Below are 72,089 nucleotides of genomic sequence, written 5' to 3'. Positions count from 1 at the left end.
ATTTTCAAAAGTACCTATGTGACTTAAAAGTCTAAATTCCAATTTCAAAAGTGACTTAAGAACTGAGGAGCTGAGGGGGAGATTTTCAAAGGCACAAATGTTTGGTAGGCCGCTAACTCTTTGAAAGTCAAAGGGAAGTAGACACTAATTGCCATTTGTGCCTTTGAATATTTCCCCCGAAGTAGCATTGAAAGTCAAAGAGACTCAGGTTCCTAAGTGCCTAAGGGTACATCTACAGTACAAAATTATTTCGAAATTATTGTATTCGAATTTTTGGAAGCAATTTTATACATTTGGTCTCGTGTGTCCTCACTAAAGCACATGCATTCCCCGGAGTGTGTCCACAGAACTGAGGCTAGCATCGAATGTCGGAGAGGTGCACTGTGAGTAGCTATCCCACAGTTCCCACAGTCCCCGCCACCCATTGGAATTCTGGATTAAGTTCCCAGTACATGATGGGGCAAAAACATTTTCGCCGGTGTTTCTGAGTGTGTGTCGTCAGTCGCTCCTCCCTCCGTGAAAGCTATGGCAGTCAATCATTTTGCGCCTTTTTGGCGTGCAGACACCATACTGCTTTCAGCAGATGGTGCAGTATGGTGCACCGCTTCTCTCCTGGTACTATGAATCCACCTCGCATTTCCTCTCATCTTTCTATGTAATCTCTATAAGTATCTATTCTTTCTATTCCTCATCGACTGCTTCCGCTGCCAACTCTGCACGGCCATCGTGAACTGAGCAGCACCTCTTCCGCTAACACTCTGCTCTCCTACATTTCATGCCCATTTTCCAAAATTACCCATGCAGGCGCCATAGCACGGCAAGCATGGAGCCGCTCAGATCTCCACTACAGTTTTGACCATTGTAAATACCTTGCGTATTATCCAGCAGTACGTGCAGTACCTGCAAAACCGGGTGAGAAAGCGACGACAGCGTGATTACTATACTGATGAGGACATGGACACAGACATTCCTAGAAGCACGGCATGTGGTGATTGGGAGATCATGGTGGCGTTGGGCCAGGTTCATGCCGTGGAACGCCGATTCTGGGCCCGGGAAACAAGCACAGACTGGTGGGACCACATAGTGTTGCAGGTATGGGATGATTCCCAGTGGATGAGAAACTTTCATATGCCTCGGGCCACTTTCATGGAACTTTGTTACTTGCTGTCCCATGCCCTGAAGCACAAAGACACCAAAATGAGAGCAGCCCTCACAGTTGAGAAGTGAGTGGCCATAGACTGGTGGAAGCTTGCAACGCCCGACAGCTACCAGTCAGTCAGAACTCAGTTTTGAGTGGGCAAATCTACTGTGGGGGCTGCTGTGCTGCAAGTAGCCAACGCAATCATTGACCAGCTGCTATCAAGGGTAGTGACTTTGGGAAATGTGCAGACCATTGTGGATGGCTTTAATGCGCTGGGGTTCCCTAACTGCAGCAGGGCGATAGACGGAACGCATATCCCTATCTTGGCCCCGGAACACTGGGGCAGCCAGTACGTAAACTGCAAGGGGTACTTTTCCATGGTGCTGCAAGTGCTGGTGGATCACAAGGGACAGTTCACCGACATCAGCGTGGGATGGCCGGGAAAGGTGCAGGACGCTCACATCTTCAGGAACTCTGGTCTGTTTGAACAGCTGCAGGAAGGGACTTACTTCCCAGACCAGAAAATTACTGTTGGGGATGTTGAAACACCTATAGTTATCCTCGGGGACCCAGCCTACCCGTTAATGCCCTGACTCATGAAGCCATACACAGGCACCCTGGACAGTAGTAAGGAGCAGTTCAACTATAGGCTGTGCAAGTGCAGAAAGGTGGTAGAATGTGCTTTTGGATGTTTGAAAGTGCGCTGGCGCAGTTTACTGACTCGGTTAGATCTCAGCACAACCAATATTCCAATTGTAATTGCTGCTTGTTGTGTGCTCCACAATATCTGTGAGAATAAGGGGGAGACATCTACGGCGGGGTGGGAGGTTGAGGCAACTCGTCTGGCCAATTTCGCACAAGCAGACAACAGGGCAATTAGAAGAGTGCAGCAAGGTGCGCTGCACGTCAGAGAAGCTTTGAAAGCCAGTTTCATGACTGGCCAGGGTGACAGTTGTGTTTGTTTCTCTTGAAGTTACCCGCCCTCTATATATATGAAAGGCAATAAAGTCACAATTGTTTAAAACCCGTTCTTTATTACTTGCTGCACAACACATTGAGAGAAATCAGAAGGTAGACAGGGGGATGTGGGGGGGTATTGGGTTAGGGAGGTGGAGGAGGAAGGAAGGACAAGTCCAGAAACCAAATCAAAATTTTGGATATGCCAGTTTTCTGCTGATTGTGCAATCCTCTGGGGTTCAATGTGTGGGTCCCCGTAGCCTCCCGCCCCCGTGTTCTTGGGCATCTGGGTGAGGAGGCTATGGAACTTGGGGAGGAGGGAGGACGGTTATACAGGGGCTGCAGCGGCAGTCTGTGGTCTTGCTGCCTTTCCCGCATTAGATCCACCATACAGCAGAGCATGTCAGTTTGCTCCCCCATGAACTTGACCATAGCATCCTGCCAGCTCTCATTGCACGCGTCCCTCCTCTCTTCATGTTCATTTAATGCTTGACGGGATTCCGCAATTGTTTGCCTCCACACATTCAACTGGGCCCTATCAGTGCGGGAGGACTGCATCAGCTTGGCAAACATGTCGTCCTGAGTTCATTTTTTCCGCCTTCTAATCTGGACCAGCCTCTGGGAGGGAGTAGATAGGGGCCGCATTGAAACATTTGCACCTGTGGGAGGAGAAAAGGAGAGGGTAATATTTTAAAAGATACATTTTAGAGAACAAAGGGGACACTCTTTTTCAGTGAAACAGGCAATTCATAGTGCATAGCATATGTTCTTTCTGTACAAGGTCGCATTTTGCCTCTTATACTGAAGTGCCTGCCACTTTAGTGTGAATAAGCCATCACACTCAGCCGGGCAACAGAATTCAACTGGCAGGCAGCCATGGTAAGCCCTAGGGGCACACAGGGTTCTGCTTCTTCCACATTCATTTAATGCTTTCAAACTGCCAGGCCCCCTTTCCCATAGCAAGCAATGCCTGGTGGGTTTGCCATATAAAAGGAGGGCCTGCAGGCTCTCTGGGATGATCGCTTCATACAACACACACACACACCCCCGCACCCACCATGTAGCTCCGATGAGGCTCTGAGCAGGGATGAGCCCTTTAAACTAAAGGTAAACAGCCTAGCATTGCTGGGTTTCCCCCCACCCCCCACCGCGTGGCTCTGATCAGGCTCTCACTCACCAGAAGTGTCTTCTCCAGGATCATGGTCTGGGAGCCTGCTTTGGGAGAGCAGGGAGGCTGTTGGTTCCAGCTTTAAGTCTTGTTCCTGGCTAGGGGGGAAAATGGATTCCCCACTTGCCACCTGTGCACTGTCCTCCTCCTTCTTCTCCTCCTCCTCCTCCTCTTTGTCCTCCAATAACTCATCCTCCTTGCTCCATGCAACTCCTCCCTTGCAGGTGTTCATGGACAGTGGTGGGGTAGGGGTGGCGTCGCCCCCCAGAATTGCATGCAGCTCATGGTAGAAGCGGCATGTATGGGGCTGTGACCCAGAGTGCCCATTTGCCTTCCTGGCTTTTGGTACACTTGCCTGAGCTCCTTGATTTTTTTTATGACATTGCTCTGTGTCCCTGGAGTAGCCTTTTTCCGTCATGGCCCTGGAGACTTTAGCATACGTAGTTGCGTTTTTTTGGAATGTAGTTCTGCCATAACATGCGATGAGATCCAGTATCTCCCCTTTGGATCATGCTGGAGCTCATCTGTGAATCTGGGACTGTGTGGTCTCTTGTGATGGTGCACTCTGCATGGTCGCCTGTGATGGTGGACTGTGCTGATGGTCACTTGTGCTGATGGTGACCCAACAGGAAATGAAATCCAAAAGTTCCTGGAGCTTTTACTGCCTACCTGGCTAGTGCATTAGAGTTGAGAGTGTTGTCCAGAGTGGTCACAAGGGAGCATTCTGGGATAGCTCCCGGAGGACAATAATGTCGAATTGCGTACACAGTACCTGTAACCCCGGAACTGCGATCTCGATTTTAGTACTACTCCACTTGCCAAGGTGGAGTACAGAAATTGGATTAAAGAGCCCTTTAAATAAAAAAAAAATGGTTTGGTCATGTGGATGGAATCAGTTTTATTTCAAATTAACTCGGCTAATTCCGAAATAACCGCGTACTGTAGACCAGTCACTTTTGAAAATGGGGCTTAGACTTGCTTCTAAGTCACTCAGGCACTTTTTAAAATGTTACCATTGATCTTTATGAAAAAAAAAGTCTAGAGTTGTTTTGTAAGTATGTTGTAATTTAATCATATTTTGTGTAGTGACTACCGATTCTATATAGCTCTTGTGTGTGTAACTAGATGTAGGTATGAACAAAACTCTACATGCAAACACATTTGAAATTTGGGATATTCAAAATCCAAATCTAAATTTTAGAGTTTGAACTCATTTCTAGTAAAAATTTTAAAATCACAGCCATCACTAGCCTCCTTGGTATTCTTCCCCTGGCATCATCTTTCTTTCTGTATTCTAATATCTTTTTTTCATCATTATAAATGAACTTTTAAAAATGCATAGGTGATATTGTACTTCTTTTTCCACTTACATTTTATAATGATTATTCTATACTGGTTGTTTGTGTGTGCTCAGTTATTAAATATTTAATAATATAATATTCATATTGTACCAGCACTTTAATCTTTACTGGATCTCTTCCTTTCATGGGCATATGTTTCAGAGATCTCTTGTTTCATGAAATATCTTTAAGTTTGGTATACTAAAATTGGAACTGGGAGTGAAAAATAAAAGTGCTTATGATGGGGTATACAAAATAATGATGGGATAGAGAAGAGAAATCAGGCACTTCTAGTTAAGCTTGCTCACAATACAAGTGCATAAGTATATTAAGTTGAAAGACAGCAACTTGAAAAAATTATTAAAGGATGTGGGGTCCTGGTCTATGACTAAGGCTCCTAGGTGCTACGGTAATACAAATAATAAAGAGCTTCACCTTATATCATTTCTGTAGAATTTTAGTTGCATGTACAGAAGATGCACTTACAGGTCTCTTCATTTGACAAGCACAACCTTTGTTGATGTGAGCTCCATTGTATGAAAACTTTCAGTTGTACGATCTACAGTATGACTAGATTTTCCCCACTCCTCAAGAAAGCCTCATGTCCCAAAGGTTGTTTGCAACTTTGTTTTCTCTTTTCAGCATGTATTTATGAGAAACGTATTTCTATAATACTTCATACAGAGGTCATATGTGGAGTGAATGATGTCAGCATATTCCTGTAGTTTAGCATAACCTTCAACTTACAGCAAGTGCAGATTCTTAGCCCTAAATTCATTCCAGGGAATGTGTTACGAGAAAAGATTGTAGTGGAACTAAGGTTGTTGAATATGGAGTGGAGAAAGGGCTTCAGTGTCACAGAAATGCTAATATATGGCCAAATGGTCAAAAAGTGAATTACATTATAGTAAAAACTGAGAGGATTTTTTCCATCCTACACACAAAGAGAGGAAACGAGCTGTACGTGCTATTATGGTTGAGAGGGCATATAAATTAAGGTTAAACTTTACTCATAGGATTGACACTTTACCCTGAATCCCATACACTGGAAAATGCACTTTGTGTCTGAGGAATAGTGGACGCCGAATGGGGAATAAAGTCAGGTGTAACTCAAAGGTTTCATTTAGCTGGAGTTATATGAACATGTTCCCACCACAGCAGGAGTTCCACTTTGAATCTGAGGTTTGAAAAAAAGCTTTCAACCAAAACTCAGTTGAAAACATCAAGGTTCACATAGTTTTATGTTTAAAATACAAATTTCCATGCCCTCTACAAAATCATAACACAGTCTATATTCTTGAACCATTCAATAAACCTGTGCTAAGATTTGAATTTGCACGACATTTTCAAAAGGACCTAAGTGACACAGGAATCTACATCCCAGTTTCAAAAAGTGATTTAGGCATTTAGCAGCCTAAGTCCTATTAATTTTCAATGAGTTTTAGACCCCTAAGTGGCTAAGTCACTTCTGAAAACAGGACATCGGTCCTAAGTCACTTATGCCGTTTTGAAAATGTTACCCTTTTTTGTGAAACACGAAACAAGGTGGTCTTCGGGTTCATTCCAATATGCAGCTCTATTAATAAATGTCTGCCAGTTAAATTCCATACAGTGCTCCTCTGGTAGTAAAATAATTAATATCCAAGTAGTATGGTAAGTCCAAAGCTCACTGCATAGAGTTACAAAGGGTTTTCATAATACTGGATGACAACAAAATGGCAGATGAAATGCAATGTTTATAAATGCAAAAGTAATGCACACTGGAAAACTATACATATAAAATTATGGTGTCTAAATTCAGTGTTCTCTCTAAAGGAAGAGATCTTGGAGTCATTGTGGATAGCTCTCCGACAACATCTGCTCAATGTGCAGTGGCAGTCTAAAAGGCTAACAGAATGTTAGGCACCATTAGGAAAGGGATAGATAATAAGCCAGTAAGTATACTAATGCCACTATATAAATTCATGGTACACCCCCACCTTGAATACTGCGTGCAGTTCTAGTCATCCCCTCTCAAAAATATATATTAGAATTGGAAAAAGTACAGATAAGGGCAACACAAATCATTAGGGGTATGGAACAACTTCCATATGAGGAGAGATTAAGAAGACTGGGACTGTTAAGCTTAGAAACGAGATGACTAACAGGAGATATGATAGAGGTCTATAAAATCATGAATGGTATAGAGAACGTAAATAAGGAAGAGGTATTTATCCCTTCACATAACACAAGAACTGGGATCACCCAAAGTAATTAATAGGCAGCAGGTTTGAAACAAACATAAGGAAGTACTTCTTCACACAAAACACAGTCCACCTGTGGCACTCGTTGACAGGGAATGTTGTGAACACCAAAAATATAACTGAGTTCAAACCAGAATTGGACCTATCCTCCATGAATTTATCTATCAATGGCTATTAGCCAAGATTGTCAGGGATGCAACCCCATGCTCTGGGTGTCCCTAAGCCTCTAATTGCCAGAAGCTGGGAGTGGATGACAGGGGATGGATCACCGATAATTGTCATGTTCTGTTCTGTTCATTCCCTCTGAAGCAGCTGGCATCAGCCCCTATTGGAAAACGGTCTCACCCAGGATGGCCATTCTTATGTGCTTATGTAGGTGCAACAGCTACACATAAAATTACATGACAGTTCTACTCATTGTTATCAGTTATTCCTTACTTCCTGAAACTTTCACCTCTCAAGCTGAAATTTTCCAAGTTTGCTTTTGCCCAAAGGTGGGTCTGGTTTTATTGAGGATTTTTTTTATTTGTTTGGTTTTGTTTGTTGTTTTCTTCTTTTAAAAAAAAGTTTGAAGGAAAGCAGCTCATCCTTTCTGAGTATGTGGAGAGTGAGTTAACAAATTTTGGTTTAAATATGGCAGGGAAATAGGATTATGCACAAGTCCAAGACAGTGTTCTGGAGAAAATTTATTTTGATTTGATTTAGTTATAGGCATTTGAAAATCACGTACTGAGCATGCACCACATATATTTTACTGAAGTTTTTCATTAAGCTTCATAAGACTTGTCTTCAGTGGAAAAAAATATGTTGTCTTAGAACATGACCTTGAGGAGTCATGTTAACTAACATGACATTAAATGCATATGTGCAGTTGGTATAGACAGGGTGAAATCCTTACCCAACTGAAGTTGATGGCTAAACTCCCACAGACTTCAGTGGACTTCTATGTTTAACATTAGCTCAGAGGTCCCTGTTTCAATACTACAAGTAAGAAAATAATACTTCTCATTTGTCTTACTTTACTGTCTGTGATGGAGCAATTTCCAGAGGAACAACCATGGTCATGCCAAATAGAACTAGCTTAACTTCACTCATGAACAGAAAGGTATTAATTAAGCAGGAATAAATGGGCCAAAGATGTTAACATAACACAATCACTGTCCAATGTTAAACAAGGTTCGAGGTTTAATATACAGAGACCTTAGCCATCATTTTAACCTTTTAATAAAGATACAGAAAAGAAGGAAAAACAGTTAAAGCATTTGAAATGTAAAGAATTAACTGGTTTCAGAGTAGCACCCATATTAATCTGTATCTGAAAAAGAAAAGGAGTACTTGTGGCACCTTAGAGACTAACACATTTATTTGAGCAAATTTTTAGTCTCTAAGGTGCAACAAGTACTCCTTTTCTTTTTTAAAGAATTAACTAAGGCTTTCATTTTAACAACATTCTTCGTTCCCTTTTCCTTTAGCTAGTGAGAGTTTTAAAAAGAAAAATGCCCTTGTTAGATAGTCTCTTAGCCCTCGTCTACACTACAGGGTTAGGTCGAATTTATCCGTGTTAGGTCGATTTTATAATGAATGTGTCTACACAAGCAATCCTGTTCCATCAACCTAAAGGGCTCTTAAAATGAACTTCTGTATTCCTCCCCAGCAAGGGGAGTAATGCTAAAATCGACCTTGCTGAGTTGCATTTGGGGTAGTGTGGACACAAATTGATGTTACTGGCCTCTGGGAGCTATCCCAGAGGGCTCCAATGTGACCACTCTGGACAGCACTTTCAACTCCACTGCACTAGCCAGGTGCACAGTAAAAGCCTGGGAAATTTTGAATTTCATTTCCTATTTGGTCAGCGTGGTGAGCTCAGCCGCACAGGTGACCCTGCAGTCCCCCCAGAAGTGCAAACGAGCTTCAGCATTGAGCGAATGGGAGACACTGGATCTGATTGCTGTATGGGGAGAAGAATCTGTGCAGACAGAACTCCGATCAAAAAGAAGAAATGCTTATATATATGCCAAAATCGCACGGGCATGATGGACAGAGGCTACAACAGGGACACACAGCAGTGCCACATGAAAGTCAAGGAGCTCAGGCAAGCCTACCAAAAGACAAAGGAAGCAAACAGTCACTTTGGGTCAGAGCCCCATACAAGCTGCTTCTATGATCATGGCATTCTAGGAGGGGACCCTACCACTACCTCACCACTGTCCGTGGACACCTGCAAGGGGGGAGTCTCACACAACATGGAAAAGGATTTTGTGGATGAGGAAGAGGAGGAGGAGGAGAATGCACAGCAGGCAAGCAGTGAATCCATTCTCCCCTGCAGCCAGGACCTTTTCATCACCCTGAAGCCAATACCCTCCCAAGGTTGGATCCCCAACCCTGAAGGTGGAGAAGGCACCTCTGGTGAGTACCTTTGTAACTACAGTACAGGGTTTAAAAGCAATAGTGTTTAATGTTTGATTTGCCCTGAAGACTTGGGATGCATTCGCGGCCAGTACAGCTACTGGAAAAGTCTGTTAACATGTCTGGGGATGGAGCGGGAATCCTCCAGGGACATCTCCATGAAGCTCTCCTGGAGGTACTCTGAAAGCCTTTGCAGAAGGTTTCTGGGGAGGGCTGACTTATTTCATCCTCAATGGCAGGACATTTTACCATGCCAAACCAATAGCAAGTAGTCTAGAATCATTGCAGCACAAAGCATGGCAGCGAATGGTCCTGGGTTTTGGTCACATTCAAGCAACATTTGGTCTTTATCTTTCTGTGTTAGCCTCAGGAGAGTGATATCATTCATGGTCACCTGGTTGAAATAGCGGAATTTTTGAAAGGGAACAGTAAAAGGACCTTGTTCATGCTGGGCGTTTGCACTTGGCTAAAAGGGATCATCCCATAGCCATGCGGCGGGGGGAGGGGTGAAGGGATCATCCCAAATAGCCACATGGAGGGGTTGGGGGAGGTGTGTTCTGCACATCCACCCGAAAACCACAGCCCCTCCTTTTAAATGGCAAACTCAACCAGCATTGCGTGCTATGGGAAAGGAGGATGCTGCAGTCTGAAAACATTCCCATATGTCATGAAGGCGTTAGAAGCCAAATCCGCGTACCCTTTGGCTTACCATGGCTGCCTGGAAACCGAATTCTGTTGCCCAGCCATGAGTGATGTGTCACCATACCGACGGGCACTCAATATAAAAGGCAAAATGCGACCTCGTACCTAAAGCACATATGCTGTCTGCTGTGAACTCCTTGATTCACTGTGAAAGAGTCTCCTTTTTGTTCTCAAAAATGTAACATCTTAAATTTTACTCTCCCTTTTTATCCCCCCCAGATGCAAATGTTTCTATGCTCCCCCTATCATCTCCATCCCTGAGGTTATCGCAGATTAGAAGGCAAAAAAAACGCACTCGTGATGACGTGTTTTCTGAGCTCATGTAGTCCTCCCGCACTGATAGGGCACAGCTGAATTCATGGAGGCATTCAGCGGAAGAGTCTAGGAAAGCATTAAGTGAGCACCATGAGAAGAGGCAGGAGGTGATGCTGCGGCTAATGGGGGAGCAAACGGACATGCTCAGGTGTCTAGTGGAGCTGCAGGAAAGCCAACAAGAGCACAGACACCCCTGCATCCACTGTACAACTGCCTGCCCTCCTTCCCAAGTTCCATATGCTCCTCACCCAGACACCCAAGAATGCGGGTGGGGGGGGAAGGGGAGGTTCTGGGCACCCAGCCATTCCACTCCAGAGGATGGCCCAAACAACAGAAGGCTGTCATTCAAACAGTTTTGATTTGTAGTATAGCTACAATAAGAAATGTGCCTTTGTCCTTCCCTCCTCCCCCACCCCACCGTACCTCACCTGGGCTACCTTATCTGTTATCTCCCTTTTTTTAATTAATAAAGAAAGAATGCATGCTTTCAAAACAATAAAAAGAAAAGGAGTACTTGTGGCACCTTAGAAACTAACAAATTTATTTGAGCATAAGTTTTCGTGAGCTACAGCTCACTTCATCGGATGCATTCAGTGGAAAATACAGTGGGGAGATTTTATATACACAGAGAACATGAAACAATGGGTGTTACCATACACACTGTAACAAGAGTGATCAGGTAAGGTGAGCTATTACCAGCAGGAGAGCGGGGAGTGGGGGGTGAAACCTTTTGTAGTGATAATCAATGTGGGCCATTTCCAGCAGTTGACAAGAATGTGTGAGGAACAGCGTTGTGGGGGGGGAAATAAACATGGGGAAATAGTTTTACTTTGTGTAATGACACATCCACTCCCAGTCTTTATTCAAGCCTAAGTTAATTGTATCCAGTTGGGGGTGAAACCTTTTGTAGTGATAATCAATGTGGGCCATTTCCAGCAGTTGACAAGAATGTGTGAGGAACAGCGTTGTGGGGGGGGAAATAAACATGGGGAAATAGTTTTACTTTGTGTAATGACACATCCACTCCCAGTCTTTATTCAAGCCTAAGTTAATTGTATCCAGTTTGAGAATTAATTTCAATTCAGCAGTCTCTTGTTGGAGTCTGTTTTTGAAGTTTTTTTTGTTGAAGAATTGCCACTTTTAGGTCTGTAATCAAGTGACCAAAGAGACTGAAGTGTTCTCTGACTGGTTTTTGAATGTTATAATTCTTGACCCCTGATTTGTGTTGATTTATTCTTTTATGTAGAGACTGTCCAGTTTGGCCAATGTACATGGCAAAGGGGCATTGCTGGCACATGATGGCATATATCACATTGGTAGATGTGCAGGTGAACGAGCCTCTGATAGTGTGGCTGATGTGATTAGGCCTGTCATAAATTAAAGGGAAGGGTAAACCCTTTTAAAATCCCTCCTGGCCAGAGGAAAAATCCTCTCACCTGTAAAGGGTTAAGAAGCTAAAGGTAACCCGATGGCACCTGACCAAAATGATCAATGAGGAAACAAGATACTTTCAAAAGCTGGGAGGAGGGAGAAAAATAAAGGGTCTGTGTCTGTCTGTATGATGCTTTGGCCGGGGATGGAACAGGAATGGAGTCTTAGAATTTTGTAAGTAATCTAGCTAGGTATGTGTTAGATTATGATTTCTTTAAATGGCTGAGAAAATAGCTGTGCTGAATAGAATGAATATTCCTGTCTGTGTGTCTTTTTGTAACTTAAGGTCTTGCCTAGAGGGATTCTCTATGTTTTGAATCTAATTACCCTGTAAGGTATCTACCATCCTGATGTTACAGAGGTGATTCCTTTACTTCTATTAAAAGTCTTCTTGTAAGAAAACTGAATGTTTTTTCATTGTTCTAAGATCCAAGGGTTTGGGTCTGTGGTCACCTATGCAAATTGGTGAAGATTTTTACTAAACCTTCCCCAAGAAGTGGGATGCAAGGGTTGGGAGGATTTTGGGAGGAAAGACATGTCCAAACTACGTTTCCCAGTAAACCCAGTTAAAGTTTGGTGGTGCAGTGGAAATCCAAGGGTAAAATAATTTTGTACCTTGGGGAAGTTTTAACCTAAGCTGGTAAAAGTAAGCTTAAGAGGTTTTCATGCAGGTCCCCACATCTGTACCCTAGAGTTCAGAGAGAGGAAGGAACCTTGACAAGGCCCTATGATGGTGTCCCTGAATAGATATGTGGACACAGTTGGCAACGGGCTTTGTTGCAAGGATAGGATCCTGGGTTAGTGTTTTTGTTGTGTGGTGTATGGTTGCTGGTGAGTATTTGAGTCAGATTCGGGGGCTGTCTGTAAGCAAGGACTGGCCTGTCTCCCAAGATCTGTGAGAGTGATGGGTCGTCCTTCAGGATAGGTTGTAGATCCTTGATGATGCGCTGGAGAGCTTTTAGTTGGGGGCTGAAGGTGATGGCTAGTGGCGTTCTGTTATTTTCTTTGTTGGGCTTGTCCTGTAGTAGGTAACTTCTGGGTACTCTTCTGGCTCTGTCAATCTGTTTCTTCGCTTCAGCAGGTGGGTATTGTAGTTGTAAGAACACTTGATAGAGATCTTGTAGGTGTTTGTCACTTTATTTCCTTTGCCAGCTGTGATCTAAGGGGGGAGGGTGGTTGGCTTACAGGGAACTAAAATCAACAAAGGGGGAGGGTTTGCAGCAAGGAGAAACATACACAACTGTCACACCATAGCCTGGCCATTCATGAAACTGGTTTTCAAAGCCTCTCTGATGTGCAGCGTGCCTACCTGTGCTCTTCTAACAGCCCTGGTGTCTGGCTGCTCAAAATTGGCAGCCAGACGATTTACCTCAACCTCCCACCGCACCATAAATGTCTCCCCCTTACTCTCTCAGATATTATGGAGCATACAGCAAGCAGTAATAACAATGGGAATATAGTTTGCATGGAAATCTAACCTAGTCAGCAAACAGTACCAGCAAGCTTTTAAACATCTAAAGGCACATTGTACCACCATTCTGCACTTGCTCAGCCTATAGCTGAACTGCTCCTTACTACTGTCCAGGCTGCCTATGTATGACTTCATGAGCCATGGGAGCAAGGGGTAGGCTGGGTCTCCAAGGATAACTATTGATATTTCAATATCCCCAACAGTAATTTTCTGGTCTGGGAAGAAAGTCCATTCTTGCAGCTGCTCAAACAGCCCAGAGTTCCTAAAGATGCAAGCATCATGCACCTTTCCCGGCCATCCCATGCTGATGTCGGTGAAACGTCCCTTGTGATCCACCAGTGCTTGCAGCACCATGGAAAAGTACCCCTTGCAGTTTATATACTGGCTGCCCCGGTGTTCTGGGGCCAAGCTAGGGATAAGCGTTCCGTCTATTGCCCCGCCGTAGTTAGGGAACCCCAGCACATTAAAGCCATCCACAATGGTCTGCACATTTCCCAGAGTCACGATTGATAGCAGAACATCAGTGATTGCACTGACTACTTGAATCACAGCAGTCCCCACAGTAGATTTGCCCACTCCAAATTGATTCCCGACTGACCAATAGCAGTCAGGCATTGCAAGCTTCCACAGGGCTATCACCACTCTCTTCTCAACTGTCAGGGCAGCTCTCATCTTGGTATTCCTGTGCTTCAGGGCAGGGGAAAGCAACTCACGGAGTTCCAGAAAAGTGGCCTTACGCATGCGAAAGTTTTGCAGCCACTGGAAATCACCCCATACCTGCAAGACTATGCAATCCCACCAGTCTGTGCTTGTTTGCCGGGCCCAGAATTGGTGTTCCACTGTATCAACCAGCCCCACTGCTGCCATGATGTCCCAATTGCCATATCCCGTGCTTTCAGGAATGTCTGTGTCCATGTCCTCTTCACAATCGTCCTCGTGCTGCCGTCTCTTAGCCAGGTTCTGCACATACTGCAGTATAATGCGCGAGGTATTTACAATGCTTGCAACAGCAGCGGTGAGCTGAGCGGGCTCCATGCTCGCCGTGCTCTGGCGTCTGCATGAGTAACCCAGGAAAAAAGGCGCGAAATGATTGTCTGCAGTTGCTTTCACAGAGGGAGGGAGGGTAGACTGATGACATGTAACAATGTTTTTGCCCCATCAGGCATTGGGAGCTTAATGCAGAATTCCAATGGGCAGTGGAGACTGCGGGAACTGTGGGATAGCTTCCCACAGTGCACCGCTCCATGAGTTGATGCTAGCCACAGTAGTGGGAACGCACTCTGCCGACTTAATGTGCTTAATGGGGACATACACAATCGACTGTATAAAAACGATTTCTAAAAATTGACTTCTATAAAATCGACCTAATTTTGTAGTGTAGACATACACTTAGATGGTATCAAAGATGATAATACTTTTCCTTTTAGGGAAAAGAGAAGTTAGTAGAGATGAGCTGGAGATCTTGTTTCTACTGTTGTTGTTAAAGTCTGATCCCATTTTGTCCCAGGTAGTGTTTGGGACAACTGGAGCCAGTAGAGGTGATTATGTTTTCCGGGTCCCTCTCTCTGGCTTGGTCTGATGAGGACCTCTCTAAGGATTAGGATGACAAAGGCCTGGGGTCCCAGGAGATAGTAGGGGTGGCACCAATGATGGTGAAGCTTTCTTTCGTAGCCTCCATCTGTTCTCCCATATTTTCCCCAAAACTCTCTTTCTTTAAGGAACCAAAAGGGAATGATGGGTGGAATAGCCCATTCCCTTATTGTTTTGTCCAGCAAGTAAGTCTTGTTTCTGACACACCAATTTTGGTTCATTGATTTCCACAGTCCTTGAGTTATATCAGTAGGCCTTTTGTTTAGACTAATTCAATTTTTCTGTCTCCTTTTCATATCTTTGCTCATCAGCATTTGTTATTACAGATTATTGTGACATCTTTTGAACTTCCTCATACTTTTTACACTTGAGTTCACAATTAAAGTAAATTTGTAGGCCCAATTATTACAACAGGACTCAGGTCCAAAATGCTGTTTCTACCTTTATTTTATATTTTCAGGATTAGTTGAACATACCCCTTGTTGTTCTACTTATTACCCATATAGTCAGGTATTATCCTTCATTTCTAGTCATTAAATTTTGTGCCTAGACATTTTAAAGAGCCAACATTTTCAAACTTGGAAGTTGTGTTCCACATGTTGCCATGTTTTTGTGATTGCAGGGACATATGATTCATTGAATCCTGAAGTCATCTTTTAAATAAAATAGATTATTTGCAAGCATGAAGATGACTTCTAAATATTTCTGCACTTCACAGTGAATTGCTCATTCACCTGAGTGTTTAAATATGTCAACGTGCTCAACATTATCATATTTAATTGAATAGTTCAACAAGATAATATGCCAGTGCACACACCATCATGAGAAATCATTCAATGCATTATTGTCTCACAGTAAGTAAGGCAACACTCAAATGAAACACAGGAGACACAGTAAGAAGAAATTATATATATGAATGAGAGCGGGAAAGGGTTTACTAGAGACTGACAACATATCAATTCTTGAAACCTTTTGTACCTGAATGAGAGAGAGAAGTATGGCCATGAAAGAGAAGACATTAGAATATCATGAGTAAGACTAGCAAAATGATATCCATTTCTACCCTCTCATCCACAATCTTAGCTCATATTTACACAGAACAGGTAAAAATGCTCCTAAGTAAATCTCATCATTCTGCAAAAGTCCAGAATATTATCTTTTAAAGCCATGGGTCCCCTTTCAAACAGTGACTGCTGGTGTCAGCTAGGCAATTATTTTCTGCTTTTGCCAGCAATTCTTTATGATTTCACAATCCCTACTCTTTGTCATCATGTAAGTGATATTTTGATCTAAAAGCAAAAAATATGATGGTAATGGAAACCAGTCCTGATCGCTTCATGAAATTACTAAATGACTAGATTGACAGAAAGATGACTCACAAATTTATTTCTATTTATAAAATGGCACCCATTGGAGTCACATATAGAGTGAACATGGGTTGTCTACATGTTGGCCTTGATCCTACAAACACTTACATATGTACTTTAACTTTACTACCTTAAATAGTCCCATTAAAATCAATGGGATAGAGCTGGTCACAAAATAATATTTCCCCCCACACCCCAGAAAACTAACTTTTCAAGTGACAAAAATAAAAAAACTGAAACTGAAAAACTTCTGTTCAGACACACTGCTATAGTGACTTATGGGCAGTGTTCCCTCTAATTTGTAATCCATGTGCGGAATGAATTTTGTTATGTGCACCAATATGGAGGTGATGTGTGACACACCACCTTCATATTGGTAAACATAAAAAAATTCATGTGATGGGGGTGGGGCACAGGGGTTCAGGGTGTGGGATGGGGCCCAGAGCTGGGACAGAGGGTTGGGGTGTGGGAGGATGAGGACTCTGGCTAGGGGTGCAGGCTCTGTGGTGGGGCTGGGGATGAGGGGTTTGGGGTGCAGGATGCCCGAGGGCTGCGGTGGGGAGAGAGGACTCCCCCAACCGTCTCTCAATGCAACAGCTCGTGGATGGGGGAGAGGTACCTCTCCCCAGCTGCAGCAGTTCTGGCTTGGCTAGGCTGGGCTGAGGGAGGGGTTCCTCTAAGTTGGGGCAGGTCCATGCTGGTGTCAATATGGAGGGGCACCTCTCCCCGCCACAGCAGGTCCATGATGGGGGTGAGGTGCCTCTCCCTGCCGCAGCCCTGAGCCCCTGTGTGGGGCTTAATAGGCAGCTGCGTAGCCACGCAACCATGCAGCTTAGAGGGAACTTAGCCTAAGGGTGTTGTAATTATGTCCCCATTTGCCTCTGTGAGCCAGGAGAATGGGCCATTCATCATGATGTAGAGATGTAGTCCTGCTGTGAAGCCTGGCCCATATGACGAGAATGGGACTAGGAAGCCAATGAACTTCAGCTCCCATGTGGCGCTACAGAAGCATTACCCAATCAAAATGTTCAGTTTTCAGATGAAAGGTTTTGGTTTTGGGGGATTTGGATTTTTGATAAAAAGTTGAAATTTTCTGGGGAAATCAGACATATTTCATAGGGAAAAAAATCTTTCAGTTGAAAATGCAAAATGCATATATTACATAACAGCCCTTCCTTCAAAAATGGTGTTTGTGAGCTATTTTATTACAACAAGCCACTACTGAGTATGCATTAGTAGGCTACTGGCATACATCTTAGGTGGTTGAAAGCATAATGATGAAATGTATCTGAGATGTGTATGAACAGTCTACTAATACACAACCTGTTATGTCTTATTGCTATGATTATCACATGCCTACTGCCAGTGCATATGTGGTAGATTTATTTTTATAAACTCTCTCTTTCACACACACACACACCTTTATAGAGATGTATGTAGTAGGAAGAGGACCTGAAACATAAGCCCTTGTATTAGAGGCCTGGTATAAGGCCTACGGCCTAGGCTAAAGTAGTGGTCAAAACTTTGTTAATATAAAGCAAAGTCAGGCTGTGACTGGAGGCAGGGCCTTCTCACAGAATCCGGCAAGAACAGGGCTGATATTTTAGAAACACATGTTCGTAAGTAGTGCTAGGCACAATGATACACATTCAAACACATTCCAGTAGGGTGGTACCAGAACACCTTGATACCAACACATTCCCCAAAGATAACAGGGATATGCTGACCCCTCTTAAAGATAAGGTCAGGATGACAGCATGATGGATAGAGACGTTTTGATCGAACCAACATGTAGAAGGTAATGTACAGCACCTAAATACATCAGAAGGTGGCACTTGGCCACATCAGAGGGGCAATATGTAACTTGCTTGTATCAGCATATAAAGAGATATCTCAGAGGGAGTGCCTTTGGCCAGTGGAGGGGGGAATGGAAAGTCCTGCCATTCACTGAGCTGCATCCATTGTCACGGGCTGCATGTGCTAAGTTAACTGTAGACATTGATCCGGGGAGCTAGGACCATGCTTCATTGACAATAAACCGGACCAAGTGTGTTTGCACCTTAAAGGATCTTATGGTCATTGGGCAGTTTGCTCAAGGTCTGCTGTACCAGCCACCTGTGCATGGGATGGCATACAGAGGGAACACATGCAGCCAAACATTTAACTACAACATACTTCATCAAGCTATAGATACATTTTAAAAACACTTGATATAAAGATGATTTTGACCTTCCCTCCCCACAGTCATAAAACAAAACTCCTTCAGATTTAGCACATCCCATGCTGCTAATACACAGCATCTTGCCACTCCACCCCACCTTAACATCTGCCATTGCAATCAAATTTGGAATAAGTTAGACAATTGTCTTTTGAGATCTTTTGTCCCATTTTGCCTATCTGGCTACAGTCATTGCCCTTCTAGAAAGTAGTAATTACCTATGTAATTCAGGACTATCCTGAGTGGTTAAAGTCATCTGTGCTCTTCAAAGCCAATAGGAATTGATGCTCATTTCTAATTTTTACCGTTCTTTAGTCAGGAAGTGACAGATTACAAGCCATCTACATAGCTAGGTAATAAACTCTCTAGAGCAGGTGTTCTCAACCCCCCCTCTTTTTTTTTGAAGCCCCCTCAACATGCTATAAAAACTCCATGGCCCAGCTGTGCCACAACAACTGTTTTTCTGCATATAAAAGCCAGGACCGGCATTAAGGGGTAGCAAGGAGGGCAATTTCCCCGGGGCCCCACACCACAGGGGGCACTGCAAAGCTAAATTGTTCAGGCTTTGGCTTCAGCCCTGGGTGGTGGGGCTCAGGGCTGCAGTCCCGCATGGCAAGGCTTTGGCTTTCTGCCCTGGGACCTAGTGAGTCTAATGCCAGCCATGCTTGGTGGCCCCCCTGAAACCTGCTCATGGCCCCCAGGGGGCCCTGGACCTCTGGTTAAGAACCACTGCTCTAGAGATCCTTTAGAAAGAACTATAAAGAAGCTTTGTAACATATGTATTTTTGTTGTTGTCTCTACATCTGTCTTTTTAAAGTATACATTTATTTACTTACATGATCTACTGATACTTTTCCATTGTGGTTCATGTTTTAATTTTTCTTCATTTTCCCCAATCTCATCAAATCCTATTTTTTCAGGGATGAGGTACATAGGTGCTTAAATATACCACTTAGTATAAATTTGTATTCTTTGTGTGATATATTCAAGCTTAAAATCTATTTTACTGAGCTGCTTTATCCACCCTTGACTTAGAAATGAATGTGTTATAATCTGAAGAGATGCAGTATTTACTTAACTATATCCATATTAGATAATTACATCTACCCTACAGTCAGCTAAGGACTTCCTCAGTCTGTTGATGCTGTTATCATCTGTAATATTGAAAGGTTTCACAATAAGCATTCAGTCAAATGCTCAGGTCATTCATTAAGCAGTAGGTACACATCAATTGCAAGACTAGAAATTACTCAGATCTCTATGCACTAGGGGCCTTGTTTTAACCCTTAAACTCCTGGGATCTTCCATTCTTTGTCAGCTGATATATTACTAGGAAGTGATTTGTGCTGCCCATGGCAAGCAGAGAGTTAAAAATGTATACATTCATTATAATATAATATTTACTGCATCTTGTATTAGTCCTTTTGTTATAAACCTCTATGTTCAGAACTTTATAATTTGAATAAAATGATTTCTGTCTGACTGAAACTCGGTGTGCAGATATTAAGCACAGAAGAAATATTCATCAAACTTTCTTCAGTCTGGAGAGAGAAAGTTGGTGAGGTAATATCTCTTACTGGACCAGCTTCTGCTGGCAAAAGAGACAAGTGTTCAAGCTTACACAGAGCTCTTTTTCAGGTCTGGGAAAATACTCAGAGTGTCACAAATAAATACAAGGTGGAAAAGATTGTCCAGCATAAGGAGTTAACATGTTGTAAGAGACCATTTTGGGTGAAGCAGGCAGTTAACACCTCTGCAATTATAGGATGAAGGAGGGTTAGTGGGTTACAGATTGTTGCAATGAGCCATAAATCCAGTGTCTTTATTGAGTCCATGATTTTTAGTGACTCACAAAGTTGTGAATTTAAGATCCCAGGCTCGTCCTTTGAAGGGGTTGCGCATGTTTCCTTTGAGGACAAGGACTGGGAGGTCAGATCTGGAGTGATCATTTTGTGAAAAGTGCTCACTCACAGGTGCTATGCTGGTTTTGTCTTTTAACATTTTCCCGTGTGAGTTCATTTGAGAGTGTAGTGTTTGTCTCATTTTTCCAACATAGTTGTTATTGTAGCATTTAGTGCACCAGATGAGGTACACCACATGTTGTGATAGGCATGTGTAGGATCCATGGATGTTGAAAGGTGTGTTGTTGGGGGAGGGGAGATAGGTATTGATCATCGTAGCAGTCTGGCAGCTGAAGTGCTTCTGCTGACAGGAAACTGAAATTCTGAAGAAAAACAGTATGCTTGATAGTGGTAATGTGCATGTTGCTTCCCAGAATGCTCTCCTGGGCTGGCAGCTGAAGCCTGAGAGCACCAAGACATTGCCCACTTTACTATTTATATTTTTATTTGACAGAGTAACAAGGAAGTACCCACTGTAATCAAATCAATAATCTGGGATTAAAAAAGACTGAGCTGTAGTAAAACTGTCCTGTAGTAACTGAATATATCATTATTATAATTTTGTATTATTTGTACTAGCCTCTTTCAAAACTGAAATTTGGCAAAAGGCCTTTAGTCTGGATCCTGATTTCTTAGAAAAGAAATATTGCACACTAATGGACACAACCTTTTAAAATAACATTTAGCATATGGATGTGAATGAAGGATTTTTTAAAAAGTCCAGAATTCCTGAAGAGAATTGAAAGAGCAGATTCCACCTTCGCTACATTTTATATATTTTGAGTTTACATTACACATGCTGCTTACCCCTGTACTTATTTTGCACCATTTCTCTCTCTAGAATAGTGCTTGGAAATTAACTACTCTCATCTAGGACCCTAGAAGCAATTCTAAGAAAAAATCCTTAGCCCTTGTTTGGGGAGATGACTATTTAAAGGCCCAAACCAAAGATTCTGAAATGCTTCTTCCCATAATAGTGTAGGGTGTGAGAGAGCACCAAGAGGCGACCATAGGAGTAAAGAAGAAATACTTGGCCAGTTGATAGAGGCTAGTAAGGTTCTAATACCAATAAAAGGAAATTATTCTGTCAGATCTGTTAAGGCAAAATGTAGGAATGGAGATAATGGGATAAAATTGAGGAAAGGAAAAATGCCAATTTCCTGTCAGTGAGAGCTATTAGACAGTGGAACAGTCACCAGTGCAAGTTATAGAAGTCCAGTTGTTTGCATCATTTAAAACTAGGCTGCACAAATATTAGAGAACATAGTACAGGAAACAATCCTACATGGGCAAGGGAGTAAAAATACTACATTACCTAATAAATACTCTCTACCTCCAATCTTTAATTTCTATGACTGCTTCTTCTGCTTTGGATGTAGTGTGCATTTTTAACGTGCAAAAGTAATGTCCAGACAGGCACTTCACACACACACAGATTATACAGTCTATAGGGCCTAGGTTTTTAAGAACAAAATAGATTTAGAGGTTCATATTAGCATATAGATTCTGTTAGGGCTGTTAGAGCAAAGAAATTGAACAAAATAGCAGAATATTAGGGTTTGTCTAGGTGAAAGCAATCATAGAGCAGCCACAGAAAATATACCTCATTAAGAACTCCATTATTAAATATTAACACCATGTGGACACATTCACCTGATCTGCACTCTGAGTGAAATTCACTCTGGTGCCAAGGGGTTAGGTGATGCACAGTCCTGGTGACACTATTCTGCGAAGGCCTGAATTTCATTCTCTGTGAATTAACTACAAGGCAAAAAATAAGCCATGATTCAATTATGACCCTTTTCAGAAAGTCTTCTGATACTAGAATATTTGAGCAAAGGGGAGAAAATCTACAGGATGGAAGTTCAGCTGTTGCGCTATGTGGGGAAAATTCTGGCGCCACTGAAATCAATGGCAAAACTCCGAACAGAGCTAGTTTACTTTGCCCAAGTGTTTGAATCCAACCATATCATTCTTCCGACGTTCTTGATGGAGGTGTGGTTTAGCAAGTATATTCAAACAACTTAATTTTACTGGTAAAATTTCTCTAGTTGCTAGATATACCCTGGGATATGAAGGCTCTTTCAAAAGGCCTACCAATTCCAAATTAACAGGTACTACAACCAGAAAAAAAGAAGTTTGGGTTCTAGCCAAAAGAGGGGTATTAGAAGCCTGAATCAAAGGAGGCATGCATTAATGTTTGGTTAAGTGTTTAGTAGTTTCTTCCTTCCCTGCTGTTAAGAGCATTTCTTGTCTCTGTTTTGTTGGTCTCCCATCTCTCAACGTATATGCCTTTTTATTCTTATTTTCCACACATGCCATTCCCTATAACTTATCTCCCCTAATAGACCAACAAAGAAGATGCTACAGTTAGTGTATTTTCTTTATCCATTATATTTTCAATTTAGATATTGCAACAATAGGGCAACACTCTCTACTACATAGTAGCTCAAACATTTCCTGCCTAAATATATTGTTTGAACGTATCTAGAAAACTAGGCAAGCCAGAGTTATTGTTGCACTTCGCAAACAAAGTTCCCCATCAATCTTAACTCTGCCCACACAGAGATGCTCTGAGATATTCAGAAATTCGGATTCTCTGATGTGTCCATAAAAAACAGTTTATTTTACTTGAATCCAGAGAAAATGAGATTGAGAGTTGCTCTCAGGGTTTGAAGTGTGATGACCTCAGTCTTTTAGTAGTTGAGTCTCTTAGAAATGTGAAGACTGATATGATTGCAAACTCTCCACGTGCAAGCACATTTTTTCCAGTCTAAACTCAAGGCTTAATCTAAAACCTATAGAACTCAATGGGAATTGGAAATCTTCTAACCATATTTGCCAGGAGTAGGTGCTCATTCGAGAGATCTATTCCTTAACACCAGATTAGATTATCTATTATTGTTTCACATTTTGGATGGTTTTGTATATTTACCCATGAAGATTTTTTAAAATCTCAATGTTTTGGGAATATGTAGTTATTTCTAAAGTATATGAGTGTTTAAGAAATAAAGACAAATGCTTTCCTTTATACTTATATATTTCATTTTTGTGGCTTCCTTAGATCCAATAAATAGGCTTCATCTGTTGTTATGCTGGGGTAATGCCCAGATCTATCTTTTGGTTCCTGAACATTCCAAAATTACTTTTTTTGTTGCATAAGTAACCTTGAGATATTTAGGTTTGGACATCTTCCAAGTTTCTAAAACTAAATGTAGACAGTGTAAAAATTGTTACTCATCATGTCTCTACAGCATCAGTCTTTATATTCTTTCTAGGTTCTAGGTAGTTCCTTTTGCCATCTACCGTGCCCTCCAAAACTCTCTGGGCTCACAACATCAAATTATTGTTTATTTCAAGCTCAGTTGTTGATGTCTATATTAATCAGGTTGCAAGGCCAGCTTATTACTGTCCTAGGATCATTTCCAGAGTATATCCCCTTGTCTCTTGGGAACACCCAAACTCCAACATATCTGTCTATTATTCCTCACCTGGATTATTTTCAGAGTAACAGCCGTGTTAGTCTGTATTCGCAAAAAGAAAAGGAGTACTTGTGGCACCTTAGAGACTAACCAATTTATTTGAGCATGAGCTTTCGTGAGCTACAGCTCACTTCATCGGATGCATACCGTGGAAACTGCAGCAGACTTTATATACACACAGAGAATATGAAACAATACCTCCTCCCACCCCACTGTCCTGCTGGTAATAGCTTATCTAAAGTGATCATCAAGTTGGGCCATTTCCAGCACAAATATTCTATCTACTATCCCAGGTCGGGGTTCCAGGGGTGTGTCTGTGCGGATTTGATCTTGTGCTTTTTCAGGAAGTTTCTTGAGCAAATGCTGTAGTTGCTTTTGGTAACTCTCAGTGGGATCATAGGGTAATGGCTTGTAGAAACTCGTGTTGGAGAGCTGCCGAGCAGCCTCTTGTTCATATTCCGACCTATTCATGATGACAACAGCACCTCCTTTGTCAGGTTCAATTTATGGCTGACTTAGAACAACACTTCCTCAGCTCTCGTCCCCTAAAGCCCCTACTCTACTTGCGCTACATTGATGACATCTTCATCATCTGGACCCATGGAAAAGAAGCCCTTGAGGAATTCCACCATGATTTCAACAATTTCCATCCCACCATCAACCTCAGCCTGGTCCAGTCCACACAAGAGATCCACTTCCTGGACACTACAGTGCTAATAAACAATGGTCACATAAACACCACCCTATACCGGAAACCTACTGACCGCTATTCCTACCTGCATGCCTCCAGCTTTCACCCTGACCACACCACACGATCCATCGTCTACAGCCAAGCTCTGCGATACAACCGCATTTGCTCCAACCCCTCAGACAGAGACAAACACCTACAAGATCTCTGTCAAGCTTTCTTACAACTACAATACCCACCTGCGGAAGTAAAGAAACAGATTGATAGAGCCAGAAGAGTTCCCAGAAGTTACCTACTACAGGACAGGCCTAACAAAGAAAATAACAGAACGCCACTAGCCGTCACCTTCAGCCCCCAACTAAAACCCCTCCAACGCATTATTAAGGATCTACAACGTATCCTAAAGGATGACCCAACACTCTCACAAATCTTGGGAGACAGGCCAGTCCTTGCCTACAGACAGCCCCGCAACCTGAAGCAAATACTCACCAACAACCACATACCACACAACAGAACCACTAACCCAGGAACTTATCCTTGCAACAAAGCCCGTTGCCAACTGTGCCCACACATCTATTCAGGGGACACCATCACAGGGCCTAATAACATCAGCCACACTATCAGAGGCTCGTTCACCTGCACATCCACCAATGTGATATATGCCATCATGTGCCAGCAATGCCCCTCTGCCATGTACATTGGTCAAACTGGACAGTCTCTACGTAAAAGAATAAATGGACACAAATCAGATGTCAAGAATTATAACATTCATAAACCAGTCGGAGAACACTTCAATCTCTCTGGTCACGCAATCACAGACATGAAGGTCGCTATCTTAAAACAAAAAAACTTCAAATCCAGACTCCAGCGAGAAACTGCTGAATTGGAATTCATTTGCAAATTGGATACTATTAATTTAGGCTTAAATAGAGACTGGGAGTGGCTAAGTCATTATGCAAGGTAGCCTATTTCCCCTTGTTTTTTCCTACCCCCCACCCCCTCCTGGATGTTCTGGTTTAACTTGGATTTAAACTTTGAGAGTGGTCAGTTTGGATAAGCTATTGCCAGCAGGAAAGTGAGTTTGTGTGTGTATGGAGGTGGGGGGGGGGGTGAGAAGGCCTGGATTTGTGCTGGGGGTGGCCCACCTTGATTATCATGCGCATTGTGGGGAGAGTTGTCACTTTGGATGGGCTATCACCAGCAGGAGAGTGAATTTGTGTGGGGGGGTGGAGGGCGAGAAAACCTGGATTTGTGCTGGAAATGGCCCAACTTGATGATCACTTTAGATAAGCTATTACCAGCAGGACAGTGGGGTGGGAGGAGGTATTGTTTCATATTACCTGGATTATTGTAATTCATTACTTGCTGGCCTACTTGTCACTTTTTGTTTTAGTTGCTTACAGCTGGTGTAGAATTTGCCTGCTTGATTGCTTATGAAATTTCTAATTAACAATTAACTGCAACAATGAAAGAATTCCACTGGCCTCTTGTGAAGCAGTGCTTTTAAGCATTCAGTCCTTATAAATACATAAAAGGTCATGTATAGCTTGCATAGTTATATACAAATAATCACCTTTCCTCTTATTACCTCATTTGGATGTAAATTCAGATTGTTCAAAATATTTATAATAGTCTTCTTACAAAATAAAGTTTCTAGACTAGCAGTTACAAGTACTCTTCTCAATTATCATATTCATGCTCTCTTCTTTGCCTTTCTCATCTATTCCACTTTGTCCTAATCATTTGTTCTACAGCACATCGGGCCCCAGAATGAGAGAATGGCCAGTAGATTCAGCAGCAGCAGAACCAAAAGCAGTGTTTACATAGTGGGGAAGGAGATGACAGGAAGATAAGAATGGACTTAATTTGGCATCAGTATCAACAGGGGGGATGATTACACTTTCCCCTATTAGTGCCAGAGGTGGTGATGAGGTCTCCACATTGTTGGGTATCCAGAAAGCAGTTTGGGAACAGAGTCTTTGGTAGCGGAAGATCCCAAGTTAAAAATGGGGTGACACAGTTTATGGTTTGAGGTGGAAACTATCTGAAAATTAGAGGAATAGTACTGTTTTGAATCAAAGTAAATCTCAGGGGGCAACAGGTGTTGTCGGTAGCTACCGGTGTGGTGCTCTGCTCTTGTTCGATGATGATAACAGTCAGCTGTGTGCATGTTCCCTCTGTGTGCTGCCCCAGCTCTGTGCAGATAGCTAACACAGCAGACCCTGAGAGAACCCCCAAAAACCACAGACTCTAGTAAGGTACGAAGGAACCCAAGCCAGGTTTATTGTCAAACGAAGCACAGTAATAGTTCCCTCTCGACTCTACAGGGCATACTACGAATTTGTGTTCCCTGGCAATGGACACAGCTCAGTCAGTGGCAGGACACTCCACTGCCCCTTAGGCTGGACAAAGATGTACGCTCTGGTACCTACTTTTATACCGTTGCAGGACAGATTACTCATCATAGTTCCAACGAATCTATCCATGTTGTCCTTTTGACCCTGTCTTTAAGATGCACCTGCCTGTTCCTTGTTATGTCTATGGAGTGTCTTGCCACCGTCTTGGCACAAGTTCCTCTCATTAGCACTTGTGTGTGTGTGCACATGCTTCTAAAAACTTTTTCTTGCCAACTTCTGTGAGTTGGACCTGCCTCTGGCTCACAGCTCAGCTTTGCTTATCGCTGCCTGGAAGTACTTTGCTTCAGGCTTCAGGCCTCAGACTGGGCCTCTGATACAAGAATTTATGTTTCAGGGCCTCCTCTTACTACAATAGGGATAGCTGACTTTCACTTTCTGTTTCCAGGTTTATTACAACTTGGAACATAAAGCAAAATGCAAAGTGAAAACCTCAACAAACCAAAACCAGTAATATTGTTCACAACATAGGCAATGACTTACCAAGTTGCCAGGGGGTGCTCAACTCCTGCTCCTCCCCAGGCCCTGCGCCCACTCCACCCCTTTCCCTAAGCCCCCTCCCCCTCCCCGCCCCACCTCTTTCCGTCTCCTCCCCCGCCTCTTCCTGCCCCTGCTTCTCCCACTCCCTCCCAGCACTTCCTGCATGCCATGAAACAGCTGATCTGCAATGGGCAGGAGGCACTGGGAGGGAAGGGGAGGAGCTGATCAGTGTATCTGCCAGCAGGTGGGAGACTCTAGGAGGGGAGGGGAAGGCGCTGACCCATGGGGCTGCCAGTGCGTGCTCCAGCCCCGAAGCACCCACAGAGTCAGTGCCTATGGTTCACAAGATCCCCTGAAAACTGAATCTGCAATAATAATCAGTGAGAAGCTTAACTCAGTTACTTTTCTCACCAAATGCTCTCTGCAATATTTAGTTCCTCACTATTTAATAGGTTCACCTGCACCACCAGACAAACCAGGCAATGTTGATGGAGTTACATCAGGTGTCAACAAACTCACATTAGTGAGGAAAAGTGTTAGAATCATAGAATATCAGGGTTGGAAGGGACCTCAGCAGGTCATCTAGTCCAACCCCCTGCTCAAAGCAGGACCGATCCCCAACTAAATCATCCCAGCCAGGGCTTTGTCAAGCCTAACCTTAAAAACCTCTAAGAAAGGAGATACCACCACCTCCCTCGGTAACACATTCCAGTGCTTCACCACCCTCCTAGTGAAAAAGTTTTTCCTAATATCCAACCTAAACCTCCTCCACTGCAACTTGAGACCATTACTCCTTGTTCTGTCAACTGCTACCACTGAAAACAGTCTAGATCCATCCTCTTTGGAAACCCCCTTTCAGGCAGTTGAAAGCAGCTATTAAATCCCCCTTCATTCTTCTCTTCTGAAGACTAAACAATCCCAGTTCCCTTAGTCTCTCCTCATAAAGCATGTACTCCAGCTCCCTAATCATTTTTGTTGCCCTCCACTGGACTCTTTCCAATTTTTCCACATCCTTCTTGTGGTGTGGGGCCCAAAACTGGACACAGTACTCCAGATGAGGCCTCACCAATGTCGAATAGAGGGGAATGATCACGTCCCTTGATCTGCTGGCAATGCTCCTACTTATACAGCCCAAAATGCCATTAGTCTTCTTGGCAACAAGGGTACGCTGTTAACTCATATCCAGCTTCTTGTCCACTGTAACCCCTAGGGTCCTTTTCTGCAGAACTGCTGCCTAGCCACTCGGTCCCATCCCTAGCGGTACATGGGATTCTTCTGCCCTTTGTCAAGGTTCCTCCCCCACTCTGAACTCTAGGGTACAGATGTGGGGACCTGCATGAAAAACCTCCTAAGCTTATCTTTACCAGCTTAGGTCAAAACTTCCCCAAGGTACAAAATATTCCACCCGTTGTCCTTGGACTGGCCGCTACCACCACCAAACTAATACTGGTTACTGGGGAAGAGCTGTTTGAACGCGTCCTTCCCCCCAAAATACTTCCCAAAACCTTGCACCCCACTTCCTGGACAAGGTTTGGTAAAAAGCCTCACCAATTTGCCTAGGTGACTACAGACCCAGCCCCTTGGATCTTAAGAACAATGAACAATCCTCCCAACACTTGCACCCCCCCTTTCCTCGGAAATGTTGGATAAAAAGCCTCACCAATTTGCATAGGTGACCACAGACCCAAATCCTTGGATCTGAGAACAATGAAAAAGCATTCAGTTTTTTACAAGAAGACTTTTAATAAAAAATAGAAGTAAATAGAAATAAAGAAATCCCCCCTGTAAAATCAGGATGGTAGATATCTTACAGGGTAATTAGATTCAAAAACATAGAGAACCCCTCTAGGCAAAACCTTAAGTTACAAAAAAGATACACAGACAGAAATAGTTATTCTATTCAGCACAATTCTTTTCTCAGCCATTTAAAGAAATCATAATCTAACACATACCTAGCTAGATTACTTACTAAAAGTTCTAAGACTCCATTCCTGGTCTATCCCCGGCAAAGACCCAGCATACAGACAGACACAGACCCTTTTTTTCTCTCCCTCCTCCCAGCTTTTGAAAATATCTTGTCTCCTCATTGGTCATTTTGGTCAGGTGCCAGCGAGGTTACCTTTAGCTTCTTAACCCTTTACAGGTGAGAGGAGCTTTCCCCTGGCCAGGAGGGATTTCAAAGGGGTTTACCCTTCCCTTTATATTTATGACACCCTCAGTGCAGGACTCTGCACTTGTCCTTGTTAAACCTCATCAGAGTTCTTTTGGCCCAATCCTCTAATTTGTCTAGGTCCCTCTGTACCCTATCCCTACCCTCCAGCGTATCTACCACTCCTCCCAGTTTAGTGTCATCTGCAAACTTGCTGAAGGTGCAATCCACACCATCCTCCAGATCATTTATGAAGATATTGAACAAAACTGGCCACAGGACCAACCCAGGTGTTGGTGTGGGATTGACTATACTATACTGTGGGATTGACTATACTATAACGAGATTGTGCAATGGTAAAATGAGAGTGACTCTGACAATACATGTATTAAGCCTTGAGCATGCCCAATATACACTAAATGTTTTAAGAATCCTGAGCAGTCAGACTCAGAAGAGTGTTCATGCAGTTAACAAAAATGGTTGTCTTTTCTCTGACAAACTTGACTTCTGAATACTTATTAACCATTAGTAAGGGGTCGCAAAAACTTTGGAGGGCAGGATTGGAATTCAAAATGATCTTGATAAATTGGAGAATTGATGGGAAGTCAATAAAGTCAAGTGCAAAGTACTAGACTTAGCAAGGGACAATCAATGCACAAAACCAAATTTGGGAATAATTGGCTAGGCAGCAGTACTGCAGAAAAGGATCTGAGCATTATAGTGGATCACAAATTGAATATGAGTCACAGTGTGATACTGCTGAGAAAAAACAAAAATAATTCTGGGATATCTTAACAGGAGTGTCATATGTAAGATATGGTAGGTAATTGTTCTGCTCTACTCAGAACTGCTAAGGCCTTAGCTGGCGTACTATGCCTAATTATGGGAACCACACTTTAAAAAAGATGTTAACAAATTGGAGAGAGTCCAGAGAAGAACAACAAAAATGATAAGAGGTGTAGAAAACATGACCTATGACATTAGGTTGAAAGAATGGGGTATGATTAATGTAGAGATGAGCCAGCTGAGGCATAACAGCTTTCAAATATGTAAAAGATTGTTATATAGAGGATGGTGATCAATTGTTCTTCATTTTTACCAAGGGTAGCAGAAGAAGTAATCAGCTTAGTTTGTAGCAAGGGACATTTAGTTTGGATACTAGAAAAACTTTCTACCTACAAGGATAGTTAAGCACTGGAACAGATTACCGAGGAAGACTGTGGAAACCCAATATAAGAGGCTTTTAAGAACAGGTTAGAAAAACACCGGTATAGGCAGTGGTGGATTAGCCACAGGGCCAATGGGGCCCCTGCCCAAGGGTTCTGGCCAATTGGGGGGCCCCGGAAAAATAGGCACTCCCACGCCCCAACCTGCTCTGCCCGCCTGGTGCTCCTGCCAGGGTGCAGGGCAAGCCCCTATTTCCAGACCCCATTTCCCAAGCAGGAGGGCGGGGTGGGGGGATGACTGCAGGCAGAAGGAGTGGGGAGGGGCCACCACTTGCTCTGGACCAGGACCCCACAAACCCCTAATCCGCTGTTGGGTCTAGGTATCCTGCCTCAATGCATAGAATGGACTAGATGAACCTCTTGACATCTCTTCCAGCCCTTCATTTTTATGATTCTATGATCCCAATTACTTCTGATATAGACTAGAGACTTCCTGTATTTTATTTATTTTACTTCATTTGCATGTTAAATACATAACATTTGCATTTCTACTAAAGCAAGTACACAAACGTATAAGTCAAGTTATACACCCTGATTGGAACCTGTAATTATTACACGTACAATGTGCATGAAATAGCGCAGAATAAATTCTGAATGTACGCATTCTGAAAAGTTTGCACAAGACTGCCAGTGCTGCTTCACTGAATCATCTTTAAAAATGAGGAGACAGGACAAGGAGAATAGAGAACTAACAGCAACAAAAGCAGAAATAGTAGTTAAGAAAGAAAAGAGACAGGAAGATGTCCTGGAGAAAAAGTCAAAGCTAAAAACAGCATCCCAGAAGGACCCACTTTAAGACATATATCCAGCCAAGTGGACTAGGAGTCTGACACTTAATCTGTAATACACAGTGTTGCTGTCGCCGTGTTAGTCCCAGGATGTTAGAGAGACAAGGTAGTGAGGTAATATCTTTTACTTGACCAACTTCTGTTGGAGAGAGAGACAAGATCTCTCTATCCCGTTGGGGGGAGGGATAGTTCAGGGGTTTGAGCATTGGCATGCTAAACCCAGGGTTGTGAGTTCAATCCTTGAGGGGGCCATTTAGGGATCTGGGGCAAAAATTGGGGACTGGTCCTGCTTTGAGCAGGGGGTTGGACTAGATGACCTCTTGAGGTCCCTTCCAACCCTGATATTCTATGATTCTAAGCTTTTGAGATACACAGAGCTCTTCTTCAGGTCTGGGAAACCTGAAGTTTGGTCCAGTGTTCATTTGCACTGCTCACATGTTCCAAACAAGTTACTATGGCGCATATTCTCAAAGGTATTTAGGTGCCTAACTCCCAGTTAGGTGCCTAAATGGTTCTGAGGAGTTGGGCCTACTTGACTCATGACTGTACAATAGATATCTAAATTGACAACCTGGATCACTTTTAGGCCATTCTTGTAGGGTACTGGGTTCAGGGAATGCAACACCTTATAGAAGATGCTTAACATTTTACAGGATTGGACCCATGATGCTTGGGAATTCACATTTGGCAGACATTGATATAGGATAGTTAATGAGCATCTGCAGGGTGTACCTCACTAGTTAGATAAACACCATGCTATGTATAAAGCAAAGATCAGGTCAGATGATTGTGTTTAACTATAGTGACTGCTGATGATAAGGCACAAGAACGCCCTGCCAATTTCCCAAATTACAATTATATTTCTTAATAAACAGAGCACACATTTGGAAACTTCAGATATTTAAATATGATTTATACATTCATTGGGCTACTTGCCAGCCATTGACTCGGGACTTACAACAAATATTTGAGAGCTTACTGAGAATGCCACTTTATAGAATTAGTTTTTCATATAAGGAATGTACTAATGTTGTTATGTAGCAGCAAATCATAAACGGTAAAATAAGAAGTTCTAACATGACTTACATACCAATAAAAATATTTGTTAGATACCAAGTAATACTTCTTGGCAGATGCCCTTTCAGTGGATTTATATAAGTAGAGGAGACCAGAATGCTTGGCAGTATTTTAACTCGTATGTTTTATGTAGTTCAGAAAGAAATTGCAATGTCTATTGCGCCTATAACTCATTCCATCAAAAATATTTATGTCAGTCATACAAAACTGTAACAATACAACTCTCCTGGAGAAAAGCCAAGTGTAATGCAATCACCCAAAGCAGTGGTGGGCAACATGCGGACCGTGGGCCACACGCAGCCGGTCAGGGTAATCCACTGGCAGGCCGCCAGACTGTTTACATTTGCACGGCTGCCCGCAGCTCCCAGTGGCCGCAGTTCACCATTCCCAGCCAATGGGAGCTGCAGGAAGCAGCGTGGGCTGCAAGGACGTGCTGGCCACCGCTTCCCGCAGCTCCCATAGGATGGGAACAGTGAACCACAGTCACTGGGAGCTGCGGGCAGTCGTGTAAATGTAAATAAACTGCCTGGCGGTCTGCCAGCGGATTACTCTGATGGGCCACATGTGGCCCATGGGCCGCAGGTTGCCCACCACTGACCTACAGCCACAGGAAGTCCAAAAATGACAAAAAAAGAAAGAAAAAAAAACAAAAACAAAAACAAAAACAGCAAAAAAAAAGGGAGGACATAAGATATAGAACAGTATTGCAATGAAGGTCAGGATATATGTTTTACTATAATAATGACTAAAGAGTGAAGAGAGTTAATTTTTTAGTTTGATTCACCGAGTTTGATTTTTATTGCACTATTTAAGTTATAGTTTTATTTTGGTAATTTACGTGGTTTTTTTTTAAATATTGTACACTGAATTTCATATTTGTGATGTTGAAAAAGAATCAGAGATGCACCAACTATATGATCTACCAGAGAATTTGCACTTTACATCTTCTTGCTTAAGAACATAAGAACTGCAATACAGGGCAAGACCAGTATCCTGTCTCCAACTGTGGCCAATACCAGAGCTTCCCAGGGAGCATACAGAACAGCATAGTTGGAGTGATCTATCCCAGTTTTCTCCTCCCAGCTTCTGGCAGTCAGAGGTTTAGAGTGTTCCAAGCATTGGGTTGCATCCCTGGCCATCTTTGCTAATAATCATTGATGGACCTATCCTCCATGAATGTATCCAGTTATTTTTTGAACCCAGCTATACTTTTGGTCATCCCAACATCCCAAGGCAATGAGTTCCACAGGTAAATTGTGCATTGTGTAGAAAAGTTCTTCCTTTACTTTGTTTTACACCTGCTGCTTGTTAATTTCATCAGGTGACCCCTGGTTTTTGTATTGTTGGAAGGGGTAAACAACAATTCACTGTTCACTTTTTCCACACCATTCATGATTTTTTAGACCTCTATCATATCTCCTCTTAGTCATCTTTTTATTAAGCTGAACAGCCTTAATCTTTTTAGTCTTTCTTCATATGAAAGCCATTCCATACACTTGATCATCTTTCTTGCTCTTCTCTGAACCTTTTCCAGTTCCACTATATCCTTTTTGAGATGGGGCAACCAGAACTGGATACAGTATTCAAAGTGTGGTCACACTATAGACTTTATATAGCGGCATTATGAGATTTTCTGTCTTATCTTCTATCTCTTTCCTAATAGTTCCCAACATTCTGTTAACCTTTTTTGACCACTGTTGTGCATTGAACTGAAGTTTTCAGAGAACTATCCATAGTGATTCCAAAATCTTTTTCTTGAGTGGTAACTAATTTAAAGTGGTAGCTAATTTAGAACCCAATACCTAATACCCAATACCCAACCTGGCAGGAGGGATCAAGCCTAATATCTGAGGGATGTACTCAGAGACACCAGAAGAGGGGACAGAGCTAGCCCTGTAACTATGACAATCTTTATCAATCACCAGGAAGTAAATATAAAATCTTTGATAGTAAAGTGTGCAGATGACTCACAAATTGGTGGTCTGGCAGATAATCATAAGGACATGTCAGTTCTTCAGAGTGATCTGGATTACTTGGTAAAGCAGGCTCCTTTGAACATGTGTTTTAATGAAGCCATATTCAATATATTATTTTTAGGGTGCATCTACACTGCACACTTCTTTCCTTGAATGTATAAGCAAGGAAATATTAAGTAGAAGTAGGTACATAAGAACATAAGAATGGCCATACTGGGTCAAACCAAAGGTCCATCTAACCCAGTATCCTGTCTTCCAACAGTGGCCATGTGCTTCAGAGATAACGAACAGAACAGGTAATCATTGAGTGGTCCATCCCATCACCCATTCCCAGCTTCTGGCAACAGAGGCTAGGGGCACCATCTTTGCCCATCTTGGCTAGTAAACCTATCCTCCATTAATTTATCTAGTTATTTTTTTAACCCTATTATAGTCTTGGCCTTCACAACATCCTCTGGCAAGGATTCCACAGATTGACTGTGCATTATGTGAAGGTAGGTGCTGTTACTAGTATATACTGCATTAGTGAAGAAATTATTGGACTACTGTGACAAGTTTGGTGTCCACACCTTAAAAAGGATGTTGACAAATTGGAAAGAGTTTTTTACAGTGCAAATATTTGTAATAAAAATAATAATATAAAGTGAGCACTGTACAATTTGTATTCTGTGTTGTAATTGAAATCAATATATTTGAAAATGTAGAAAACATCCAAAAATATTTAAATAAATGCTATTCTATTATTAACAGTGTGATTAAAACTGTGTTTAATCACAATTTTTTTAAAACTTGTGATTAATTGTGGTTATTTTTTTTAATCATTTGACAGCCCTAATTTAAACCATCTTAAAATTGATATCAAAACAATGAAAGCCAAGACCAAACTAATCCAATATTGCTTGATAGTGTCATCCTGGTCCAGGAGCCTGACCCTGCTCTCACACCTATGTAATCCATTGAACTCTGTGGATTTACTCCTCATTTGGACTATTGTAAACTGAGAGGGGAGCTAGACTCCAAATAGTTTGCTCACCCACTGAAAGGGAGCTGTAATCTCTGTGACAGCTGCATGCTCATCACTAGTGAGAAGCATGGGCGGAGCTTGCTCATTCAAGAGCAGCAGCAGCATCCATGCCTGCTGGTGTGGTCTAATCACCTTCAAAGAAGAGAATGGTAGGCACAATATGGAGCCCAAGGGTTGGGCCAGGAGTAAAAAAATCCTTGCAATTTCTGTGTGTGTTTTTACAAACCTCACCTTTTTGGAACAGCTGTCCTCACCTGGCAAACAGAAAGTCTGCCAGCATAAGCATCATAGCTTGGGTTGAGAAGATAGAATGTAATGAAAGGATCATAGATACTTTAGTAAAAAGAAAATGAAATTAAAGTCTAATGTATGTGAATGGTTTAAAAGAAAAAAGTAGGTGCTCACATTTACTTGACCCAGATACTTAGACTTTGGAAAATATTAGAGCCTTGCACCTGCTGTCTTTACAGTGAATGGTGCCTTACTCTCAGAGTAGTCCCACTGAAATCAAGGTATGGTACGACTCATCATGAGGAGAGATGATAGCGTCAAAGCTCTAAAACTCTCTCTTTTAAAAGTTCAACATTTATAATATTGGATTGAATACTATTTTCAGCAACCTAACTGTTTTTAAGGTGGAACTTGATAAATGTATTAATGGGATTATATGACAGGGTTGCCTGTGATACCAGGGCATGGGGCTTGATGACCCAGGAGATCCTTTCCAATCCTATGTTCCGATATAAACACTAATACATTTGTTTAATTCTTTATTATTTATTTGTATTACTGTGGCACCAAAAGATTCCAAAATGTGCATCACTGTGCTAGGCATGGTACAGTCCCAGAAAGCGGTCATCCCTGTGCTGAAGAAAGATACTCTAGAAAGATAATGGCAGGGGAAAGGCATGCAATGTGGAAGCAAAACGATTACGGCAATGATGGCTTGTTCGTTGGATGGGGATAAGTTAGTGGGAGCAAGTGTCATCCACAGGTTCACTGTGTGTGTGTTATGCATCCCCTCTGTCCTCAGTCTACAGAGGTCCCAGCTTGAGAGCCTGGTGCTTTAGTTCAAGGTCTAGAGACTCATGCTTTTAACTTTGGAAGTCGTCTTGGCCAACACCTGGGAGAACAGTCACAAAGAAGCGGGAGGTGACAGTGAAGGAGAGAGAGGGCAGGAGAGAGTGATTCAGACAGTGGAATGATGGAGAGGGGAGGAATGTGTCTGGGGTAAGCAACCGATCAGCAGACAGAAAGTAATGTCCAGAGAGCACAGAGCTGCTGCTGACTAAATGTTGGCAGTAGAACTCATATATATCCTGAGCACGTAGTTATGCCAGTAGAACTCGTACTCCGTTGTCTGCATGTTGTGGCTTGCCAGTACTACTGTGAAATGTCAGAGTTTTATTTATGAATACCATTTGTAAATGAAATGAAGAACATGTGACCAAACACTGACATGTGAATTTTCATTATCATAAATCTGTGTTATACAGTACCTTTGCGTCTCAAGGTTGATCCAAGTCCTTTACAAACAGTGACTAAGGGTGTGGCTGTACTTTGAGCTGAATGTGTAAATTCCAGCTCAAGGAGACATATCTGTATTAGCCCTGATCAAGCTAGTGTGCCAAAAATAGAAGTGTAGTCAAGTGGTGCAAGCAGCAGAAGGGCCAGGTATGTACCTAGTATTTTGGATGGGATCATATCAGGGCAGCTAGCCCCCCTGTTGCTTGAACTGCCATGGCTACACTTCTATTTTTAGCGAACTACTTCAGTCAGAGCTAGTGCAGGTATGTCTTCTCCAGATGGAATTTATACCACCAGCTCGAGGGGGATACTCTTAGATACTGTTTACTGCATGGGCAAAGGCAGCAACCATTAGTAGCAGTACCAACTCACAGACAGCCTTGGGCATGAGCACTAGGGATTGGCCCAAACCAAAACCCAGATCAAATAAAACCAAACCTAGAGGTTTTCAAACAACACCTGCAAAAACAGACACTGATGTAAATTCTGCAAAATTGCCTCTTTCTTTATAATAAGCAAAAATAGGAAGCCCACTTCAGAAAAGCCCTGAGCTTTGGGTGTTCAAAAATTGGTTCCAAATTTGGCTGTTTCCACTTAAAATTGAGCCTTTATTACATCTACAACGTTGTACTAAAAGACCAGTGGTATAGCACAGGTGTAACTGATATTTTAAATTTGACAGTGGGATTACACAAGTGTAACCGAGGGCAGAATGTGATCTGTAGAATCTATATTGTTGATGGCTATGCACAGGAAGGTTAGAACCCAAGTTGACTTTCAAACACCACATAGAATTTGCATTGCTGGCCGTTAGCAAAAACTTCTTTTACATGCAAACTGAAAAAACTCACTGAAATTTGAACTGGATTTATGTAATAATAAATATGAAACACCACAATGCCCTTTTTAGGGATTTATTTGTCATTGTGGAACTGCACTTTAAAAATCAAGTATGTACGTGTACTGCCCAAGCCTCTGATAAGTGAATACCCAAATGACAATTCTCTCATAGTTATCAAAATACTACTGCACGATCAGCCAATATACTGAACTATGATAGAATCAATGCAGTTGCATTGGCAAATAAACCTGCAAACTGGGGTATAGAATCAAGCCTAATAAGCACATAAGCCACTACTATTTTTACAGTTTAATATTTTTTCTGGTACAAGTGATAACTCCCCCTGGTATTCTGCAATTTGGAGCTGCACTATTATTACTAATTTTGCATTATGGTACAATCCAAAAGCCTCAACCAAGACCCATTGTGCAGGCACTGTACACATAGTGAGAAACTTTCCCTTTCCAGATGAGTTTGCAACCGAAATGGACAAGACAAACAAAGGGTGGGAGGGAGAAGAAACAGAGGTACAGCGAGGTAAAGTCACTAGCACACAGACATGCAGCTGCCCTGTTACAGAGGCAGGATTAGCACTCATAACTCCTAACCCCTTGATCTCAGTACTGCCTCCAGTTCCACCCATAGCAGAAACTTTCATCTTTGCATTCCTTAAGTCAAGGCTCACATATTCTTGACACATTTCATTATGTTGTTTCAGAGTAACAGCCGTGTTAGTCTGTATTCGCAAAAAGAAAAGGAGTACTTGTGGCACCTTAGAGACTAAACAATTTATTTGAGCATGAGCTTTCGTGAGCTACAGCTCACTTCATCGGATGCATACTGTGGAAAGTGTAGAAGATCTTTTTATACACACACAAAGCATGAAAAAATACCTCCTCCCACTCCACTCTCCTGCTCTCCTCAGACCTTCTTGTTAAACCCTGGATTTGTGCTGGAAATGGCCCAACTTGATTATCATCACATTGTAGGGAGAGTGATCACTTTGGATGAGCTATTGCCAGCAGGAGAGTGGTGTGGGAGGAGGTATTTTTTCATGTTTTGTGTGTATATAAAAAGATCTTCTACACTTTCCACAGTATGCATCCGATGAAGTGAGCTGTAGCTCATGAAAGCTTATACTCAAATAAATTGGTTAGTCTCTAAGGTGCCACATGTCCTCCTTTTCATTATGTTGTTGTATCTCCAAAAAAGTGTTTTCAGAAAAAAAAAATCAGAAATAAAGGGGAACCATATTTTATTTCAACATTTAAATATTGACAAGGCATTGCTACAGGATTTGCTTTAAAGAACTGTAATTTTAAGAGCAGTTTGGTTCTCCAAAGGAACATCATAAAGACAAGCAATTTTCTTGAACTCAATAAATCTATGATTAGTTGGTATATTGAGAACCAGAACTTAACTAAAATTCACTCTAACACTGGAATTTCCTTTCCAGGAAAAACTACATGGGAACTGCTTTTTTAAAAAAATCAAACCTTAACAAACCCTATTGGGTGTTATGCATCCTGGCACAGTCACATACAACAGCAAATACTTACAATGAAAATAGCTCCACTGGAGCAATACTAATGCATTTGCCACAGCTCCCACCCTGTCATTATGCACAGGAGTTTGTGCTTATCCCTTTTCAAATTGGAGACTTCTAACCAGGAATCCCCAGGACGAAACTGAACCATTTTCCTCCTGGCAAAACAAATCCTTCTCTGGTGAATTTTGTTATTGTTTATTGTTACAGTGTTTTATCAGCACTAAACTGTATGAAAGCTTCAATTAGTTCTTGATGAATGAGCCCATAAAATCATGTAGTTTCATTTCCCCTGCCACCAGATATTTCACTGAGTGTTATTAAATGAAATATAATTGGGATAGGATTCAGGAAACTTAGAGTCATCTTATTTTCTTTTGGGTTGGAACATTAGAACAAAGAGCCATCGCCTTCAAAAAATGAAATACTTGAGACACACTCTAAAGTGAGAAATGCTCTATCATTCTGAGGCTATTAGTTAAAGCTGCTACACTATATACACAGATAACACAAAAGTTATAAAACTCAGCTATCACAGCCTTCTGACTGTAGCTTTGTAAATTTTGCATAAGTAGGATGAAGTAAGATTCTTTCAAAAATAATCCTTCCCAACCCCTTAGAATTACTGGTCCAAATTCATCTCTAGTGTAACTCCACTGACTTCAATAGAATTGCACCAAGAATGACCTCAGCCTATTATGACTAAACTCTCGTATTTCTGTGTGCGACTTTGACCGAGCAAGGAGAAAGAGGAGAGTAGGAAAGTGGATTTGCATGAACAGGGTGACAGGTTATTCATTGTTTAACGGAAAATAGATTCAGGTGGACTGACATCAGTGAAGACCCTTCTCTTGTTCTGCAAACTGAAACTATTTTTCACCATGCAAAACTGTTTCACCATGTCAAAGGACATTTCCCAAGCCTAACCCCCCAGACTCACCCAGAGAAGGTAGCTTTTTCACTTTGTCTGATGATACGACTTTCACAGGTGGCTGGCAATAATGAAAATAAGTGGTATAGCTCTGAGTCTGGTACTCTCCCTGGAGCCTGTCTAAATGTGCAAAAAGAAAAGGAGGACTTGTGGCACCTTAGAGACTAACCAATTTATCGTGAGCTACAGCTCACTTCATCAAGTTTATGCTCAAATAAATGGGTTAGTCTCTAAGGTACCACAACTCCTCCTTTTCTTTTTGCAACTACAGACTAACACGGCTGCTACTCTGAAACCTGTCTAAATGTGGTTGAATCACAGATCCAAAACATACTTATCATACTATGGACAAAAATAAAATTTAAATGGCTGAGATCATAAACTACAAGGAGATTCTATGCACCTTCTGGACCTGGGGTTTAGCTTATAGAACAGGATTACCAAGCAATCTGAGGATAGAAGGAAACCTGATTTACTACTAAGAAAAATGTTGCTAGTAATATGCTGGTGGGGAGACTGAATGTCAGATTTCTTCATGGGAGACATTTCCCTACCTCCCTAAGTTAAACACACATGGAAGCATGATGAAAACGTCCCTGGACTTATCTATTTACTTCCTCTCCTGACATGGTAAGTGGATTTGCCAGTTGGTGATGCTGAATGTGTGAGTGAACTATAAGGTTTTGTGGCAAAATACGGTTTTAGTTTGCTGAACGGGATAAGTTTCTTTACTGGTGTCAGGCCAACCACCACCCGCTGGATACATCTGTGTGACTTCAAAACAGGAGATATCACTCCAATTTTTTTTTAATTAGAAAAAGTGGCAAATATCAGAACATTACATCATCAGAATAGTATAAAGCGATTTGTCAGTTGCAGTGAAAGAGTCCTTTCCCCCTATATGAGGGGAGATTGTTCTATTGCCACCAGGCATATTTTTTTCCACTGATCATTTTAGGAATAGGAAATCCAATTGACTATCAAATAATCTGCAAGACAAAATACTAAAGATTGTAAACTTGCACTGTTGGAAAAAAATTACAAAGCATGTGATATTGTAAAAGAAGAGATAGTACATGGAAGGGGCATGATATTTTCACCCCTTGTGGTAAAGTTAAATTACTCTTAACATGTCTGCAACAAGTCAAAAGCTTATACCAGGGATGGGCAAACTTTTTGGCCTGAGGGTAACATCTGGGTATGGAAATTGTATGCTGGGCCATGAATGCTCACAAAATTGGGGGAAGGGGTGAGGGTGCCAGCTGGGGTGCGGGCTCTGGGATGGGGCCAGAAATGAGGAGTTCATGGTGCAGGAGGGGGCTCTGGGCTGGAGCAGAGAGTTGAGGTGTAGGGTGGCAGGAGTGAGGGCTCCGGCTGGGGATGCAGGTTCTGGGATGGGGCTGGGGATGAGGGTTGGGGGTGCAGAAGAGTGCTCCAGGCTCAGACCGAGGGGTTCAGCAGAAAGGAGGGGGATCAGGGGTGTAGGATTTGGGTGATGCTTACCTCAAGCAGCTCCTGGAAGCAGCGGCATGTCCCCCCTTTCAGCTCCTACGCGGAGGTATGGGCAGGCAGTTCTGCACGCTGCCTTGTCCGCAGGTGCCGCCCCTGCAGCTCCCATTGGCCACGGTTCCTGGCCTGTGGGGGTGGCACTTGGGGAAGGGACAGCGTGAAGAGCCCCCTGGCTACCCCTACACATAGGAGTTGGAGGGGGGACATGCCGCTGCTTCCGGGAGCCACTGGACATGCGGAGTGGGGCAAGCCAGAACGGGCTTCTTTTATTGGCGTTGTCACAGACTGCCTGTGTAACCTTGAGCAAATCATGTAATAGCTCTTTGCCTCAGTTTCCCTTTCCCCCATCTGACAAGATAAATTCACTACTGTTTGAGAGACACTCAGATACTTTATAACCATATATTTTACACACACAATATATGTATTGCATGCATACACACACATATACATAGACCGACTGGATTTTTGTTAGAGCTGAACATATTCAGTGAGTATCTGTAAACTGATCAGAGCATCAATGGCACTGCAGAAATAATGTTTGCTTCTTGGGCAAGTTACTTGGCCTCCCTGTGCCTCAATTTCCCCAGTTAACTTTTTGAATGTGGTTGAGTTCTACAGATGAAAAGAACTATCCATGAACTACGTAGTTGTATTAGATTGCCTGCATATCAGTTGGTTAAAAAAAATGGAAAGGAAAGTCATTGTTTCCTCTGTCATTCTTTCGTTTTATCAACATTTTTTAAACGGAGGAGAGTTCTATCAGATTCTGGTTAAATAAGATCCTTTACATAATTATAAATGTACACAGTACATGAAAGGATCCTTTTTAAAGAAAATAGCGGCCTTCTGCGTGTTAAAGAAGGAGGGCTTGCTCTCTTACAAATTTTCACAGTGCTCTGGGAGTTTTTCCTCTGAGATTTCATACTGCTGGTAGGCTGCCTCTTTAAAGTACTTCATATGGCTGAGGGTGGAGTTCCCCCTTTGAAGACTGTTACATCTTTAACAGATTCTCCTTTGAAGATATGAGTATCTGTGGGGTTCCCCCACAGAGTATGTGTGGGGGAGTCTCCTGTTGATAGTATTTGCCAGATTAGGATTTCAAACCTTAGAAAAAATTCTCATCCCTGAGAGGACTATTCTCCTTTTGAATATGGTCAGGTGGTTTGAGCAGGCTCTACTTCCGAAGGAGTTCTCATCACTAGAAGGCTTCTGTATCATATGCAACATTATATCATATGCACTAGCACGGAAATACCATGGAAAAAAGCATTCTAATGATTTTTTAAACAAGAAGCCTGTATTGTAAAAATATTTTATAAACACACAAAACCTGCCTGATAATTCCAAGTACACTTGTGTTATGGCATTATATTGTCTCTGCTGTGTCAGTCTCAATAAATAGGTTAGTTTCTTAACAAGTGGAGGGCCCTGTTGCAGAATATTTCAGCAAACTGAACATGTGTCTCAGCTTCTGCCAGGGCATCCCAGAGAGGGGGGCAAGTGGGGCAATTTGCCCCAGGCCCTGCAGGAGCCCCCATGAGAGTTTTCAGGGGCAATTCGGCAGTGGCGGGTCGTTCCACTCCATGTCTTCGGTGAAGTGCCCCGAAGACCCGGAGTGGAAGGACCCCCGCTGCCAAAGACCCCAGACCCCCTGAATCCTCTGGGCGGCCCTGACTTCTACTATTAAAATGAGTAGCTGCTGGTTCCCAATTTGACTTTAGTTATCCTGCCAGTTTCTTGCTGGAAACACCATGGAGAGAAAATGTTTTTAAACAAGAAGTACTTTCCTATGAAAAGCCTTTTAAAAACCTATATAACATACTGAAAAATAGTTGATAGAAAGTAATATCATGGTGGAGAGATTGAGTATGAAATTTTGTAATGGAAGGAATACTGTACTGTGAAAAGCCTTTAAAAACATAGATTTTTAAAAGGCTTTTTCATAGTACAGTATTTTCTTGTTCACACTTCAAAAAAATGCTTTTTTCCAATGGTATTTCCATCAAGAGAATTACAGGATAACCAAAATCAAGATAGGAGTCAGAGAGTCAACAGCAATTTGTTTTTTTTTAAAAAGGAGAATTTGTGAAACACATTCAGTTTATTGAAAAATTCTGCACCAAGGCCATTATTAGTTAAGACATGACCTTTCAGCTGAGATTGACAAAGTAAGGATAATATACTGATGTAACACAAGCAAGCTTAGATTTATCAGAAATAAAGGCTGGGTTGATGCACTGCTAACATCAGTTGTATTTGACATCAACTCTCTTTCTAAAGGTTAGTAATGGGTGTATGGAAATTCTATCCTTCCCTTCAAATATGATCCAGATTGAAAGGCCAATGACAGCAGGGAAAACCTTACTCTCAAAGTGTCATAGGCTCTTTAATGTTCATGCACAGCATAAAGAATCTCACTTGTTAAGGTTTTCACTTAATGATCCACCCCAGTAAATTGCAGGAATCTACCTTTCAGTGATGAAGGACTGAATTGACCCTACCAAGATTTGAATCCATGGTTCAAGGTACTCTACTCATTTCAAAACAGATTCTTAAACCACTGAGTCACATCCGCAACTAATAGCTATGTTGGTTTTGCATGAATTTTGAGTTGTGACATCTCCCTACCAGTGATTATAAATGTCATATAAAAACAAGGACATTGTAAACACAAAACAAAGACTCCACTAACACCAATAATAAAACTAAATCCAAGTTACAGCTCTATTTTTAATATTTATTCACATTAGTGATTTACAGCCAAATCGGCTTAGCGAAGAATGATTCTTAAACTTTAAATGCAAGAACAATGACATGAGAAGCACTGTAAATGGTCACTGAGGTTACCTTGTATATGTGTCTTAGCTTCAAAATGAACCAAGCAAATAGAATTAGATGGCATGGGGGAGGGGGGGACCAGCACAGTATATACTGATTAATGGAAGCTGTAGATATCTTACTGCTCTGTCTGCTTGGTTAGCTTTGCTTCAAATCTGATACAAATCTCATACTGCACAGCAAACCCAGAAATAGTCCATGTTCCTTTAAATTCAGGCAATGCATCACTTTCTATTACCCCGTGTCACATCAGTCTGTGACTGTAAAGGATGAGTTATGTGGACATGAACCAGCATGTGGGCCCAGTTCACACAAAACTGGGGTTTCATGAGAAAGCCAAATGCTCAGATGGAAAAAAAATACTGTTTTTTATTACAATATACATTGCTTATGTATAAAATCTTCCTGGGAAATGATTTCCTGTCTTACTCATTCTAATCACTGTATTTTTATTTTTGCTTAATGCAACCACTAGGTCAGTGTGTCTTCGCAGGCATATTCTCACCAGTGATTAATACCAGACATCATCAAGAGTTTCTGAAACAGGGCCGTCCACCAAATCTCTCTCTTCGGTTCTTGTGTCAAACACGCAAGAATGAGCAAGGCTTTGCAGATTGATTCCTATGGAATCTAAAGGCCTTATTCTCAGTTACACTAAGGCTCTGTTATACTGCTTTAATAGGAGAAAGGGGCATTTAAGTGGGTGTAATGTAATTTAGCCCACTTTAAACACCCTTTAATACAGCCAGATGGGATTTAGTGTAACTGAGAATCCAGCACTCAGACTCCAAAAGAGTCAATCTACAAAGCCTGAGCAGGGCTCTTCAAATCTTTGTCTCTTTCAGTCCTAAAATTGTATTTATTAAATTAATTAGTTGAATAATGGGACTATGCTCTCCATCCCATAGCACTTGGTTTTGTGGTTGGGACACAGGAGAGCTGGGTTCTATTCTTGCTTCTGCCAAAATATTACTGACTTCAACACTCTGGGCCTCAGCTTCCCCCTCTGTAAAATGGGGGCAATAATAATAATTGGAATTAATGCATAATACTAGTCTCCCTCAGTGTAACATTGCAAGGCTAAATTCTTTAATGCTTATAAAAACACTGAGAACTTTGAATGGAAATCAATAGAGTTACACCAGCAGAGAGTCCGGCCCACTGTATCTTAAGTTATTAACCATTTAGAGGCAGGAACAAAAACTAAGCCAGACAAGCAAGGTGGCAAAGGAATCAACTGTTATATATTACAGAGAAAACCAAAGTCATGAGCTCTGTCTGTGCTCCAGAGTTCCTTGACATCAGCAAAATACACATGCAAATAAAGTGGACTGAAGATGAGTGCAGTCACTGGCTTCAAACTTTCTGAAGTCCATATGGAAATTCACTTCAGATATGTCCCATCTTACACACAAGGTGCAGGATGGAATGTTGGCAGTGAACAGAGTAAGAATCAAAGTTATCGGATTGCCTTTAACTGCGTGGTCTCATGTTACCTAGTACTTGATTGTATTTTTGTTGTAAAGTGTAACCTTAATTTTGAATTTCCAGGATAACCTTGCATTTTTGAGAAAACAAAAACATTCTCTTAAAAGGTTTTTATTCACCTTAAAGTAACACAGTCTGATAATTAGAGCATCAACAGTGATTGCTATATTAGAAATGCTAAATGGGCTTTTTCAGTAATATCTCACTTGGCTGAGTTTTTGGAGGCTGTATTGTTTATCAAGTATTTTAATTGCAAAGTGATCAGACTTACAGCCTTACAGTAAGTAAATGTATCTGAATGTACCTTCTCTTGTACTGATTATTACAACCTTATGAATTTTCAGTTAATATTTACACGCATATATGATAAACCCCCAAATATACAGAGATGGTGGAAGATGCATGTATAGAGCTGAATTAAGGTGATATTGCTGGTAACTTCAGTAGGCATTGGTGGTCTCAACAATGTTTGATGCTCCATGGCCCATAGGATGTTCTAAAATAGCTTGCCACAACTGACTGGCTTACGCTGGTGGGCCTGAGAGCCAAGTAGTAGCTCTATGATTTGTAGAATGGGACTCAGGTTAATTTCTGAAATTTGACCATTAAATGGGGGGGTTCTCCTGGAAAATTGGGAAACATGTAACTGGAATCCCTTAGTAGAAACTACTTCCAAATTGGAGTATCAACATTCATTGGAATGTGATTAAGTGTCAATCCCAACCAGCTCTTCCCTCACTGTCTATGCAGTATATGAAGTCCAAAAACTCATCCCCTAGTTTTGGCTTGGCTTTAACAACAAACAAAACAAGTATGAGGTAAAAACATAAGATTAGTTCAAGCCTTGACCCCAGGTTTGGCTGTTCCTAAAGTTCCTGCCAAAGGACAGCTCAGTCCATCGGTGCTGGAACTAGGGATGCTGCTGCACCCTGTGGCTTGAAATGGTTTCCATCATATACAGGGTTTACAGTTTCATTCAATGGCTCTCAGCACCCCCACTATACAAATTGTTCCAGCACCCCAGGCTCAGTCCATACACTAGACAGCCATATCTACTTCCTTCCAAGCAGGGTGATGGGTTGCTTGTTTTAGTGCGCCAACAGAACCCGTTTCTCTAGACAGGATCAACACCTACTCAGAAGGTGGGGGTTGGAGTGTATTGGGCAAACACTGCCTGACAGTTACAAGGAGGAAGTCTCCTCACCTTAACATGTGTTTATCTGCCTTTCATTGTTTTGCATCACAATCTAATATAGTAATTTCATTTTAAATAAAAAAAAATTAAAAAGTCTTCACTGATGTCTCTTAACTGTGTTGCTCAACACCCACCAAATTGCTAACTATTGCACATCAAGCATTTTAGTTAAACATCTGTCTCCTCATTTGCTTCCTTGTCAAATCTGCAATTTATTTTTGAATAACTTTTCACTCTGCATCTGTACGCTCCAAGACACAGGTAGAGAACACACCGGAAAGTGCAACACTTGTTCTTTAGAGAGCAAACATGTAGTGCAAATTCATGCTGCGAGGACTTGCAAAGTTCCTTGGGGTTACATACAGGTGTGAAACTGTTATGGTAATTTGCTAAAGCATATTTTAGAGAAGCCACAGTATTATCCTGGCAACAATTAAATCATTTATGAAAAAGACTGATGTCTAAAGCCCATGTATTTGGCAGATGAAAAGTGGATGTCACTAGACACTTTCTTTATTCACAAAAGCAACACCAGGTATAACATTTTATAAGTAAATACTTGAATTTGATTTTGCACATTTAACTGTTCGGATATCTATTCTGTTTTGATAGATAGATAACTAAATCAGGTCCTTTCTCCAATTCATTTCACAGAAATAAATATTTCCTGAGAGCAGATGAAAACCGGAGTCTCTAGATTCTGAATAGTTAATAGAAAATAAAATTATCTATATTTTAAGTACATTCTATTTTCAACATAACTGCATCCGCACAACGAATCTATTGAGTTGCCCTGACATAGTTACTGCAAAGGTTTTTCCTTTGCTGTCCCAAGGGCCCAATTGATTTATCTGCCAGAAGCCTAAAGCCCCAAAATAAGATAGCTTTGAGTTTACAGAGGTCATTTTTCATTGTCTAAATAAAAATTTCTAAACAAAAATCTCTCATCCTGTTAACCGCAGGGTCCTTATCTCCCCAGAGGCTACAAAGACCAGAAAAAAGCCATTTCAATTCTTTTATGAAGAAAGATAAAAGCAAGTTTTCGATTAGAAAGCCAAAGAAAAGCCTTCTTATTAAATGGTGGTAACAGTAACTAGTTGGAAAGGCAAAACTGTTCAAGGAATGGGGGGAAAGGAAATCATTATGCATGAAGTAAACACCGTACATGAGACTGCCAAGACAATCTGAAACAATGACATTCGGGAAGAGAGGGGAAGTTCACAAGCCTTTGTAACTCATTATAGTTCATTTCCATCTATTAAAAAACCCTGTTTTATCAAGCATGTTTTTCTTAGTTGTGTGTGCATAGCTCTATCAAGTAATATTAACTGCATATTACTGTAATTATGCATTCAGACCCATCTTCTCTGATCTGTCATCATTCAAAGCACTTACCCAGAACTGGCTGGGTTTGGAGATGGCATGCAATTCCAGATTTAGAATAATAGATTTTGCAATGCTAAACTAAAAGTAGAATTATTGGAAGTTACTTCAAATTCCAAGTTTTGATAAAGCAAGATAAACAGAGACACTAATGATGATGCTTTGGGAAACTATCCAAAGCTCTGAAAGCAAAAGGTTTCTGCTGTTTGGAGAAACACTCAGTATATGACTATGAGGTTGAAGTATCCTATTAGTGTTCTTCTTCCTCCTTTCTGCATGACACAAGAAGAGAAATGAGACAGGAGTGAGGCACTTTTTTTTTCAGTTCTTAATACACTCTAGCACTAAATAGCTAATCTACCAATTAAAATGTCAGTGTACTTAGAAAACCTTAGCCATAATGCCTTATAAGGAAAAAAATCTTTGACATTCAGTCTCAATTTTTTTTAAAAAGAGCAAGTTCTTGGCTGATACTCCCTTTTGATGATGGGATCCATTTCAAAACAGGGCTTTCAAAATGCGATGTATTTCCTCACATTCACACCATTTTCCCAGATTCTGAGCTGCAATCCTGCGTTTTAATAAGGATGAACACAGTTACACTCCTCTCCAAGGAGATAACATCCAGTCTTGGATTTACTTATGGATCATCACAGGTACAATGTGTTAGTTAATGCTGTCTGCAGGGTGTCAGACTGATAGAGAGAGGTCTTTCTCAGTCTCTTAATTTGCTTAGAATAAGTTAGAGAAGAACCTGAAGTGGATTTCTCCTATTTTCTCTCTACCCCATTTTCTCTCAGTGCATCCTTGAATATGGTGTATTGTTAAAAAAAAAAAAAGGCAGAATATTCATTTCTATCTGAGATCATATGGTGCTTCTGAGCTTTCGCACATAATCTGGCAGAATTCAGATTCTTCTGTCCCCAAAGTCATTTTATATTCCCCCCTCCAAAATGAAATTCAGTTAATGACAATGAATAGATTCTTTTTCTTAGGATTTTTTTGTTTTTAACTAAGGTTAGTCTCTCAAGTTGTGAGGGGTCTAGCTAGTAAAAACCCAGGGTGAAATCCTGACCCCACTGAAGTCAACAGGAATTTTCCAATTGACTTCAGTGATGCCAAAAATTTACCCCCAACCTGTAGCTTTGGAATTTTGATAAGTACAGCAGACACAGTATAATTTATGTGGCCATCTTCTTTACATATTTTTAATATATTCTCTGTGCATGAACTTGTACTTGTTTCAATACCTATATGTCAGAGATGTATCTTTAATTTTTAAAAAACCTAAGAAAATTATATTTGAACTACACTACAATTCCATGCTGAAGTGATTACATTTCATATTTAAATATGGCATTGTTGGCCCGATGTCTGTATTTTAACAGAACACTACCTTCTTGATCTAATTCCCTTCTGCAGGTAATGGAAATACTCCCATTGGCTGCAAAAGAAATTGGATCGGCCCTAAACATGGGGTTTCATAATCTCTTATCCACTTCTGGACCTAGACATACATGATATAGTTCATGACAATTTCATTGATTTCACTGTCAGGTAGAGACTTAAAATACTCAGAATCTGTTGGAAAATATATGCTCCATTACAAATGTCATTTTGTAGAAATGGAAATGAATTTTATTATTTTATCATCAGTTTGTAAATTGTTTTGGCTGTGAAATCCTAAAACCAGATGATTTTGTATTGTGTTTTAGTTCTCCCAGATTAAATCTTAATGTTCTTCACTGGGACCACCTCCTGTTTAAACACAATATTTGCTACTATGGCTGAGATTCACCTGCTTTGGAGATCTCTACCAAATACAAGAAAATACATTTTCAAACCCAGAAGGATTTCTACAGTAATGCAAGATATTGATCATTGCATTGTTTTCAGCAGTAGCTTGCTTCTGTGTCCATTCCTTTAGAGCAGTAGTTCTCAAACTTTTGTACTGGTGACCCTCTTTCACATAGAAAGCCTCTGAGTGCGACCCCCCCCCCATAAATTAAAAACACTTTTTTATACATTTAACACTATTATAAATGCTGGAGGCAAAGTGGGGTTTGGGGTGGAGACTGACAGCTCGCGACCCCCCATGTAATACCCTCGCGACCCCCTGAGGGGTCCCAACCCCCAGTTTGAGAACCCCTGGTTTAGAGTTCTGAGGAATCCAGTGGGTTAACAGTGGGACACTACAAGCTGTTAAGAAAGTACTGTATGTATTTTACTAAATGTTGTTATATCATTCAGTCTCCTAAGAGGCAACAGAAGGTATTCTGTCCCCTTGGTTTTCATTCAAACCACCGGTTGTGCTCATTACAAGCTAGTAGAGTCCAATTGTGAAATATTAAAAACCCCAATGGAAATTAAGCAGTTTACACTCAAAGACATCATCTCTTTGCTCATCTCAACACTCACCATACAGGTACACTTTACTTTTTATTGGTCCTGTTTTACCAGCCTTATGCACCCTGACTGGTACCTTGCTACACAGCACAGTTGACTTCTCAAGGATAAAGAGTTAAGTTTTCAAAACTGGACATGCCATGGAAGTACATGAAAAATACAACAAAAGCGCACATGTGAAAGATGAGACTGCCACATGCAGAAGTATATTCCCAAGATGGGCTTCAACAGGGTGCCAATATACAGAACATATTTTTTACAGGAGTAACTATCTCTGTACCATGGAAAAATGAAACTATTATTTTCACAGGAAAGTTTTGTGCCCACTTCCATTAAGCTTGGGCAAATTAAATTGACCAAGGAATTTTAAAGATTATAAATAAACAATTTTAGCTGATGAAGATACCTCTAGGTTTTTTAATTAAAAGTCAGAAGTAATATCCTGCAGGGATCAAATTGATACCTAACAATAAGCAGCTATTCCATTATGGACATCACAGATGGACACATTTCACATTAGCTGATGACAAACTGAGATCTTTGTGAGCAGATTTAAAAATCACATACAGGAGCCTTTACCTGTGATAGTGCAAGTTACATCCCAAATTTTCTCTCTCTCGCTCTCTGTTTCTAAGGCTATCACTATGACTAAAATCTAGTTTATCATCAGGCTTATTTCAATCCACAGAAACGTTCAGGTATTGTTCTCAGAACAATCCAATATCCTCCACCAAAGCCTCTGTGTGGGGGACAAATACAATACCAGAGGTGGAGGATTATTTCCTCCTGTCAGCCTAGAGGAAGGTATAAGGCAATTCTAGCAAGAGCTGTTTTCATAGCCCAAGAACTATAGTAATCACTTGTGGGAGGACCACAAGGGAGGGAGAGAGGGGAGAAGCCCTGCTTCCAACACAGGTGGAATGATTTTGTCCCCTGGTGGGTAGTGCTGCTCCCCCTGCTGCAACACCAAAGGCAGCGCATTGCGGAGTGGCAGGTCTCCTCCCCGCGCCCACAGAGGATGGCAGTGATGGAGGATTGGGGCTGTTGCTGCCGGCGGGGGCAGTGCTGCCTCTCTGGGGCTCCCTGTTTGGCTCCGGGGTGCTATGTGGAAGGGGAGCTGACTCTGGGGGTTACTGGTTTAGGGGCAGCCTGGGGAATGGCCTTGCCGCACACACACACACACACAAGATTACATAAGTTATATAAAGAAAACTTAATAAATGCATATTTCTAATTATATGTTTGTTTTGTCACTTTTTGGTAGGCTGCAGAATTGCTGTTTTAGTTAGCTCACAAAGCTGATACTATTCAGTAAGATTTCAAGGAATGTTAGTATATTGTGTAGACTTCACCCTCCCGCCTGAGCCCCAAGTGGCACCCCTGATCACTGGAGCCAAAGGCACTGCACTCCCTAAATTAATCTGATCCACAAGTTTCATGGACTCACTAACCAGACCCACTGAACACACCCAGTCACCCCTGCCTGCTCACAGTGGGCCCACCAAAGAAAAAAGCTGTACAACTCAGTCAAGGTGTGCACAGCATGCTGCCAAGTCCGTCTGCAGAGGCTATCCACCTCAGAGTCTTTTTGCCCCCTTACTGCCTCTGCAGAGAGGAGACCAGAAAACAGTGTCCTCTGGCTCCAATCCTGCAGTCTTTTCTCACTCTCACCCAGACAACACTCACTAAAGTCAACAGAAGTTTTGCTTGCAGACACTTAAGCAACTGAGTAGTAACTTCTCATGTGATTTGCTCCACACAAGTCAATATCCCATTGAATTCAAGGAACTACTCCCATGAGAAAAGTCATGCTGTTAAAGTATGTGCTGGAGCAAGCAAGGATTGACTGAGCTGGCCTGTATGTGTGTTCCTCTTGTTATACAAATGGAAGAGCAATCCATGAATGAAATTTACTAAGCTTTGCATATTTTTGGAGTATTTGAGGCTGTAGGTTTGACCCATAGATTTATCCAGTTCAACTTGTCAATAAAAATAATTTGAAAAAGCATTTTAATCCTTCAAAGTGCAAATATAAAATCTAAAACATCAGTTTGGATGTGACAGCACTAAATCTAGAGTCTATGAGCAAAAGAAGAAAGGTAACTTTACAGGGATTTAGAAGTCTTCGGAATACATACAAATTAAATATATTTCAAACAAAAAAAGATTTACAATATGTAGTATACTACAACTTTATGATACTTTGCACATTCAATGTTGAGTTTTGATTACTGACGTTACAAATAAACTAAAGCCGAAAAGCATATGGTGCAAACCACTATTGAAAAGGAGCATTTACTGATGTTATAACTTCTATTTAAGGAATGTGTGACTAACCTCAGAGAATGGAGAACTAAAAATGTACACTAATACTCTGAAAATTGCAGTAGAAGTTTAGTATTCAAAAGCCGTGTGATTGCAAGCATCAGTGCACAAACAGATGTCCCTATCTTCAAAACCCATTGCGTGATTACTACAGGCTGTGTAAGTAAAGTGGTTTTGTCACACAAAAAGGTACACCCATTATACATAGGGTGTGGGCAAAATAATTGTATGCTAATTTTGATTAATTCTATGCAGGGAATATATAGAAGATGTGGGCCTGATTTTCAGAGGCACTGAGCAGCCAAAACTCCCACTGAAATCATCATGAGTTGTGGGACTCAGCACCTATGAATATCAGATCTTTAAGTGTTAAACAAACAGTCTATGATCCTGCAATGAACTGCAGGTGGATGAGCCTCTCTAAATGTGTGGAGTCCAATTAGTTTCAATGCACAGAGCTCTTTGCAGGATAAGCAGCACCATAGAACTTACAGTATGTTTTGTAACTATTACTACATACTCTATCTTCCATATGTTCTATAACATGGCTCTCTTTAAAGTGCTTTTGAGTTACACAAACTTTAAATAAACAAACAAAAAATAGAGCCATGCTATTAGTTACACAAACAGAAAATGTATGAAATATATGTTCTCTAAGATATAAACAGCTCTATTTCTTTTCAAAGCTGTACAACTCAATGGCAGTTAAAATAGTGTGATATTATTGAACATCTGTTCTTGTTAGATGTTATAACACTTATAAGACATATTGTACAATATATGTTACACTACTATGGTTATTTGTTTGTGTGTTTTAAACTGGAAGGCAATAAAGCACAACCAAAATAAAGATCCCTGGCAGAGACTTTGCATTTACAAATGTAAAATCTACAATGCCAAAAGAAAACACAAACAGAACAAGACATCTGAATTGGAGCTGTGAATAAGAACTAAACAAAATTAAGTTAGGTAAGAGTGAAACTTGTAACCAGGGACCAAAAAAAAAAAAAAAAGAAGGAAAAGAAAGGAAAGCAGCAAGCAAATAGCCTCTTTTTACATCCAGATAGTCCTGAGAATAATAATGTGCTAGTTTTTCAAATCCAAGTAGCTATTGAAGATTGTAATGATTTCAGTCTAAAAAGCAATGCTGGAAAGCATCTTAGGAGATTGCCAGCTCCCACTGTGCAGAAACATTGTGTCATTGCATGCTGGTGTAATAGAGACAGACAAAAGAAATGCTTCAAGAAAAGAAGTGGGGAAGCACTGGATGATGTATTTTCCCAGAAAACCCAGTTACAGTTTTACCAATGACCCACACACATGCACATAAGAGAGAGAGAGAGACACATTGGTAAAACTGTAACTGGGCTTTCTGAGAAAATACACACACACACACAGGAATTGTTTTGCCATAAACCATAAATTCAAACTCATGATCTATTAAATTTAAAGCAGAAAATCTACAAGCTTTACAATAGCACTTCATGATGGTTTCATTTGCCAGAAAACATAGCAGCAATTCACCATCATAAATTATGCTCACTGTGACATCTTTTCCCGTGATTTTTATACCTACACAGGCACACAAACCCAGAAGACTAGCATAACGTTGAGATCAAATTGTTAGGACTTCTCTGCTGACCCTGGTTATACAAGGAAATGTGTAACAAGTCAAGAGCTAAGTTAATGCTGCTTCTGTTTGTGGCTTGTCTTCCTCAGTTTATTGGCTTGCTTTTTTTTAAAAAAAAAAATCAACATAGGAAGCTCTACAAACAAGATGTATGCTAATTAAAGTGAAATTACTCAGAATACTTTAGTTTACAAAGATTAAAGCCTAAATCATCATTTTAAGACGTTCAAAGTTGTATAAAAAGGCCAATAATAATTACATTTTATTTACTTGCAAGTGTTCTATATGAAAAATTTTTATGAGATGGGGAAAAATACTAGTTTATAAGTACTTTCTAGAAATTATTGTTTCCAGAAAAAATGATTTGGTTGCTTCTTTGACACTATCCCCAGTCACTACCTTCCATCTTTATCAACCTAGGATACACAGAAGAATAATCTACCTCCTTTTTAACCTAGGGCCAATGAAGGTGAGGTGGAAAGGGAGACACAAGGCAAACCTTTTCTAATATAGAAAGTAGGAGCACCCTAGGATGAAAAAGCTGAGCCCCACCTCCACTTGACTTGAAACAGGTTGGGGTGGGGAAAGAAGGAGACATCTTCCAAGACAGGAGGGGATAGAAGGAGAAACAAAGCAGCCGCTTTTCAACATTGGAGAATAGAGCACATGCTTTATTCTGATAAAATGCAAAATTCAAAGAGGATTTATGTCCATAGTCAAACAGCTAGACAACACACTGGGCAACTTCCTCCTTCATCTCTAAGATTATTGTTGCTTTCTCTAAAATCAGATGTCCAGATGTTTATAATACTTTTAATTAAGTAAATTTCATAATTAAGATCTTAGAGAAGGAATCAGGCATAGAAATTATAACAGCTGGAGCCACATAAAAGTTCTGAAAGAAGCTAGCCAGGTGGTTGGTTCACTGACATCCAGGATCCCAGCCCCAGTTTCCATCTCTTGCTCTCCCCTAGTAGTAGGGACGGACTCTAATGGAGTCCTATCGAATACTGATCAATCAAATGGACAGTGGCTGGGACTAAGAAGGTTAGGGATGGGAACCTCTATATATATCTGAGATGCAGAGGACCACATAAGAAATGAATAATCAATTGTCAGCCAGAGAAATTACTTGGACACAAGGGCAAAAAATACTTTCAGTGACTTGTCTGAAGCTTCATATCCCTTTGAGGCTTCTCTCAGCTGCTGCTGGGATAAACTTACATCATGCTAAGAAAGTTCTTTTTATTTCAAGAGGTGCTGATGAACTCCTCAGGGGAGAAGACCATGAGGTACAGCTGAGCAGTGATATCATACCCTGACAACAAAGATACACTGATTACAAAAGCAGGAAGCCTGAAGTTCAGTAAACAATTAAGTAGCTACATAAATAAGGTACTGTACAAACCACACACTTCATGATCATATTTAATAAAATATGTATGTAACCATGTTTGTCCATTTCCCCCACATCCAATTCACTCTGGTCCCAGGTGAGCAAAGCATGTCCCCAAAAGTCTATCCCCATTGATTATTCACATGCTGAAATTTACTCATGAGCATAGAAGTGTTCAAGTTTAAACATGTGCTTAAGGGCTACACTATATAGGGATGGACGGGTGAATTTGGAGCTTCTGTTTGCTTGTATCACCCATTTGTTGCATCTTGATTTAAATCAGGCCCCAGTTCTGCAAACATTTATGTACGAGTAACTTTTGATGCCTGAATAGTCCCACTAAGTACATATTCCATACATTTAAATTTGTATCATAATCGATTAAATTAACCGCAGTATTCGATAGGAACACCCATATTTGTAAATATTTGAAGAATCAATATAACCTCATCAGAACAGGAAGTGTCTCTGACAGTGGAGTTCCAAGCCTCATTGTGACTGTTGGGGTCTACATAAATATTAGTAATGATAATAATATTGATAGTTCTGAGATTTTAACAATGCACTTTAATGTTCTATTAACATCTTTTTGTAGGAATTACCTAGGATTTTAAAAACAGGGAAAAATCCCAATGGAACAAACAGAAAAATAATAGGATACTGCTGCCACTAATGTCTATGGCAACTGAGAGAAATTCCATTCATTTCAGTGGAAATCAGATCTTCCATTTCTGGTACCTGAGCTTACGTATCTTTTGCCTTCAGCTCTCCTACATGGCATTGACTGCATAATAGCATAAAAAAAATTAACCTCCAAAACACAGTCTTGGACTGTAAGAAAGGTTTGTGTGTTTTTATTTAACCTCAGATTTCAAACACAGACACAAGGATTATATTTTTATTTTACTACATAGGGGGACTGAATAACTTCTGATGCTGACAGAACACTTCATGTGATATTTAGCAACAAAGAGGGAGGTGCTGTCAGCCCAGAATTCACAAGAACAGGAGCCAGCTGAATTTATGACATACTGTGGGAAAATTACCTCACAGTCTACTTTTGCTGATTGTTCCTTATACTGACACTACTGATGCCCTGAAAGTTGCTGTGCTCACATCCTCTGCTGCTGGTGTCAAAGAACACTCTTAATCTTCACATGCCAAGATGAGGAAAACCTATTGCAATGCCCAAAAGATCTAACTCCTGTCAAATATATTCACTTAACACTAGCAGTTTGGTCTACGGCACTAGAGAGTCTTGAAGAGAGGGTGTGAGGGAGGATTGGGGGGGGGGGGGAGAGAAACAGGCAGTGGCTTTAGCACAAAATCCTGTCAGTGCCTCTTTGCCATCTCTATTTAAAACACACTTATGGGAATATTGAACCTTGATCACAGACATATATAGGCCCTGAGTCTGCAATAATATCCATACTGGTGGACCCCGGTGCATGAAGGGAACTCCACTGAAGTCAGGGGTCCCTTGTGGATATCACTGCAAGATCAGGCCCTTTGTTGTTCACACACACAGTGCCATAAGTGAATTTCATTGTTGTACTGCACTTGCCCCACCACATTCAGGACAGCATCACAATATAGAAGATACCTCAGTGCCCAGTAGGGATTGGCCAAAATCAAAGCCATTCAGCCCCCCAACTGCTCCTTCTTTGTCCCTGACATTTGGGAGTCCAGATAAATTGGGAGACCAGACACAAACCAAAACAAACAAACAAACACACACACACACACACACCCCTAAAACCTGCAAATGAGAACTTTTCTGCCAAACCCAAACTATCACCTGGGTTTCATTCATCTCTGTCTGAAAGAGATGAGCCCAGACTGGAACCATTTATCTGATCCTGCACAAACTTTGGGGGTTTAGATAAAGCAAGATCTGGATCTGAATTACCCTTGCTTTCACATAACCAGCACTTGACATATAAGGTTTTGCAAAGCCACCCATATTTTTATCCATCTATTTATATATATACACACACACACACACACACACACACACACACACACACACACACTTGAGCTCTATCCCCACTTTGTTCTGAGAGAACTGTCATGGAATAGGTGATAGCTAGGGAAAATCCTCTCGGTATTGGCATACAAATGAGCACACCAAGTATTCATTCCTATTTACTTTTAGAATTCTCATAACTGTACAGCCAGAAAAAACACACACACATTTTATATATGTGGACGTGTGTGTGCTATTTTGATGGAGAGCAAAGGTATTTTTCACTGGACAAGGATTTCCCACACCATACCACAATCAAGGACACCTACAATAGTTTTCACATTAGACTTGGGTTGGTAGAATTCTAAAAGCAAAGGTGCAAGGCAGAAAGATGTTTAATTCTGTGTTTATTGGGAATTATCTGAGAAGCAGTGTGGCTTACTGGATTGGGTAAGGTGCTGGGTGTAAGGAACTCCTGAGTTGTAAGACTGGCTTTGTCAATGACTCTCTGGCCAAGTCACTTAATCATTCACTGAGTTTTGCCACTTGTAATATGGGAACAGATACTAACGTTAAATTACTACCTGATTAAAATTAATGTGTGAATATTTGTGCATCTCTGAAAATATAAAGCACTACATAAATGCTAGGTGATATTTCCATTAATTAGATGCTAGCGTATATTAAATCAAACAAATGCTTGTTAGGAATATTTAGATGTTAAGCTCCTAATGGAAAACATTCTGAAGATAATAGTTTAGAAGATGAAGTAGTACAGACTGGTAAGACAATACAGTTATCACCAGGAGAACTTGGTAAACCAGTAGGTCAGTCAACATCTCCTTCACTTCAAAGAAGCCCAGCTTACTGTAAGTCAGAAATAAAATAGGTTTGATGGTTTCAATATAGGGAAAGATCCTCAGCTGGTGTAAATTGTCATAGCACACTTGACTTCACTGAATTGACACCAGGCGAGATCTCCCCCTTATGTATGTTTGAAGGCATGACAATTACTGCTCAGTTCATGACCGACTTTCTCTTATCAATGACATGGGAGTGAAGTTGCTAGTCAGGTCTGAGGTTGATTAGTGGAGCTGAGTGAGAAAGCTTCCAGTTGTGCTCACTCACAAACATTAAGATATACTTGAAATACACCCCAAAATTTTAAACACTCTATTTAAATCAATAATCATAATTGCTACAAATACGCAAGTTATAGATGAATGGGGAGACATTCTGGCTTCTGACATTCTGGAAGACAATGGGAATTTTGCCACTGGTTTCAGTAGAGCTAGAGTATCGCCCACAGAGAGCCAAACAAATCATACTCAACCTCTATGTAAAACCTACTGATCTAATTTTACATGCAAGGCCTGATTCAGCTTCCATTTTAGTCAGGAAGAAATTTGCTGTTTACAAGACTCACTTTTAATGACATACATTATTTAGTTGCCTAAATGAATGGGTCTCTCATTGTATCCATTTCCCTCCAGCTATTCCCTATAATCACTAGTGGCAAGTATGGGGAATGCTGCAAATTCTGACATAATTTATAGCTAAACTAGCAAGCTTTTGAAAGTGACAAAAGTACTTCAGTGAGGGGAGGGCCTGGCCAACATTTATGGCTTGGTTCTCCTTTTATATTTATTACTTTATTGGGAACGTTGGCTGGATGTTTCTTTCCCCTAGTTTTGTAGTTAAAGTTAGACACGCCCCTTGTGTGATTTTGTTTTGTCTTCTCTAATAATATTCATTCAGAATACCAAAACATTTTTTAAAAGTATTAAAAAGAGCATACAAACAGGCATCTAAACAAAAACAAAATCAAACACGGTACACTAGGAGAATAAAGCTTATGGGGAGAGAAAGCAAAGCTGTGTGACAGATGGAAAGGTCTCAATGGATGAATGGTACTACTAAAAATAAGTAGCAGGCAGCCAGAGGGAATCAAATAATGATTATAGAAGAAAAATGAGGGTTAAAAAAAAATGGGGGAAAAAAGCTTTGGCTGAGGCTAAGAATACTAGATTAACAATATTTAATTTTTTAAAAATATATATATTTAAATATACATCCTCACTACCACCACAATAAGTCATGACAAATAAGGTAGACAGCTGACAAGCGAGCCAGCCTGGACAATATAAAAAGCTCAACATGTCCTTGGAGAGGAAGGAATGTACTCCACAATTTGTACTGGCATGCCCCCAAACCTGAACAGATTACTTTCTGACGATCAATATCTGTAACCACCAGAGGCCTGTTACAGAGGTTTTTTTAAAAAAATCAGCTTCAAAGAGACCTGTCCCAAGCCTACATTTTATTTTTGCCACTGGGTGCTGAGGTAAGAGTTTTGGACAAGGCTCATTTTTCATCTCTTTATAGGGCTGCGGATTGAATATGAAGTGTCCCAGCATGTTCTCAGGGCTTTACTTTGTCAGTTTCCTGTCCCACAGATGAACATTCTAAGATGACACTTGTCCCCTCTGACTGAGGCTTAAACCAGACCTTTCACATCAACCTTATTTATAAATTCCCTTATGTGGAATTTTCCTATTTAACCATACTATAACAAATATTAAAGTACTCGTTCTCTCCCTGTAAGTCTTTATTATTTCCTAAGACTACTGGCTTTGTATGAAAGCCAAAAAGAGTCTTTAACTTTATCTGAAACACTGTCTGAATGGCAGTTACATGCAGATACAGGTTAAATATTTTACAGGAGAACAGTAGGCACTTTTTTCATTACCATTACATAACTTAATAGAAACAGAACCAAAAAGATATTTCCCTAGAACATAAAGTAACTGCAAAGAGAGGTAAAAAAACCCCTCTCTCAGATATTATTGTAAGTATGAAGTAATAATTTACACAAGCTTCCATAGTCGTAGATGTACAATTTGGTCTCTTATTACAATTCTATCTTTCCAGCTCTCCTATCCTAGCTTAATTTTCCTTTGTCTTTCTCCAGTTCATTTTTCAACCACTGAAAACAGCAAACACTTTTGAGGAAGCCTTGATAGAATTTCTCCCCCATCCCCCCTTCTAATTTAATTTTCTGAAACTAACCTATCTGAATGAAGAAAAACAAGATAAAGAATAACAGAAAATCTAACCAGCTTTTTAAGGAAACAGGCTAAAAGAAGAAGAAAAAAAGAGCTGTATTATTAATAGCAAACTCTGGGATGATGGATGAAAAGAACAACAATATCCTTTAATCATAAAGCACTAACATTCCAGCAGTGCTGGTAAGTGAGTGGAGTAGAGAAACCATTTGAGACTTAAACAGATGGATTAGAAAGGGTTCCACTGTGGGTTTCTGGACAGATTTCAAAACAGCAGCCTGATTAACTAATGCACAAAAAGCAAGTGATTTTTCCAATCAATAACCTTTTATGTAAGCATATTTGAGTTATAATATTTAAACACAGCAGACAAGTGGGGAATCAGGGATTCCTCATGCTGGGATAACAAAGCAGTAAGTTTTACTTGAATCTGGAGATCTCTTTTTTCCATTTCTCGCTCAAAGGGATTTTATAGCTGTAGCACTACATATGCATCAATATATTAACAGCTCACACTGGGTTTGCAAAATTAGTGTCAAGTTCAAAGTCAAAAAGCTGCTATTTTTACAAAACTGGAGGGGGGGGTGTTTCTTTTTGTTAATTACGTTTTCATGGAACAATGAAACTGCACATGGAAATTACACAGTTTCTAACTTTTTTAATGAATAATCTCTTTACAAATAGTTAGAGATTGTCTGGAACCAAAACATCCTTCAGTCTGAGATAACAACTATTCATAAATGGTAAATTCACAAGTGAGTTATCAAGTTAATCTGAAATGAATATCAATAATGCTTTTATACTCAACCCAGAAGAAAAAAATATTTTAGAAACATCTTTATACCAAAATATTTTAAAAGAAACAAAAAAATAGTTTTGAAGTGTTTACTATTTTTCAAAAAAGATATAGGTCCTAATTTACATGCATTTCCTTCTGTAAAGTCATATCTCCAATTCATGGCAATTAAGCAATTAGGTACTACATTTTATAAAATCACTAAGAGTGACTTAAAATAGCTTTTCTATATATAATGTTGTTATAAGATCTCATATTTTATAATATTCTAGGGATAAACATAATTTTTAATGCCACTGGAAAGATGATTTCAGACTTTTGAATGATACAAGGCTTCCAGAACAGATTCTGAGCTGTTCCATTGTCAGTGAAGTCAATGGAGTTACACTGATTTATATCCTTTGAAGATCTAGCCATCCTGTCAGGGGTCCAGGCAGTAATATTGCCCATCTTTCACAATGTAATATTTTTAGGAAACACTTCTGGCAGTTTATTTTAATACTGGCTACTTGAAGTTTTTCTGCAGTTAGGAAATTTACAAATATTCCAGTAAAGATGAATAAGTGAGCAGAAGACAGGTAAGGTAATCAAAAGGTGCATAATAAAAACAATTTATCTCATGGCACTGCAGTTTATCAGAAAGAGATCGCCACCAAATATATACACAAGCACCTACAAATTAAAAAAGAAATTTCATTTAACTTTCTAATACGTGCACAGAGCCAAAAGACTACTTTATATTGAATAAGACTCTCTACTAAGCTTACATACAAACTTATGAGCCGTGCCAAAGGAACATCAGGAGATTGTTTAATAAAGAATCCTACAAGTGAATGTTTGAAATATGTTTTCTTAGAACCTTGTAACTCAGCCAAATCAAAACAGATTTTAACAGGACTAAGAAAATGCACATTTGCAATCCAAAGATTATGCTCCTACCAAATTTGTAACACATCACAATGAAGCTGTAGAGCCATCCCAAAGTCACAACAAATGTTCATAATGGAAAAATTCAATATCTTCATTCTTGAAAATGACTTTTCTACTCAAACATTCTTCCAAAATTACTCTGTGAACTGAGAAATTTCAGCCCAAAATGTTAATGTTTGGCAAATTTGCAAGCCACTGAAAAAGACCCAGTAGAATGAAAGTTTTTTTGGCAACTTTAAATATAGGCATCACTTTGCATTTTGCCAATATAATAAAATACATATCGGACCCATTCTTCAGGTTTGGCTAAGCTCTTCTGAGCATAGGACCTGGCATAGACAAAGTTGACTTAAAGTCACCTCCGTCCTCCCAATTCCTGAGCTGCTGGAGGCTGGTTTTCCCTTTCACCCCCCTTAATAACTTAAGGCAGTCTCAAGTAAGCTGACCTTCCATGGTCCCCAAGGGGCCATTATCCAGGCCAAGAACTATGGACTGTAATAGCCAACTGATTATGTCCCCTTCTGTGAAATACAGTCCCTACTCCAAGGTCAACAAGGAGGCTGGCTACACTGGCTCTGTGACACTTGAGGATTCCTCTTTCACAAGAGGAATGCTAAACTGCCCACTTAGGCCTACTTTGTCTGCTTATGTTTACATAATTCTCGTTCTCAGCTGCTGATGAGCTGTGGACAATCTTTAAGTGTTCCATTTCTTTCAGCTATTAATACAGCAGAATTTCCTCAGATATCTGTTACCTGCAAAAGACAATATCTTCAATGCCCTTTTCTGACTCTGTATGGTAGCTTCACAAAAACAAACCTGTGAGGTTTAGAACCTTTATGATCCGTATACTGACTACATTTCTCCTGTTTGTTCTTAACGTATTCACAAATAGTTTCACCAGCAGGTGTGGCTGAAAAAGGAGAAGTATAAGCCCTTGACAGGTAGTAAGCTGTATCGGCCTTGTGGCCTCTTAACAGTTCAGCTCCTGTTGTTGAGTGTGGAATGGTCCTGTAAGCAAACAGTGTATCATGGAAAGCTTCTTTCCCTGATTTCACTTGCAAACTGGTAAGCTGCAAACTTTTTCATTAGTCTGTCTATTCTCTCAACTAGACCATTAGCTCTTGGCTGGTATAAAGGAACAGTGTTGTGTTTCATACATGCTGTTGAGAGTGTTGCGTTTTAGCAGAGGTCAGTTGTTTCCACGGTCAGTTACCAATTCCCTGAAAAATCCTTCTGAGGCAAAGACTGATTATATGAACTCAATCGCTGTTTCAGTGGCTACATTTCCAGTGACTAACTTCTGGCCACTTTGAATGAGAGTCTCCCATCACTAAGGCAAATCTTTGCATAACAGGCTAATCTTCAAATGGTTGGGACAGTCAGCTGGTGTGAGAGGGATGCTGAAGGCTTCCTGTGACTTTATCACTACCAGCACAAACCATGCAATTCTTATTTCCTCAATCTGCTTTTCCATCCCAGGTCACAGAAGTCTTGTCACAATCATCTTTTGGTTAGACTCATCCTCAGATATCCCTCATATACCAAGCAAATTTTCTCAGAAGTGTAGGCCCAAGAGAGTCAGTTCTCAAAACCCATTCATTTATAAGGAACAGTTCACATGATATACAATGTCTATACGATTGCAAGGGTTCTGGTGTCATCATCGTGTAAGGCCAACTGTCACCTAAGTCAGTCTTTTGGTCCTGGAGTACCTTGTTTTCTCTCATGGCTGTTGCCCACACTGAGACTGTGATCACTCCTTGAGTTATAGCAGAGGTTTGTGTAATGAGTCTCTTCATCCTCTTTCTCTGTTGCACCCTCATGATAATGTATAGGCAGTTGAGATGGACAATTTGCAGTGGTGTTTTGGCACCTGAAAGACACTCTCTGTAAATCAAAGTCACTTAGTTTAGTGGCCCATTTGGCAATTCTTGGAGTTGCTAGTCCAGAACCCCATGTGGGGTTAATATAAAGCTGAAAAAGATTGGTGATCAAATCATAAGATAAATCTTCTCCCCCACAGGCAATTTCTGAAGTGTCTTACTGCCCACAAACATGCCAGAGCTTCTTTCTCAAGGACGGGAAAGGATTTTTCTGGTCAGTCAGGGCTCTGGAAGTGAATGCAATAGTGATTTCTCATCCATTTTTTTTAGTCAAGACAGCACCAACAAGCATCTGTTGTGACAATTGTTTGTGTCTCAAAATCAAAAGGGCTTAGAACTAGGCCAGTGGAAATTGCTTGTTTGATCTTGTCAAAGTTGTTCTTGCACCCTTTATCCCATTCAAACCTCACATCCTATTTTTAGGAGATGACACAAAAATGTAGGAGTTTAAATTTCTCGAGTCCACACACACATGCAGTTAGCACTATTAGGTCTCCTGGCAAGAATGATAGGAGAAAACCATTCTAATGAATCAACCAGTTTGATGATATCTGCTTTGTATAGTTTAGGAATTTCAGTGCAATTGGTATGTTTCACACATTATGCTGTACAGGCTGGCACTGCATTGTTTTTTAGCTGGATCTTGTGCTTGAACTTTTTTGCAAGACCTGTGATATCGATGAAAGCTTCTGGAAAGTCAGAGATGATTCCTGGTTGTAGCCTATCCTCAGTTTGCAGTACAGGTTCTGTGCCATTTGGATCTAATACCATCTGAAGATCCCGTCTGAAGATCTCTCTATTTATGATTCCATCCTAAAATAGAGAGACTCCCTTTTGAGCTACACAGATTTTCCCATGGTCATTATGGCCTTTGTATGTGAGGGTAACTTTAAAGTAGCCATTGATAGGGATGGGAGATCCATCTGACCCTCCAAGGTATATGTCTGGAGGAGGCAACACAAGTTGTGACCTGACAAATAGCACAGTGTAGAGTTGGTTGGGAATTATAGAGTAAGGTTAAACCAGAATCCACTAACATCCTCATCTGATGGCTGTTGTCTCGCATGTGGCAGTGTGGAGTAGTGTGGTGATTTCCTGTCACATTCAAATCATCATCAAGATTCAGTTTGCCATCATCCTCATCTGTGAGAACTCCTGATAGAACATTGATGGCAGACTTACAGAATTGCAAATATCCTCTTTTGCATACTGATTTGTTGGCAGGCTTCCCTCGAAAGTCTGCCTTGTGACCAGGGTCACATCATCTGTAACACTAGTAGTAAGGTGGTGCATTGGAATGTAAAGGCACTGTGGATGTAGACTTAGGAGCTTTGTGAGTTGCATTCTGGTATTGGACTTCATTAACCTCTGCAGGCTGGAAGATATCTGGTGTAGTGGAAAGTGATTTAGCACAGTAGATGGGTACTTTCCACTTGATGGATTGTTTCTATGGTTTTCTCCAAGGTAAGGCCTTTTATCATGAGGACTCATTCATGAATCTTGGAACTGTTCATCTTCATGACAATTTGATTTCTAAACATTTCATCTGTGAAACTGGCAAATTCATAGGTTACATTCAGCTCACATAATGCAGCTATGTAGTGGTCAATGGGCTTGCGAGGCATGTGTACATGGGAATAGAACTTGAAGCGTTACGCAACAACATTGAGTAGAGGATTAAAATGATCGTCCAGGGCTTGGATAGCAGCATCATATGGAGCCACATCTTGTTGTAAATTGGTAACAGGAGGGAGAAGCTTGAAGATTCATTGCCCTTCAGGACCACGGCAATGAAGCAGTAATGCTTTCTGCTTTTCTAGAATGATAGTACAAGTTCCTATAGCAAGTATATAGTTGCTGAAGTAAGACTTCCATTGTTCCCCTGGGAGCAGATGATCTCCTGGATAGGCACAAAGAACGGTGGAGGCAGAAATTGCATCATTGTAATAAATGTGGAAGCAAGCTGGAGAGGTCTGATGAACTGAGCAAGAAACATCAGAAGAATCAGCTGGTAAGAAATGCTAGTCACAGAAAGGGCCAAGTGGTCCTCCAAAACTATGGTGATAGTGCAGCTGGGGTACTCAGAATGGCAGAGGAATGTGCCACCCGGGGAAAAAGAAACGCTAAGAAAAAATACACACTGCCCCTTTAAATTTCTCTGCTCAGCAAGCTGCAGTTGCAGAAGGCAACAGGCTGTAGGCCTGTGAAGTTTCCCTGGGAGCAGCAATGGCAGGTATCATGAGGCAGCTGGATAAGTTAGATCTCTTTTTCTCTGTCTGTTCTTTTATGCTCAGAGCCAGTTTGGCTTGTATCTGAACCCCCTCGAGGAAAGGTTGGAGAACCTTGAGAACAGCAAAGGCAAAGTTTATTCCCCTCACTCTCTAACAGAGCTCAGTCTCTCTCCTTCTCCTCTCTCACCTTCCTCTCTCCCAGGGCATCTTGGGAATTGTAATTCCTAGACTCAAAGCTACAGGAACTACTGAGGAACAAACTTATAACATAAACTTGGGTAGCTGTCTGCAGCTAGTTAGATAGAACAGATATATTTATATATTTGTCTTGAGGTTTATGATGGAAAGGTGCCCCATGCATGGACTGCGTGCACAGCATTGCTCGGGAGTCCTTCATGGTATGGAGCACATCGTCTGTTTGAGACGAAAATAGTTTATCCCTATCTAAAGTGGTGCTTGGTGGGTTAAACCTCATTGTCTGAAGGGGAAAATACTGTCAGAATCCTGTGGTCCATAGGATTAATTAGGAACCCCTGGAAGGCAGCAGAGGAGAAACTTGCTCCCTCCACTCTATCCTGTAGCTGTTACCTCACCTTTGCTTCCTCCCTTCCCACCCTAAAAATGCAATCCTACTCCCAAGACCCCTCCTCTTGTTACCTCCCCTGCTCAGCTCGCGGGGTTGGGGAAGCAGTGCTCCTAGAGGAAGCATGAAAAGGGGTCAATTTTTATGAATTTGCTGAGATGCCAGTTAGTTTTTAAAGCTGAAATCTAACAAGCTAGGTTTGCCAATTGGATAAATGTTGTGACACATAAAGAATGGAATCTAATAGGATAAACCTTTTTTTATTCAGTCCAGAGAGCATTAGCTTACTAAATTTAATGCTGGGTTTTTTACAGGTCAACTTTCAATGGAACAATATTTTTTAAATCAGGATTCTTGGTTATTCTTAACCAATCAACAATTTATTAATTCACCCAGAACCACATTAGTATATAATTAACAGTTCCGTGATCAAGTGTAGACACAACTAATGATCTAGGTATGTACTGAACAAACCAATGGAGTCTTCTAAGCAACTGTCATTCTCTATGGTTAAGGTTCAGCAGATACAACAAAGAAATGAAAATCAAAAAGATTTCTTATTACACTTATTATCATCAGTTCATTAGTAACTATCACTTTTAATCACCTTTTTAGCTTTTCTCCAAAGAGGAAAGATGTACTTGTTTTTAAAGCATTTTTGAATGTTTGGTTCCTGCTATTTGAATGGGTTAGTCCCAAAGGGATGAATTTAGACTATCAAAAGCAATTGTTTGAAGTTATGGTTCAAATCTCCATTAGGCCAATTTGCTTGGATTTAAAAATCTAAAATGTGGTTACTTGAGGATTCACTAGAGTGCAGGCTTAGCAAGATACTCTACAATACTATTGTTAAAGAATAGAAAGGGACATACAATGAAAATGAAATGAAATCTGGCCACTTCTTATCCTCTTAGCCCTGGAATGGGGGAGAGTCCAGGCATCAGTCACACTTAGGAGTCTGCAGCTTCTTGAGTTCAGTTAACTCAGGGGTCCCACATGGTGCCCTCAGTAGGAGGGGGCCACCCTGTAATTTCTACTGGACATATATCAACTGAGTGCTCAGATTTTAGCTCTCCATTTCTCTGCTGTTTCCATCTGTATCTAGTAGATGGAGATGGTGTATAACAAATTTCTTCAATCCTTTTCTTATTGGAGGTTTTTTATGTTTGAGTCATTTAAAGGATTGTATTTCAGTAGCAGCCCACATTATTATTTGGATTTCCCCACTTGCTAAGCAATTACTTTTAGTAATTTAAAGTTAAGCCCTGGTTTATATCTTCCAACAATACTTCCTCCTTGTACCATACAATTCCTATTGTGCCACAATTATCTACACTGAAAACCAACAAAATCCCTGCCAATCTTCCAAATTTGATGGACATACTTCATACATTCTTGATTGTATGTAAACATTTCATGTTATATAGAGTTTGCAACAGAATAAGAGACCTTATCCAAATACAGAAAGTTACAGATTTGGCTCGCAAGGCAAGCAAATGTGCAGTTTCTAATTTGGGGTGAAAGACCTATTGACAAGGCAAAACAGATTAACCATGGCATAGCTGATTTACAAGGCAAAAAAGTGTATAGTTTATCATATGGGATTAAAACATATGGTTTGGATTTCTTGGGATGACAGTCAGTTTGCCCTATTTGACCTACAATCTCACCGCAAGTTACTTCTACTTTGCTTAACTCAGAGCTTCCCCACCCATCTCTTTATTCACTAACAGTGTGCAGTGGACCACCTCTCATAGGAAAGCAGGGTATTACTCTGCTTGCCAACTGTTTGGAAGGGGAGGAGTTAGATAGATTAGGAGAGAGAAAGAGGTTTTAGCCATATGGAAATCATGAGAGATTCTTGCCTAGGCAATTAACAATACTCTTATTTAGCCATTTTAGCATCTATTCTTAGGGAGCAGAAGTCCCAGCCTTGGTTGATCTCACTGTCCTTAGACACAGCATCTCGCACGACACGAACCACGTCCTTATTGTCTTTACTTCCTAGGTGGGTCCTATTTGGGGATAAACAGAGATTGATAGGGCCAGGAGGAATAAGTTATGAATCATTCAAGGCTTACATAGAAGCTCTGGAGACAGCTTCACAACCCAGTGCTATCCCAGAGCTGAACACTGTGCAGGTTGGAGGAGGGGGAAGGAAGAGAAGCCTAATCCAGTATTGACCACCTAGACCAAGAAACTCCACCAGCACCAACCCTAACCCCCAGTTTTAACACAAGCAGCCTCAAGTACCCTGCAGCATTAAGCTCACACCACTGCATTCTAAAGTGTCCCACTGCTTCTTCTGTTTCTCCAAATTCCACAATAGTTTGCCATGGGTCTCAAGATGGTGTTTCACCCATTTCATGGCTTGTAGATAAATGGCAAAATAAAGAGGTTGCAAGCCACCATACTAGAACAGCCCAGTGGCTGTGATACAGCATGCAAGGTCAACTTCTAATTACAGTAATAGGATTCTGAACACAAATAATTTGAAAATAAAATCAAAGATATGGACATACTTCATTTTGAAATATCATTTTAATTTTAAGATTATTGTTTGTTCAAAAAAGGAAAGAAAAAGTACTTCCTCCCCCAAATGCTTCATGTGCTCTTAGTGCCATGAATAGTCTAATGTCCCATATGAAGCTCTGAGTAGCTGCTACAAGCTCAGTCCCCTATACTGTCTGAGATATTTCACACCTCTACAGTAGGACAGTTCAACATTTCACTATGAAAATTAACCTCCTCTCTCTTGAGCTATGAATACCATCACAGCAGCCCGCCCTGCATGAAATTCTCAGACACATGCAGAGAGATGAAATAACTCCCCTATGGCAAACCAAACCACTGAGAGATGTTAAAAAAAACAGGAGAAAAAAAACCCTTCTCCTTTTGAGATCAGTTTATTCCCTTCACCAGAAAACACCATGAACTGGAAAATACTTTTTATATGGAAATAATTACCCCAAATTACAGTACATGCTGTAGTAGAAGCAATTAAGCAGTCAGCATTTATTAATAGGTACCACACAATCATCACAGATACCTTCTACTCCTAAGTATAATGGTGAAGTTCAGGAATGTCGAATGCTGATTTATTAATGACAGCCACTATATTCATATTACTATGCAAACATTTTAGATACCAAAACAGCACCACCTACATATATAAAATATATACAAGCCAACCACATTCGCATACAGATATATCCTGCAATTGACTTCACATAGGTGGAGGCCTGCATCAGTGGCTTTTCTTGCAGGTGCAGGGGTCCAGCTGAATGGAGTTGATGATGCTCATAATGGTAGCTTTGCTGGCCAGCTCTAAAAATGAAGCTGGCAATCTTACCAATAGCATGACAACGTTCTATTTACCTTTAATACAAGGGTAGTAATTTTGCTCAGCCCTTCTCATTTGTAATATTTATTGCATGTAAGTACAAGGGACTGCAATTTCAAAGCACTTGTTATTACCAGCACAGGCAGTTTTTACTTTACACTATCCCATAGTCTCCACTGTACTGTGCACTTTGGAGATGGTTCCTCCAGCATGAACTCATGCGTCAGAAATTCTGTCTGTAAGCATCTCCCAGGTGCAAACAGTCATACAAGTTGGTGGCTTTCCAGACCTTGCAACAGTATTTGAGAAAGGAAAAACAAACTTTAGACACTGTACGGGTTGCAGTGGTCTCACATTTAACTTCACTACATTGGACTCTTGTTAAATTCTCTTATCCTGCACCAACTGGTGTCACCTCTCATATCAAATGTTTAAAGTTTCTGTAACAATACAAGAGGGCAAGTTTTCTTGCTCCATATCACTTAAGGCCGCTTTCACCTTGTATATCTCATTTCCCCACCAATAGTGGATTAGCCAATGGGGCCCATGCCCAGGGGTCCTGGCCAATTAGGGTGGGGGCTGGAAAAATGGGCACCCCTGAGCCCCGACCCACTCTGCCCTCCTGCCAGGGACTGGTGGGGGGAGCCCCTGTGCCCCGACCCAACTCCCAGCAGGGGGAGGGGGAGGAGACTGTGGGTGGAAGGGACGGGGAAAAGC

Source organism: Caretta caretta, chromosome 3 (assembly GCF_965140235.1).
Source record: "Caretta caretta isolate rCarCar2 chromosome 3, rCarCar1.hap1, whole genome shotgun sequence".
Lineage (NCBI taxonomy): Eukaryota > Metazoa > Chordata > Testudines > Cheloniidae > Caretta > Caretta caretta.
The sequence above is the reverse complement of the archived record's forward strand: the minus strand, read 5'-3'. Positions refer to the sequence as shown.